This window comes from Littorina saxatilis, linkage group LG9 (assembly GCF_037325665.1).
Source record: "Littorina saxatilis isolate snail1 linkage group LG9, US_GU_Lsax_2.0, whole genome shotgun sequence".
NCBI classification, from domain to species: domain Eukaryota; kingdom Metazoa; phylum Mollusca; class Gastropoda; order Littorinimorpha; family Littorinidae; genus Littorina; species Littorina saxatilis.
The window spans coordinates 48,185,311-48,250,310 of NC_090253.1; the positions used below are offsets into that span (position 1 = coordinate 48,185,311).

A 65,000-nucleotide genomic window follows, 5' to 3' on the forward strand; every position below is an offset into this window, starting at 1 on the left:
GTGTGTGTGTGTGTGTGTATATGTATGTATGTCTGTCTCTGGGTGTGTGTTTGCATTCGTGAAGAAATACGCGTGTCTTTGAGGAGGTGGGGATATTTGTGTCGGCATGAATGCTTGTTATTAAGGGCAGGCGTTGTAATAATTTGAATGATCTCATTATAGACCTATGATCGTTTTCCAGGCATCCATTCTTCCCCCGACGACCCTTGGTTGAGTGAGGAACACAGAGATCAACAGCCCAGTAGCTAACGTTTGATACATGATGTGGTATGACGTCACATCTATAACGTCAACAACGTGCCATCAATGTGGAAACATCCATCGAAATGAAAAAGGGACTCCTTCCTTGATATACGTTTACATGGAGACATGTTTCTGTGCATGACATGTATAGTGACAATGATCGTTATCTCGTTATCAACTTTGAGTAACTTGTCGGCCTGTAACCGTAGTGCCTACAGCAAATGTTCTTGGTAAAGTGAAAAGGTTGATAGACACCTCTGCTGATATCGTGTTAACTATTAAGTATATCTCGAGCCATTAAATGTTATCGTTAAACCGCGATGAACTTTAAGTTATTATCCTGATGGTTTCTCTATTTCATGCTGTGCACAACAAAAAAAGTGTTGCACAAAAAATGTGTTGACAAAAACAAAGTGAATGATGTGTACAAAACACACGTCATAACATCGTGGTAACCATTACTAGTCCTCGGAACTATTACACATTATTTTCACGATTTTGTTTGTAATATTTGAATTTGTTCACACACATAATATTGTTTTGGACGTATGGTTTTTGTATTTATTCAACAACTTCTTCTCCCCCCGCGGGTTAGGGGGAATAATTTACCCGATGCTCCCCAGCATGTCGTAAGAGGCGACTAACGGATTCTGTTTCTCCTTTTACCCTTGTTAAGTGTTTCTTGTATAGAATATAGTCAATGTTTGTAAAGATTTTAGTCAAGCAGTATGTAAGAAATGTTAAGTCCTTTGTACTGGACACTTGCATTCTCCCAGTTAGGTCATATAGGCCTATTGTACAACGTTGCAAGCCCCTGGAGCAATTTTTTGGCTCACGAAGTGTAGCCTATGCGATCGTAACTTTGTCTGTCTGTGCGTTTGTGCGTGTGTGTGTGCGTGTGTGTGTTTGTGCGTGTGTGTGTTTGTGCGTGTGTATGTCTGTGGTAGAAACTTTAACATTTCCGAGTCTATGTGTGAGTGGTTATCCAAGACTATGGATAAAGCTCGCATAAGATTACGTCACGGTCAAAAGTGTTTGAAGTCAATTAATGCATCATGACGGCATGCCTCCCTGTAGTCTTTCTCTCTCGCGTGGTGTGTGTGGTCTCGGTCATTGTTATTTTGAGCGGGCCGAGACTATTTGGCAGTCGTGTCCCTGTAAGTAGGCTACATGCAGACAGACAGATCTAGATCTAGTGTCTCTCTTTCTTGCACAGTGTCACCTAAGCTTACTGTGTGTGAGGGTGTGTATGTGTGACGGAGTGATTGAGTTTGTGTTACTGTTTGTCTATTTCTTACGTGAGCCTTGAAGGCTTCGCCTCTTGTTTTATTAGTGTTTTTGTGAAGAAGAAACAATTGACAAGTGGCTCTATCCCATCTCCCCCCTTCCCCCGTCGCGATATAACCTTCGTGGTTGAAAACGACGTTAAACGCCAAATAAAGAAAGAACAACTTCTTCCCGTTTTTGACTGGTTATGCAATTGTCACATTCATCAGTTATCAATAGGAAAGCCATAACATATTCAATAAGCAAGAATTAAGGCCCAGGTAAGTTAATATTGATTCGATTTCCCTCTGGTTTGTAGAAGTTGCCAAGGTGTTCCTAGTATATTTTTTTTCAATTTACTTGATTGGTACATTACGTTTTTGTCAAGTCGACTTTTGGGGGTATCGTTATATGAGCGGCGGTCAAGTCACTCCTGCAAGGGATGTCCTTGACCCGACCGTGGTTCAGATAGCCAAGTGGAGTGTCTGTAATGGTAAATAAAGTTGTAATGAAATGACACAAGCATCGCTGTGTTAGTTGGGGTACGAAGATTAATGCAAAACGTATGTGGGCTGGGTTTAGTTTCAAACACAGAAACCACCAAGTAACGTGAGATAGGAACACATTCTGAATTGATCTTGAATAGCCAAATAGGTTGAGGGGACACACCAACCGAACAACTAACCAACCAACTACCGCAACACGGTGGCCTAGTGGTAAGGCGTCCGCTCAGTGAGCGGGAGGTCGTGGGTTCGAACCCCGGCCGGGTCATACCTAAGACTTCAAAATTGGCAATCTAGTGGTTGCTCCGCCTGGCGTCTGGCGTTATGGGGTTAGTGCTGGGACTGGTTGGTCCGGTGTCAGTATAATGTGACCGGGTGAGACATGAAGCCTGTGCTGCGACTTCTGTCTTGTGTGTGGCGCACGTTAAATGTCAAAGCAGCACCGCCCTGATATAACCCTTCGTGGTGGACTGGGCGTTAAGCAAACAAACAAACAATTAAACAAACCAACTAGGAGCATGTAAGCTACAGTGGGTAGCATACATGCTACCCCTAGTGCCGTCTGACTTGCGAAACTGGGATTGATCTGAGCTTTCAATAAACGGGTTTGAAATGTGTGTGTGTGTATGTGTGTATGTATACATGTATGTATGTGTGTGTGTGTGTGCGTGTGTGTGTGTGTGTGTGTGTGTGTGTGTGTGTGTGTGTGTGTGTGTGTGTGTGTGTGTGTGTGTGTGTGTGAATTCCGTAAACTATGAATAAGGCGGAATTCCTCTCTCTCTCTCTCTCTCTCTCTCTCTCTCTCTCTCTCTCTCTCTCTCTCTCTCTCTCTCTCTCTCTCTCTCTCTCTCTCTCTCTCTCTCTCTCTCTCTCTCTCTCTCTCTCTCTCTCTCTCACACACGTGCTTTCACATCAATTACAATGACACTCTGTCACAAATCTTAAACCCGTGATTCCGAGTTACCATGTATAACTCACTTTTATACAACTCCTGTAATGCAACCGAGGGGTGGATTAAATCTAGTTGATTATTTTTAGACAAGTGAGAAATTAGAACGAACTACTTTGATTACACCAAAATCACACGTGGATTATTCGAAGTAAGAATAAAGAGGGCTAAAAAATTATCAATACTAAAATTTATTTTTAGAACATGACATCATTTGAAACCCAGACGATTGGACCCTGTTGCGGAAGAATACAACGTTGACTCAAAACTGTAACAACAATGGCTGACGTGTATAAAGTACACGCATACCTCGCCAGGTTTGTTTTTGTGACTAGTCGACAGACGATGCCATTTGCTTTGTGTGTGTTTTTGTTGTTGCTTACTGTACATGACATACATTACGTGTAAAATCCAGTTCTTTAACAGGCAACAAACCTTGCAAATTTCCAGAAGCTGCAATCTGAAGCGACCTATCTCTGATTCTAGCAGACGATCTCTCCAATGTTTAACACAAAATCAGCAAACTCTCCTGTCACATAGAACGTCCATTATATAGTGCAATGTTGAAATGAAGTTACCGGTCTGAAACATTTAGTCGTTTCTTCTGAGACAATCCTTGTTTATCCCGAGTTTTCTCCGTAATACATGTCCGTGGGTTTTTCAATGTTCGGTTATTTCCGTGGGTTCATGCGGAAAGGGAACCGTCGTCTGCAATCAGTCAACGACATGGTCCATTCTGGTCCTTGTTGCTGACAAAAACATGATTTTAACACAGAATGTAATGTCAGAATAGCTATATAAACGCTATTGTGTTTTAATCGTAGCAATAGGGTCCGATATTTAGACGAGGCAAGTATAATGCCGACGAGTCGGAGACTAAGAATAAAGTAAAACAATAGGGACTATTTGAATGACGCGCATTTGACACTCTAAGTGATTAGGCTGAAATGAAATTGCCTACAAAATGTCGTCTGCATGACTGCATGTTCGACCCGTGTTGTTCTTTGTATAAATAGCTTAAACAATGACGACAACTCGTTGATTACTGGAAAGTAAACCACTCGTGGGTATTTGCAGCCGCTTGGTAATTCACGAGTGTGGTTTATTTTTCAGTAATCAACTCGTGGTCATTGTTAAAGCTCTATGAACAAAATAATGACACAATGCACATCTCAGACGGTCTCTTTGATTTTGTTCGTATTTCATACACGGATTAGGCGCTTCGTTATACAAGGCGCAGGGGTCAAACTCGAGGAAAAAAGTCGCGCCTTATGACCCGGAAAATATGGTACATAGTAACTGAAGGGTGAGAGAGTGTTGTCTTTTACATTCATGTCAAAACACCTTCCATGATATATGAACGTTATCATGCAGCTAGACAAACTAGAACGGTACACGACAATAGTCCACCACACCCGACACTGAATTTTACTGGCATGAACATATGTTTAGCCAGCGGCATCATAATTAATGGCAAACTGCTGTCTCTGTTACTTCGGCCAAAATTATTAAAAGCAAGCGTCTACGTGGACACACCAGTGATGACAGAGGGAACTCGCGTGACTTAATCAACGCTCACACAGTCAACCTCAAAACTATATATTATGCAATGGAAAAGTGCTATGGAATCTTGACTCTGCTTTTTACGCATCTCAAGAGACATCAACCCGTAATGTTAGTTCGTGGTTGATTACATCGGGTAAATTAGTGCTCTTTTGCAAAAAAAACCTCTGTATTGTCATGTCGAGAGCAAGCGCCTGTTGATGACAGCTAGTCACGTGACCTGTTTCACGCGCCGACACGCCACTGTGTTGACACCGTAACATTACGAGGTCACACTGCGACACAGTCTTGGTGCTGCTGGTGTATTTCAACAGATATATCAAAACCAGGGAGGTTGTGTACTGTTCAACACATCAGGTAAGTGTGTGTTCTGCAAATCTCCGCTTCCTAGACAGGCCCTCCCTGTTGCTGGGACGTGTGAATGAAGCAAGATGTGGGATAACAACTGAGCAAGTTCCTACTTTCTGTTTCCCGGAAATATGTTTTCGGTTTGCTTGAATCGATCACGGCTGTAAGATACTTGTCTTTTGTCAGTTTTGAAAAGATATGCGGTGATTTCTACACATACACAACGCGTTTACAGTGATATACTTGATTAAAATAGTTGTTGAGCATGCAGCTTGCCATTTGAACTGATAAAGGAAACGCACTTGCATCGGTCTCGGATACGCAATATCAGCTGAAGAGACGATACGAATAATAACCAACCAGCCAACCAACCAACCAGCCAATCAACCAACATACAACACGCAGTAACGATCGTGTACTGTACAACAACATGTTAAGAATGTGCTTGTGTAGAAGAGTATTTATCCGCAGTGCATACAACAGGGTGAACATTGTAGGTCTTTAAATGTGTGTGCCTGTGATGTGTCGCAGTGACCGGGTGTCTGTGTGTCGGTCCCATGTTGTGTGCAGCGCTGTCTTGCTGTCTGTGCTATATGTTTCATCGCAGTGTGTGTCAGTGTGTCAGTCCCATGTTGTGTGCAGCGCTGTCTTGCTGTCTGTGCTATATGTTTCATCGCAGTGTGTGTCAGTGTGTCAGTCCCATGTTGTGTGCAGCGCTGTCTTGCTGTCTGTGCTCGATGTTTTATCGCAGTGTGTGTCTGTGTGTCAGTCCCATGTTGTGTTCAGCGCTGTCTTGCTGTCTGTGCTAGATGTTTTATCGCAGTGTGTGTCAGTGTGTCAGTCCCATGTTGTGTGCAGCGCTGTCTTGCTGCCTGTGCTAGATGTTTTATCGCAGTGTGTGTCAGTGTGTCAGTCCCATATTATGTACAGCGCTGTCTTGCTGTCTGTGCTAGATGTTTTATCGCAGTGTGTGTCTGTGTGTCAGTCCCATGTTGTGTTCAGCGCTGTCTCGCTGTCTGTGCTAGATGTTTTATCGCAGTGTGTGTCTGTGTGTCAGCCCCATGCTTGGCACCAAGGCCCGTAGCTCTTGTACTTTGCACTTTTGACTACGGACTTTGATCGAGACCGTAGAATCATCGCTCGATAATCAACACTATGTAGTGTCACTTCTTAGATAAAACACGCGCATACAAATGCACCCCTATTCCACCACACCCACTCCCATCAGATAAAATAAAACAGTGAAGCGGTGTCATTCCCTGTTTTGCCCTACTATGCCAAAAAGCTTGCGGCATTTAACGTTCGTAACACTGGGACAAGGTACAAACAAACACTGTATGCTATTCTTTACTACTGACTGAAATACCTTTCGGTATCGAAAATGTTTCGAAACATGAATATATATAAAACACACGTATACGCCTTTACCAACAGTGAATAACAACTTCAAGCGTTTGATTCTATTCCAAACTTAACACATGGCTGTAAAATGTAAACAAAATGTAATTATTGTTGCGGAACCATACATGCAGCCAGGCATAAATCACTCATCACTGTACTTTGTTTGTTTGTTTGTTTGCTGAACGCCCAGCCAACCACGAAGGGCCATATCAGGCCGGTGCTGCTTTGACATATAACGTGCGCCACACACAAGACAGAAGTCGCAGCACAGGCTTCATGTCTCACCCAGTCACATTATTCTGACACCGGACCAACCAGTCCTAGCACTAACCCCATAATGCCAGACGCCAGGCGGAGCAGCCACTAGATTGCCAATGTTAAAGTCTTGGGTATGACCCGGCCGGGGTTCTAACCCACGACCTCCCGATTACGGGGCGGACACTCATCACTGTGCAAAACTGCGTTGATATAATATATATATGACAGTGAGATAGGGTTTGATCAAACTTTAACACAAAACCCCATTAATAAGTTAAACACCGTGTTCAAAATGCAGAATCAAAAAACAAGAAAGGTAGGCCTATGTTATAGGAACGTTTAGTTGTGACAAACCAAGACTGTGTGTTGATATCATCTCTTTCATATATTTTGTTCAAGGAAAAAGTGAAATTAGACACCTTCATGATTTTACTGAGTACTTTCACAACAGTGACAATCATGGTTATTTTCTTGGCTATTTCTTAAAGGCTGCCATATTCGTAGCGTTCATTAATTAATTCATATTGTTTACATGTGCCAATAATGTTATAAAACTGTACCTAAGGGGATATAATAACGATTGGCTGTAGCTTTCGAACACAGAAAAAATGATTTCAGTATTGCAAAGTGGTGTTGATAGTGTCGAATGTAAACAGAACAGTCTCAAAGTACAAGTACATCTAATTTTCTAATAGGCCAATGTGCTCACGTGTCCAGCAAAACTTTGGCGAGTTCAGTATCCCCTTTGTACTTTGTTCTCTCTTGAAGCGATGGGCCTCTGACGATAACAATCTTTCTTACAGCGCGACCCAGCGCTGGTGCTGCGTGGTGATGAAGCAAGGAGTCCACTTTCTCTTCTCAGCAGATTTAGTGGCCTTGACAGCTTTAGACGGGTTTACTTCTATCTTTTTTGCCATTGTACGCAACCGCGCTTTGACTGTCTCCGACGCCATCTTTGGTTTACGAAACGTCACGAAGTGACGTCAACGGTCTAAAAAATAGCCCAAGTCCTGGAGAACTGTTGCTAAACAATGCAATAAAGAATTAATTATTTCTCGTAATTGGTAAGGACTTCAAACCTAAAACTTTGCAGGAAGCTTAATTTATACATCCCCGCAACGATGGGAAAAGCCCTGGAAGTAATTAAGCTAATTAAATAGGACTATATGTCAGCCTTTAAACATTCTTTCTATAGGTACCGTATTAGTCTAACTACCTTATTAGTAAGCAAATCTTAAACACGCCTGAGCAAAGGCACAACCATATAATGGAGTTACAAATCACAGACATGCATTCATGACTTTATTTTCGTCATCTTTGATTTATCGTTCAGTGCCTCGCCTTTTTTTCTGAACAAAACGGAATAAAGATATCGTATGTTTTTCGTCACCATTTTTGTTTAAAGACTTCTAATATAATAGGCATGGTCCAAAGTGTTGTCCAATTGGTTTGTTCACCCTACCAATTTCACAAATTCACAAAACTCGGATTCCTCCGATAATATTATTTTCTGTTTTCAAAAAGACCACAGAACATCTTGCCAGAAAAGAACAATTGATTGGTTCATGCTTGTTTACATATAGGACTACAGTGGTGATTCAGCTAGTGCTTGTACTGCAGTGGAGGATATGGATCTGTTTGCATCGTTGCGCGTTCGACGGTGCATTTGTTGAACTTGTATTAATTGTATGTGCATTGGCATTGATAAGTTGATGTGTTGCTCCTTCAGGACTTCTTTGTAGCCATGGCGACGGCAGCTGGTGCAAGTTCAGGGGACAGTGACACGGAATGCTCCGTGTGTCACGAGCTGTTCAAGAACCCCAAACTGCTGCCCTGTGCTCACGTCCTGTGTCGCCACTGTCTTCTCTCCTGGCTCGCCTCCAACCCCGGGGCCCTCTGTCCGCTCTGCAGGGGCGCCATCGCGGATCCCAAAGAGAAAAGCAAGACGAAAGGGTGGGAGGAGGTGGTGGACGCCTTACCGGATGACGTCGCCATGGCAGCTCTGGTGGAGAGTACACGTGTACTGAGCCAGGACCACGTGTGTGTTGTGTGTCAGTCAGCCGCCGTGTCCATCTGTCTTTCATGCAACGACATGATGTGTAAACCTTGCGGGCAGGCACACACCAAATACTCCATGGCCCGTGACCACAAGGTGGAAGACCTGTCCAGCATGACAGCGGAAGAGCTAGCCGCCAGTCAGCCTGACCACTGCAGCGTGCACACCAGCAAGCCCTGCGAGCTCTTCTGTCCCACTCACGGGGCCGCCATTTGCCACCTGTGTGCCAGCGCCAAACACCGCGCATGCCCAGACCTGACAGAACTGACGGAAGCGGCAGACAAGTCACGTGAGGAGCTGAGTCAGATGGTGACGTCACTGCTGGCGGAAGAGCAGCAGCTGGAAGAAGCTGTGTCAGCGTTGGAGCGCCACCTGGAGGCCACGGAGAAAGTGGTACAGGAAGCTGTTACTGAGATCGACAGGACCTGCGACAAGTTAGAGAACTCCGTCCAGGAATGTAGGAAACGTCTGAAGAAGATGACGTTTGATGCTAAGGGCAAGGTGAAGGACACAATCGTAGCCGTTAAGGTCACCTTGTTGGATCATCGAGGCAGGCTGACGTCACACCGACGTGTTGCTGATCGCACCAGTAGGGGGTCCAACAATAAAGGAATTTGTGACGTCACTCGTGCTATGAGAAACAGCGTGAAGGACCTACTTTACACTTTTGGTCAACGCCGAGAGGACGTAGAATTGGTTTCTATGGTTACGCTGGTCATTGATAATGCCGCTGTGTCCCGTATTGAGAAGGAACTGTCTGAACTTGGTCAGCGTAAGATCGGCCCTGCGTCTGTCGGTCCCTTTCAGGTGAGGTCATTCAATTTGTTATTTCTTTTTGAGATTGAACCCCTTAGTCTGTGTACCGTTTACTTTAAATCCGTTCTAACTGCAGACTTCAAACACAGAAACAAACATGATTATGTTTTGTTAGGTTAAGTTTGTAAAAGTGAAATTGTCTTTCATGCAAGCAAATATACTTGGTGAAAAAACCCCACCTAAATCCAACACACAAAATGAAACTAAGCCCCCCCTCCCCAAATAAAACAAGTCGCGTAAGGCGAAAATACAATATTTAGTCAAGTAGCTGTCGAACTCACAGAATGAAACTGAACGCAATGCAACGCAGCAAGACCGTATACTCGTGGTCCACCGCTCACGGCATAGGCAGTGAAATTGACAAGAAGAGCGGGGTAGTGGTTACGCTATGCTGCATAGCACGCTTTTCTGTACCTCTCTTCGTTTTAACTTTCTGAGCGTGTTTTTAATCCAAACATATCATATCTATATATTTTTGGAATCAGGAACCGACAAGAAATAAGATGAAAGTGTTTTTAAATTGATTTCGAAAAAAAAAAGTTGATAATAATTTTTATATATTTAATTTTCAGAGCTTGTTTTTAATCCGAATATAACATATTTATATGTTTTTGGAATCAGCAAATGATGGAGAATAAGATAAACGTAAATTTGGATCGTTTTATAATTTTTTATTTTTTTTTACAATTTTCAGATTTTTAATGACCAAAGTCATTAATTAATTTTTATGGCACCAAGCTGAAATGCAATACCGAACCCCGGGCTTCGTCGAAGAGTACTTGACCAAAATTTCAACCAATTTGGTTGAAAAATGAGGGCGTGACAGTGCCGCCTCAACTTTCACGAAAAGCCGGATATGACGTCATCAAAGACATTTATCAAAAAAATGAAAAAAACGTTCCGAGATTTCATACCCAGGAACTCTCATGTCAAATTTCATAAAGATCGGTCCTGTAGTTTAGTCTGAATCGCTCTACACACACACACACACACACACACGCACGCACACACACACATACGCACATACACCACGACCCTCGTTTCGATTCCCCCTCGATGTTAAAATATTTAGTCAAAACTTGACTAAATAAAATAAAATGCACATTTTGAAATTTAATGACGCAGTGCTAACTATTCCATTCTTACTTTTAAACACAAGACCTGTCATTCGGAATTGTCGCAACTATTCGTTCATAACAAGATCGGCAACAAACAAGAGCCAATGTTTATATGTGACAAATCCAAGTTGCAAATGTATTTTTTTACTGCATATGTTGAACCTTCGAGGCTTTGGATTCGTTTTTCCGAGGACAACGACTGTAAACATCCACTTTGAAAGATGATCACAATTACCGCGATAATTCATGGTTTTAGTTTAAAAAAAAAAGGTGTGCAATCGCAACAGTAAAACGTCTTTAAACACACACAAAAAAGAATAGACACATGCTAAAATGCGGCTTAGGATTATAAAAATTAAGATGAGGGTCGATGGTGATGTTGGAGGATGATAATGTTGTTCCAGAACCTGGGCTGGCGTTTCCACACAAACCACGGAAGGAACATCATGCTGAGTAACGACGGTCTGACAGCAGACAGAGTGGTGGGTGGGGAACATGGTATTGTTGTTGCTGACCAGCCCATGGTGCCCGACGTGCTGTATGAGGTGAGTGTGTGTGTGTGGGTGTGTTTGTGTGCGCGTGTGTGTGTGTGTGTGTGTGTGTTTACAAGCAAGTGAGGTGTACACACGCAGAACCATAAATGGGAACTCGCACCATTTGATAAAACCAATGAGTTTTCTTTTAGCCAAAAAAAGTTATGCTGTAAAGTTGTAATAGAAACGGAATGATGTGCAGATCCGAATAGACGAATTGGACATGAGGCACGGGCCTGTTCCCCTGCCGTGTGGAGTGGTGCTGACTGATCCCGATCACATCCGTCTACCTGTCACATCTCACCACCTTGTATGGAGCGGTGAGGCTGTTGTCAACAGTCGTGTTGTGAGTAGCCGTGAATTCAGATTAAAATACTTTACGCACAACAATTTAATTGCATTTAATGTTTGTACTTATTTTGATTGGAGAAGGCGTGTCGATCCATTGTTTTAAAATACGACAGTTTGAACATGTACACACACACACACACATACACACACACCCACACACACACCCACACACACCAGACACACACACACGCGCGCACACACACACACACACACACACAGACACACACACACACACACACACCGTGCAAACACACACACACACACCGAACCAATCAATTGCAAGCTCTCTTTATTTCTACAACATGATGTCGATAGGCGACCAACAACATGAAAGACGCAACACTCGGCCTGTCGGGGGGAACACGTGTGGGAGTGATGGTGACGACCAAGGCAGAGCTCCACCTGTGGGTCAACGGCAGTGATCGGGGAGTCATCGCCACCACTGTTCCCACGCCCTGCTTTGCTTTCTTTGAGCTGCGTAAAAGACACAAAAAGGTATGGTACATATATATTTGAAACTCTCTAAGATTGTTTTATTTTTAAATCTCCTATGAAAGTCTCTGTTGAATTCTAGTTGATTTTCACAACTTTGATTTTGAATATAAATTATACAATCAACATTGCGAAATAAACAACTGGATTAAGTCAGCAGAGCCTTTCTTCCAGGTTTTAAACAATCTCTGAACAGATCAAAAGAGAGAGCAAGATATTCCTTCGCAGATATAATATTTGGAACATCAAATACTCCTCGAATGGACCGATATTTGAAAGCAAAATGCCTTTGTTCGGGACGTATCACAGAGAATGCTCATCCTGAGGATTACCATTGTTTTTCTACCAAGAGTAGAAAGTGTTTTGACATGTATTTGTCTCATCATGCAGTGGTCGGATGATAGAAGTAGCGAAAGTCGTCAACCCAATTGAATCCAACTGTGGTTCTTACTGACTGAGTAAATGTTGAACAGACAGGAAGAAACACAGTTGGATTTCATGGGTTGACAGCTCTCACCATTTCTACCACCCGACCACTGATGACACACATCAGTGTACACATTGTAACCCCGTTTTCATTTGCCAGGCATCCATTCTTCCCCCGACACACCTTTGCTGAGAGCGGAACACAGAGATCCACAGCCCAGTGCCTGACGTTGGAGACATATGACGTCACACCTATAACTGTCGACCACGTGTCAGTCATGTGGAATTACACACTGAGGTGACAAAAATGGACTCCGCTCTTGGGAAACGTTTTCCTCAAGATGTTTTTCTTTTTTTTTATATGAATTATAACAATTACTGCTATATTATTATATTGCTATTCTGATAGACACGTGAGGGAATTCGGAGGTTGCGATTGGACCAACTCGTCGGCATTATCAATCAATCAATATGAGGCTTATATCGCGCGTATTCCGTGGGTACAGTTCTAAGCGCAGGGATTTATTTTTTTATTTTTTTTATTTTATGCAATTTACATCGCGCACGTATTCAAGGCGCAGGGATTTATTTATGCCGTGTGAGATGGAATTTTTTTACACAATACATCACGCATTCACATCGGCCAGCAGATCGCAGCCATTTCGGCGCATATCCTACTTTTCACGGCCTATTATTCCAAGTCACACGGCTATTTTGGTGGACATTTTTATCTATGCCTATACAATTTTGCCAGGAAAGACCCTTTTGTCAATCGTGGGATCTTTAACGTGCACACCCCAATGTAGTGTACACGAAGGGACCTCGGTTTTTCGTCTCATCCGAAAGACTAGCACTTGAACCCACCACCTAGGTTAGGAAAGGGGGAAGAAAATTGCTAACGCCCTGACCTAGGGTCGAACTCGCAACCTCTCGCTTCCGAGCGCAAGTGCGTTACCACTCGGCCACCCATTATACTCCTCTCGTCAAAATATCTGACCCCATTGCTACGCTTAAAACACAAAAGCTGTTAATAAAGTTTATGTAACTTCTCGGATTGTAACTGTGTTTCCTGGTGCAAATTTCATTTTAGTTTAGTGAGAAGATTGTTGTGGTGTGCTAGTATTGTGCTCATCATTAAGCAATGGCATCAATAGGAGCATCATAACATACAGACTATCAGTTAGAAAGCATAACAAAACAAAATGTTTGAGGTAAATAATTGATTTTTTTTCTTCTGGTTTGTAGCAGTTTCCAAGTTGGAATTTGTACAATGACTTTTCTTTCATTTCTGTGATTAGCACATTGCATTTGTGTCAAGTGGACTTTTGGGGGTACCGTTATTTGTGCGGCGGTCAAGTAACTTCTGTAAACGGTATCCTTGATCCAAAAGTGTTCCAGATAGCCAACTGGAGTGCCTTTAATGGAACGAACGTTTTGATGAATTGACACGGCGATTACTGTGTTGGTTGGGGTACGAACATTGATGCAATATTGTTTTTGGATAAATTTAGTTTCAAACACAGAAACCAACAAGCAAAACGAGAAAGAAAACCTCTTTGAATCGGTTCAAAATAGCCACACATTTTGAAGAAATTCTACCACTGACATTTTTTGAAAAATAAACACACAGTGATTTGACTTGTGAAACTGGAATTGATCTGAGCTTTCTTAAAACTTGTTTGAAGTGTGTGTATGTGGGTGCGTGTTTGTGTGTGTGTGTGTTAGTGTGTGTGTGTGTGTGTGTTTGTGTATGTCTGTGTGTGTGACTGAGTGGCTATGTGTATGTGTGTGAAATCCTTTTGCTATCAACGAGGTTTCCCCCTCTCTCTCTCTCTCTTTCTCTCTCTCTCTCTCTCTCTCTCTCTCTCTCTCTCTCTCTCTCTCTCTCTTTGCCTCGCATACACCTACACACACTTACACGCACTTGTACACACACACACACACACACACATACACACACACACACACACACACACACACACACTAACTATAGCAACCAACATGCACGCACGCACGCAAAGAAAAGAAAAGCAAGAAGATGAAGTCCATTTTGTTTTGTGTTGTCCATACTTAAACAGATTAGGAGAACAATTTATCCCATTAATTTAAATATTATAAAAACCCAAACACTTTTAGACTTAACTGTTGTCAGAAATGTATCCCTGTATTTGTATAATGGCTTTAAATTAAGAGATGTTGTAACCTCTTAGTTAAATACCGAGTGATGTATGTTTTTATCTGTAGTGTTGTGCGATTATTATGTTGTACGTTTTTTGCACCTGATGAGTTAACTTATTTGCAACGTTAACCGTATGTTCACACTCCGTCATAAGGGGTTATGGGTTATCTGCGTCTGCGTCTCTCTCTCTCTCTCTCTCTCTCTCTCTCTCTCTCTCTCTCTCTCTCTCTCTCTCTCTCTCTCTCTCTCTCTCTCTCTCTGTCTGTCTGTCTCTCTCTCTCGGGTCTCGCGAGTGGTCGCTGTGGCAAGACACGAACACATTTGCTGTGACAAAAGTTCAACATTTTCAGCACCAACAGCCACTAAGATGTCAGTGTTAGGCCTACCTAAAACTGTGGAGTCTATTCTGACCACCATTATCGCGGACCACGCTCTTATCTCCTGGAAGGTGACAGGCGAAGGCGACACACCTGTCGTCGTGCTTCGCTTCAACTCCGCAGAGCAACAAGATGGCGAGTCGACATTACCAGTGGGCGCTTGGAGACGCAAACCCCCGTCAGAGATCTATACGCTGCGACAAGAAAAGGGCAGCAGACAGGCGTGCTACTTCACGGACTGACGAAACAAGAACAGAAAACATTGTGACACAGTGCTCCACAGAAACAAACAAAAGACAAGAACAAGAAAATAAGGCAAGTGATAACATTGTTGACAGTAGGCATACTTCGCCATGCGGTCTATTTTTAGCCATCCCTGAGTTCATGCCTCCGTCACAACATGACAGTACACATTCCTGTGTTGACACGCCACGCTCTGCACGTGAGACAGACCCACCGCCTGCCACTGACACAAGGCGCAGTGGAGAGGAACATGTAAACAATAAAAACGACACCATGTGTTTGGGCGCAAGTGGTTGGCAGACCAAAGACTGATCGCATGATAGTGCGGTAAATCAGACAGACGACAACAGTGAGAGTCTGGCACACATGGAACAGATAACGTCTGAAAGAGGTATTGACATCAGACACATCAAGCTGCTGGTTAGTGAACTGAGAGACCGCCGTAAACAAAGACTTCTCCGCGATAGAAGAAGAAATGAATCTTTTGATACTGTTGTACTTGAAAAACATATTGGCACTCAGAGTTTGTACTGCAAAAGTGATGATGTTGTGCTCATGTATGATTTCAACACAGATCGTAAACGCTGGTTCGTCGACCAGTCAGACAGCATGACCAAGCTTCAGAAACATGCCATGTCGTGTCTTCGGACATTGCCCCCGATCAGCAAAGATCGGTACGCTGAGTTGTACAAAGAAGAACTGGAAGAAGATCTGAGAATAGTGTCTCGAGTAGTCCGCTTTTACTTATGATGAACAGTTTCAAACACCGTGATGTTTTTTTCATTCTTGGACTGTCTAATGCTGAAAAGGGCCGTCACGCACGTATTATTGACTTACAATATCTGTCACCACACGGAAGAAAACAACAGACTGAAGGACTGATAAAATCATGATGTTATGATGCATGGTATTGGTGTGCAGTGTGAGTCAAGGTATCCCTGACTCTGACAAATGCAGTGGACTCTCTATCGGACTTCCAGTAGCGAGAACTCTGCGCGATCGTGCATACTTCGGTATATAGAAAGCTTTGTACTTCGACATCCCAACCCCACAACACCCTTTCACTATAAACATGTCTTTCCGTGAATAAAACATTCTGATTCGGACTCTCTCTCTCTCTCTCTCTCTCTCTCTCTCTCTCTCTCTCTCTCTCTCTCTCTCTCTCTCTCTCTCTCTCTCTCTCTCTCTCTCTCTCTCTTTACTTATATCGCTCTTTCTTTCTTTCTCTGGTTGTCTTACTTTTTATCGTTGAATAAATACTTGAACAACAAACAAATACATGTGCGAATATCACATCAATAATAAAGGCACTCTGACACAAATCTTCGACCGGTGATTTCGAGTTACCATAAATCACACACCTGATAAAATTACTGAAACAATGCTCATTTACATGATAACTGAGAAGTGAGACTATTTTGCGTTTCTTGTTTTCATTCGTGTCGCAACTCATTCCGTGAGATACGAAAAGTTATCATGCCAGGCAAACCACAGCAGTACACGAAAATAGTCCGTCACAACCAGTACTGAGTTTTTCTGAAATGGACTTAGAGGGCTGTCACACATGCGACTGAATCGCGCGATTTACCCTGTCACACAACCGACTCAGTCTTACAAAACAGCTACGACAAGTCTGCGACTCAGTCTCATGCGATTCCCTCGTAGCTTTGAGGTTTAGAACATGTTCTATTCCTGCGATCCAGTCGTCGGTCAATCGCAGGAGCAGAACCAACAGAGCCAATCAGAACGCGTTGCTGCGGCCTTGACGCCGTGACATAAAATAATGGCGGACAGTGGCGTACAGCGTCTCTTCGTCGATTCAAAACTTTTTGGAAGAACAGTTTTTTACTCAGATATAAAGGAGACGTTTTAGGCGTGTACAGCGGTCGGAAAACATTAATTGCAGCTGTCTGGGAACTTTATTTCTTGCAAAGGCGTAATGTTGAAAGGAATTTTTCAAAAAGGTAGAGCGACGTTCGAACATTTAGCGTCTGCTCTCGCAAAGCGCGTTTGCCGTGTTCACTATGACACGTCACTTCCGTCCCGCTCGCGTGGAGTTATCGTTCGCCAGTCGTTCGTCTATCGTTCATCGTGTGACGGGTCAATGGCCTACGATGTGATGTGCGATCGGCCAAAGACTGAATCGCAAGACTGAATCGCAACGACTGAGTCGCCTGTATGACCGAGGCTTTAGTTTTACGATGGACGTGGCATGTTTGGTGGCAACATAGTTCATGGCAAACTGCAGTCTCTGTTATATCGGGCAATGATGCCGAAAGGAAGCGTCTACTTGAACACACCGATGATGACAGACAGAATTCACGTAACTTAGTGAACTCTCATACATTTAACCGTATACCTAGGCAATGACAATGTGCCATCGAGTCTTCAAAATACATCAACCCGTTAGGGTAGTTTGTGATTAATTACATCGAGTACATTAGTGCTCTTTCGAAAACCCTTTGTATTGTCATGTCAAGAGCAAGCGTCTTTTATTTTACCCCATTTCGACTACGCAGATGTTGTTTGGGATAATTGCACTAAGATAATGGCAGATGCTTTAGAAAAATTACACGTAGAAGCCCTACGAATTATAATAGGTGGAGTTAAAGGCACTAGCCATGCAAAGCTGTATGAGGAAAGTGGGCTATGTAGCCTCGAAGAACGAAGGAAAAGACATAAATTAATTGTTTTTCATAAGATGATACATAACACATGCCCCCAGTATTTAGTAAATGTATTGCCCCCTCTTGTAGTTGATATTAATCCGTATCATAGACGAAGACCATTAGAAAGACACGTGCCTCCTCATAGAACCGAATTATTCCGCAACTCTTTTATCCCAAAAACGACTGTACTGTGGAACACCTTACCAGATAACATTAAAATGACCACCTCCTTGAGCGAGTTCAAAAATTATTTGTCAAGTGCTAATTTTAAAGTACCAAGCCATTATTATTCTGGAGAAAGATTTGAACAAGTACATCATTGCAGATTGCGTATTGGTATGAGTGATTTGAATTTTGATGTATGTAAGCGGCACCTTAAGGATTGCCCTCAATGCGAGTGTGGTTATCCCAGCGAGACTGCTGAACATTACTTATTGCATTGTCCCATGTATAGAGATATAAGATTATTGTCCATTGATAATTTGACAAATGATTATAAGTATATCGAAATATTATTGAAAGGCATCCCGCAATATCCACGAAATGTCAACCAGACCATATTCATAACTGTACAGGACTATATTAGACAGACGGGCAGGTTCCGTAAATGAGCCTCTATATTTCACTCATAACATTTATTGGACACTGTCATGTGACATGCTGCCTGACAAATCTTTCCCCATAACCTCTCTCATGTTCTCTTGTTGTTTTTTCGACTTATTAATTATGTTTCGATTTATGCGCAATGTAGTGACTTTTCCTCTGTTCACAATACGCATTAACTTTGTGCGAGTGTCTTATGTGCACTTATTATAATTGAAATGAGATGCACTCTCCTCAAATATTGGCGCTCCAAGTCTTCTTCTTCTTCTTCTTTTTCCCTTAAGCTAGCTGCTAGCTACGGCCGGGCCGCGACGAGCGTGTTCGGCGAACGTTCGCCGACGTCATCAAATCAGGGGATTCCCCTATTATTTGGTTGCAGCTGTGAGTTAGTACACAGAACTGGTTCGGTGGAATGTTCGCCGAGCGTCGACGAGCTGGTTCGGCGTGGTTCGGCTGTGGTCGGTGGCGGGCTTAACTCCTATTCCTGTTCTCTCGTGCCCTTTCCCCACCTCCTGTATCACCAACCCCTTCCCATTTTCTACTTGTCTGTGTATCTGTTTTGTTTTTGTTTTGTTTCTTCGTTTCCTGAAATGAGTTAATGTATTTATTCCGCCATCATGCTAACCCTTGTTTTGTAATTACTATGATTGCTTAAAATAAGCATTATATGCTTGAGTATGTAATCACCCATGCATTGTTCTTGTCATGATTAAAATTGAATAAAGTTTTGTTTAAACCAAGAGCAAGCGCCTGTTTGATGGCAACTAGTCACGTGACCTGTTTGACACGCCCACACTTCGCTGTGTTGACGCCGTAACATTACAAGGTCACACTGCGGCACAGTCTTGGTGCTGCGTGTGTGTATCTTACAGCAGGTAAGGGTGTTTTCTGATAAATCCTCTTCTTTGACATTTACATGGTTGCTGGGACGTGTGAATGACGCAAGCTGTGTGATAACAACTGAGCAAGTTCCTACTTTCTGTTTCCGGGAAATGTGTTTTCTGTTTGTTCAAATCGATCATTGCCGTGAAACACTGACGGTGCTAGCTAGACTTGCTGTGTGTGACCTGTTGCTTTGATGTGGTGTGGTGTGTGTCGAGATTGGTCTCATTTCTTTGCAAACGGAAATAGTAACTTACTTCGTGACCAGCATGTTTGAACTCAGTTTGCTGTTGTGTTAACTCAACTGAACTGACTTGACTTACGCCTCTGGATTCCTGTAAACAAAGGGTCACATATGATTCCTCAAACATAGGGCCGCATAGATTCCCTGGGAAACACGAACCCACAAAAACACAAGTGCATTCGGTTTTGGGAGACCCTCTTCAGCTAGCCCCTGCTTATTTTCTTGAAGTAGTGTGTCTATTAGTAACATGCTCACATGTTTCCTTTCAGCAAACCTGCAATTAGTGTTTGAATATATACTAAAGCAGCAACATTAATGTGACATGGCATGCAGCGATAAGAGAGTGCTTGTTTAATCGTGTGTATACATTATATTCAAGATGTAAGCAAGGATTATATTCCAGGTATAACACGATTAATCGACGTGTGTGTGCCTGTCGGCTGTCGCAGTGTGTGGCTGTGTGTGAGCTGATTCTCATGTAGTTTTCTACGTGGTATCTTACCTGTCTGTGGTAGATAGTTGTATCGAGCGATTCACGCGGGGCAAGCAGTTTGTGTGAAGCATGACCCATAATTTCAATGACTGTACTCACTGTCGTGTGTGCTTGCAGTTGCTTTCTTGAAGGGTTTTCTGTCCTGATATAGTCTGGCCGAGGAGGTAGAGAAGAACGTGTTTATTTAAAAACAAATCAAAACTACTTGTATATAATTATAGTGCTAAACAAGAAACAAAATTAATGTCGCGTCGTGTGTTAAAAATCTTTAATCATTGTTGCTCTACCCTCGTAATCTGTTGTTGTATACGACCCAAAACGGGTACATGTTAACCCCGAACGAGCCTCAGTAAGGCACCCCACTGACCTCTTTCCTGTGTTAGGTGCACGCTTTTTAACACCTGCCCAGTTCCGTGTCACTGCATTCCTCGGTCAGGTTCTGTCCTTTGAGCGTGACACTTTTAAGAAGCACGAGAGTTCCGAAAAGAATATATTAACAAGTCGCGTAAGGCGAAAATACAACGTTTAGTCAAGCTGTCGTACTCACAGAATGAAACTGAACGCACTGCATTCTCTCACCAAGACCGTATATTATGCTTGGCGCTGGTGGACAATATTCACTTTTTTGGCCAAAAACGCAAGTTTTGGCCAAAAAAGACAAAGATTTGGCCAAAAACCTCACACATTTCGCCAAATAAAATAGATTTGGCTATAACTTTTTTTGGGGCAAAACTTTCTACGTAAAAGTTTTGGCCAAAACTGTTTTTGTTAGCTAAAACGGGAGATTTGGTCAAACTTCTGCCATAAAAAGATTTGGCCAAAAAAAGATTTGGCCAAACAAAAAAGATTTGGCCAAATCTTCACTTTTTTGGCCAAATCTTTTTTGTTTGGCCAAATCTTTTTTTGGCCAAATCTTTTGTATTTGCTGGCGCTGGTGGACAATATTCACTTTTTTGGCCAAATTTTTTTTGGCCAAAACTGGCGTTTTTGGCCAAAACTATACTTTTTTGGCAAAATCTTTGCTTTTTTGGCCAAAACTGGCGTTTTTGGCCAAAACCGGCGTTTTTGGCCAAAACTATACTTTTTTGGTCAAAACTTTGCTTTTTTGGCCAAAACTGGCGTTTTTGGCCCAAACTATACTTTTTTGGCCAAAACTTTGCTTTTTTGGCCAAAACTTTTCTTTTTAGGCCAAAACTTTTCTTTTTTGGCGAAAACTGGCCGTTTTTGGCCAAACCTGGAGTTTTTGGCCAAAACTAGACTTTTTCGCCAAAACTTTGCTTTTTTGGCCAAAACTGGCGTTTTTGGCCAAAAAAATGAATATTGTCCATCAGCGCCAAGGGGTACTCAAAGATTTGGCCAAAAAATGAAGTTTTGGCCAAAACTTTTTTTTGGCCAAAACTTTCAATACAAAAGTTTTGGCCAAAAAAATATTTGGCCAAATCTAAAACATTTGGCCAAAAAAGTGAAGATTTGGCCAAATGTTTTAGATTTGGCCAAATATTTTTTTGGCCAAAACTTTGCACTCAAAAGTTTTGGCCAAAACATGTTTTTGGCCAAAAACACACTTTTGTGGCCAAAAATGTACGTTTTTGGCCCAAATAGTGTGTTTTTGGCCAAAAAAGTGAATATTGTCCACCAGCGCCAAGCATAGTATATACTCGTAGCATCATCAGTCCCCCGCTCGTGGCAGTGACATTGACTAGCAAGAATAGCGCGGTAGTGGTTGCGCTGAGCAGGATAGCACGCTTTTTTTTGTATCTCAGTTCTTGTTTAACTTTGTGAGCTTGTTTTTAATTCACATAATCATATCTACACTACTCACAAAATGTTAAGGATCACTATGAGAAAACAGGTGCTCAATAAAATCAGTTCGCTACTGTTATTTATTTCTCAGTCAAACCAAATTGTTATGAATTCTTGTTCAGCTGTAAGTGGGCGATGTTGTATTAGTGGACAAATTGCACGGGATTCTCTACTACTGAGCTTGGTAGCAAAAGAAAAAGCGGAAACTTGCGAAAAAAGGACCTTGTTTTGGACCGTTCAGCCCGAACACATTGCACAAGCCACAAGGAAAAACCATTATGCACGTGCAAGCACTGCTGTTTATGTGTGAGATGCTGTCACTTGTTTGGCTTTTTGAGAAGACATACCACCAGTATTAGGCATTATCTGACAATGCCTCCACGACGAAAATTGAACGAGTTTGAGAGGGGACGAGTTGTTGCATGGTTCCAAGATGGTGTCCTCAAGCGAGAAGTGGCCAGGCGACTTCACGTGTCCATCTCGGTCATTGTCAGACTGATTCAACGTTTCACAGCCACTGAGAGGGTCCAGGAAAGACGCAGACCTGGGCGACCAAAGAAGACAACTCCACGTGAAGATCGTCTCATTGAACGACTAGCCTTGCAAACAAGAACAGCCTCTTCCAGCATTATTCGAAGGCAGCTGAGGGTGGCTACTAACACCAACATCAGCCAGCAGACCATACGGAATCGCCTTCATGGGTTTAACCTCCGTTCTCGTCGCTCAACTGTACGGCCACGCTTAACTCCAGCCCATAGGGCAGCACGCCGCGCCTTCTGCAGACGTCACGTGAGGTGGACACGTCAGCAATGGTCCCAGGTCCTGTTCAGTGATGAATCACGCTTCACCCTGAACCACAAAGACGACCGACTGAGGGTCTGGAGGCGCCAAGGGGAACGCTACATTGACGCCACTGTCCAAGAAAAGGTGGCCTTTGGTGGAGGTTCTGTAATGGTCTGGGGGGCCTTCAGCTTTCACCACAGAACACCCTTGTTTCATGTACAGGGTAACCTGACTGGCCTCCGATACCGGGATGAGATCCTTCGACCGCTGGCTGTGCCTACACTGCTGCAGATGGGACCGCAGGCTGTCTACCAGGGTGACAACGCTCGCCCCCACAGGGCAAGGGTGGTCAACGACTTCCTGCAGCAGTCTGGAGTCAACAGAATGGAGTGGCTAGCATGCAGTCCCGATCTCAACCCGATTGAGAACCTCTAGGATGAGTTGGATCGCAAAGTGAGGAGCAACCACCCCCCTCCCAGGGATGTCCAGCACCTCTACCAGATGCTGCAGGCTGAGTGGCAGGCGCTTCCACAGAGGATCTTCACCACCCTGGTCAACTCTATGAGGACTCGCTGAGTCGAGTGCCAGAACAGCCAGGGCGGTTACACGCATTACTAAACTTTTGGGAGCATCTGAATGCCATGTCTTGTGATTTCAAACTTTGTGAAATTAAATTTCGATACGTACACACGCCGTGGATCGTGTAACTCTGCATTTGCGCCACCGCAACATTTTATCGCTTCACGCCGACGAAGAGGCAAGCTGCGAGGTAGGTCTCTCGAATGATAAATTAAATTGTTAGAATGCTGGGCACTCAGCATGTTCTCAAGTGTTGCATTTCACATGTTTATATCCTTAGCTATATTTCTGTTTATATTTTTTGATTCTTTGATGGCCCTGGTGATCGTGACGATCTGTTTTTCTTCTCGTTTCCCCATGTTTTGGGCATATTTTCAGTTTCTGCGTCAAATGCAACAAAACGGAGATTACTGGTTATTCTTGGACATGTTCACTGATAACTTTAATGTTTTATGAATCTCCACGTGTAGTTTCTCTGTATATAGTTCCATATATACTTTGCAAGAAGCAGATAAAAACAGAGTGTCAACAACTCTCTGTAATTCGCCACCGCATCAATTCAATGTTAGATGTAACTCGCCACCGCATTTTTTGTTATTCGCCACCGCACTACGCAAATTGTTATTTTCAAACGCATCAACATCGTGGAGGCATTTAAACCTTTATTTTTGTCACAAAACTGACAGCAATTGATAGGGGCATTTTCACTTTAGTGCTGGCGTGATCTTGCCTATGCAAAGGATTTAAAGGCACCATGAGTTGACAAATCAAACTGTAGTATTTCTTCTTCTTCTTCTTCTTCTTCTTCTTCTTCTGTATGAAAAGTATGCTTATCTGTACTTGAGTGTATAACCCACATGTACTGGAATGTGCTTATATGAAAAGTATGCTTATCTGTACTTGAGTGTATAACCCACATGTACTGGAATGTGCTTATATATATATAATATATGACCCCCCAAAAAAAATCCCTGGGACTGTGAGATTCAAGAGGTTTAGGGTATGATGACATCAATAGGAAATATAACAGTGCTTACCGTAAGAGTGAAAAAAAATACTATATTTACAAGTGGGAAATGCATCGATGACTGCTAGTGATGATCTGAACAGATTACGCAGCAAAATAAAGACACATCAGAACATGAAGACCAACGTTTTCACCAATGAGATTTCACTCCTAGGAAGGCACGCTGATGAAAAGTTTGTCCTCATGTTCTCTTATGCATTCATTTACATTCGGAAGATTGACTACACATACAAGAATGTACAAAAACGTTCTAAAATTCTTGAGCTTCGTTGGTGTTTATGTGTGTGAAATAATTCTAAAATTCAGTCATTCCTATTACCAGCGACAACACAAAAACTCATCAGTTTGACGCTGGAAGAGAAAAGAACGCCTCTGACAGACGTGACGTTTTTCGGGAAAGAAGAATGACGAAGAATGTGACGTGGGAGTGAAACGCCGCCAGGTGCGTCTCAGAAACGTGTTCTACAAAAGCTGAACTATACACTGAACTGAACAACTCCAAATCAATATTTTCAATTGGAAGTGACAGAATCACTGAACTCTTCAACATATTATGCAATTCATTAGACAGTTGCGGTGGCGAATAACATCCAAGACGTGAAATTGCGGTGGCGAATTACACCAAGCATCGGTGGCGTATAACATGAAGTCTAATTGTTTGTGTTTTCTTTTGCCGCGTGCGTCACCCAAAGACAAAATTGTGCAACAGCATTCATCAAGAATACAAAGGACATGTTTAGCTCACAGGATATTATCACGGGAATGCATCAACTAGTGCTGTTTCGTTGAAGTTACGAAGGAAGGGACAAATTGTGCAATTTCAGCTACAATTCCAGCAGAAATCGGACTTCTGAACTGCCGAAACCTGACATTTCGACTAAAAAAAGCATGTACCTTAGACCTTGAGTATATACTTCTTTAAAATGTACTAATGAAGAATCTAGATGATGCCTGAAAGTCCTACAAATTTTCATTTTCTGTGAGAGACCTACCTTGCAGCTTGCCTCTTCGTCGGAGTGAAGCGATAAAAAGTTGCGGTGGCGCAAATGCAGAGTTACACGATCCACGGCGTGCGTACACACTTTGATAAAATGTACAGACCAAACGATTGCTCGAAATTGAAGGAAATGTAGTATCGTTATCACTAAAGCATTGAATTAAACGTTTGCCAAATACCAACGCATTGGCTTTCTTATTTGGAAAGTTATGAATTTGTGTGCAAGTGATCCTTAACTTTTTGTGAGTAGCTTATATGTTTTTGGAACCGTTTTGCCCCAGAAAACCGACCTTCATACAGTATTTAACTTGGAACTCGGGTGCAGAAGTTCGTCTCGCTACTAAATTCGACCAAACAAAATGTCCTCAGCGATATCAAAACATAAACTGAACACACACTATCTGCCTTTACCGCCACAGCAGAATACCAACATAACTGTGTACTTGATTTTAGTCCAAAACCGGGAAACTGACATGAAGTGCTAACAGAATTGAATGATTTTCACGGAACTACACAACCGTGCATTATTCAATCGCCTGCGCGGGTAGACTGGTTGAGTGAATAGGATTCGACCAAACTGTAGCACAAAAACACCATTTTCCCTTGAAAAAACTGAAGAAAGGAGGAATTACACATTAACATGCTTCCATTTGAAACTTCTCGGTCGTCATCGGAGATTGACGCCCGAACAAAGCTAATTGAAGTCCGACGGAGCGAAGCGACCGAGGTCTTCAATTGGACTTTGGGAGGGCGTCAATCCACGATGAAGACCGAGATGTTTCAAATGGAAGCATGTTAATGTTATTGTAATTCAATCTGACGACGATCTCTTTCATGCGACGGTAAACAGACAGAACTGGTTCGGTTCTGTTCACACACTACTTTCAGTCCACCTACCTGCAAGGGTCAAGTCCCAAGAAATATGTTTCTGTATTCCTATCTTATCACTCTGCTCCTGTTTTGTTTTCTTTCACATACATTTTCCCTTCTTTTTTGACGGGTTTCTGGACAGCAAACTCTAAAACAAATTATTTTCATCACAAAAGCGATCTTTGGAATTGACTGAGGTAGTCCGGAAGAATTCATGCATCAACTTACGTCATGTATTCGACGTCATCACTTCGCATACCTTATGGTCTCGGTATTTCGTTGGCCTTCATATTTCCTACTTGTAAAATGACCCTCAAAGCTAACCGAGACTAGTTGAGGTTGTATCAATGCGCCTCGCCAGTGGTTATCGACAATTAGTTACCGGTACTTTTTAATGAGTTGGGGCATTCTGACCAATCACAGTATCTGTTTCATTAAAACGCCAACTTGATTGAATTACAATAAAGGTTACATACCTCGTCTCAGTGAATATAATAATGAATAACAACCAAGAACTGACCGTTTTACCTCTTCTGCTTTTGACATTTAGTCAAGTTTTGACTAAATGTTTTAACACAGACGGGGAATCGAGATGAGGGTTGTGATGTATGTTTGTGTGTGCGTGTGTGTGTGTGTGTGTGTTTGTGTTTGTGTGTAGAGCGATTCAGAGAAAACTACTGGGGCGATCTTCATGACACTTGACATGAAAGTTCCTTAGTATGATATCCCCACATACTTATCTGATTTATTTTGATAACAGTCTTTCATGACGTCATATCCGGCTTTTTGTAAAAGTTGAGGCGGCACTGTCACGCTCTCATTGTTCAACCGAATTGATTGAAAGTTTAGTCAAGTAATCTTCGACGAAGCCCGGAGTTTGGTATTGTATTTCATCTTGGAGGCTTACACATTAATTAATGAGTTTACTCATTAAAGTTGTCATTAAAATCAAATTTTCGCAAACAGCTTGACAATTGATTGCATCGTATTCTTCATCAAATTTTGAATCTAAAAATATGTACATACACTCTTTAAAAAAAGTTAAGGATCGGTTGAAAAAACGGATCTAATTATAAAAAAATTGCCAAAAAATTAAACATCGACATAATAATTAAAAGATTAATGTGTTTGAATTAACAAATGAACAATGAGTCTTGACCTAGAATTTTGTTTGGCGGGCAGAGTTATTTCCCTTTGTGGGACTTCTCAAAAGCTTCTGCATTTTGGAAGAAAAAGGGTGTTTTTTATTGCCCCATGAAATTTGCGGAACGCATGCCAGGGCAAAAGGTTGTGATGCACGTACTACAACAGGGTCCTGGCTATGAACATCGCTCATCAGCTTGTGTTTAAAGGTTGACACGCTGACACAATTATGCACAGTAGCAACATGCCCCGTCGCGATATAACCTTGAATGGTTGAAAACGACGTTAAACACCAAATAAAGAAAGAAAGAAAGCAATATGCCCCAACGAAGAAAACTGAGCGATTTGGATAGAGGAAGGGCAATAGGATGGCTACAAGACGGTGTTGGTGCCAGGCAAGTGGCCCAGAGGCTTGCAGTGGCTCCCACTGTCATCATCAGACTAAAACAGAGATTCCACGCAACTGGAAGAGTGCAGGAGCGACAACGTTCTGGTCGGCCCAGAGTCACCACACAAAGAGATGATCGCTTCATTCAGAGGCAGGTCGTGCAACAAAGAATGGCTACCTCAAACAACATTAGGCAACGCCTACAAGCTACCACCAACACTGTTGTTAGTGGTCAGACGATCCGAAACCGCTTACACAACTTTGGCTTGCGTGCAAGGCGTCCAGTCCGAGGAACAACCCTGACTGCTAATCACCGAGCAGCTCGCCGAGCCTGGTGCACTCAACATGTGAGGTGGCAACGTCAGCAGTGGGCTCAGGTGTTGTTTACAGATGAGTCCCGCATTTGCTTGGAACCTGCTGATGGTCGCATCCGAGTGTGGAGGCGTCGCGGAGAGCGCTTCGCAGAAGGCGCTGTTCTGGAACGACAGCGTTTTGGCGGAGGCTCTGTGATGGTCTGGGGAGGGATCAGCACACGTCTAAGGACACCTCTGAACCATGTAGTGGGCAATTTGACCTGTGTCCGCTACTAGAATGAGATCCTGCAACCCCTGGTCGTTCCAGCCCTCCAAGCGATCGGCCCTCGTGTGATTCTTCAGGATGACAACGCACCTCCCCATCGCTCTGCACCTGTAAACACCTTCATCCAGCAGGCCAGGGTCAACAGGAAGCTGTGGCCAGCCAACAGCCCGGACCTGAACCCCATAGAGCGAGCTTTGTCGTCGGGTACAGCAACATCACCTTCCTCCTGCCAATCTGGGTCAACTGCTGCAATGGCTCCAGCAGGAGTGGAATGGAGTTTCCAGAGCATTCATATGCAACCTGATCCACTCCATGCACCAACGATGTGTTGAATGCCTGGCACACAACAGAGGGCACACGCGTTATTGACACTGATTCACATGTCCGAGGGTTGTCACGTTTGACACACTCTAGCTAAACTGTCGCTCCCGCGTTCGATCTTTGCTTTGTTTGTCATTACTCCTTGGTTGTTCAATTATATAATTTTAAAAAAATGAAAGAATTCGGTCTTGTCTGTTTTGTGTGGCGTGCTTGTAAAAAAAGTTTGTTTGTTTGTTTATTTGTTGCTTAACGTCCAGCCGACTACGCAGAGCCATATCAGGATGGAAAAAAAAAAAAAAAAAAAAAAAAAAAGTGATTAACTTTTTTTGAAGAGTGTATGTCATGTTTACTCTTAAAATGTGATCACAACTAATGAAAATAGATTAATTAGTACTGCAATTAAAAATCAACAAATCGATCGAAAAATGATGTCATCTTAGTCTTTATCATTTCCTGATTCCAACAACATATAGATATGATATGTTGTATTCAAAACAAGCTCAGAAAGTTAACGAGAATACAGAAAAAAGCACTTACCTGCTTAGCGCAATACTCTACCTCGTTAATGTTGCATGTCAATTTCACTGCGTTTTGCACGTGAAAAATGAGCAATTTCCTTCTCGCGGGGATTGACGAAGCTGTATTGTCTTGATGAAAAAATGCAGTGCGTTCAGTTTCATTCCGTGAGTCCGACAGCTTGACTAAATGTTGTATTTTTGCCTTATGCGACTTGTTTCGTAGTTCTCCAGGCACCGTCCACTATTTGTAAAATATGTTGTCAATTTCTAGAGATACCTGACCACAGAGATTTCAAACAGGCCTTATGTATCCCACTGCCCAGGGTTAAGCTAGAATCGGTCCGAAATATAGCAATGTTTTGATCCGTAAATATTGTGCCACGTGGTTGTTTTTTTGAGCCATTTCATCTTTTAAGTCCAATTTGAAAACTCACTTGTTCCAACAACATTACGGATAGTTCCTTAGCATAGAGTCTGGGGATGTGAGATGTGCATGATGTGTTGTTTGAATCTGACAGTGATTGTATGAATTTTGTATACATGTATTGTTGTCACGCGCTTTGAACTTCTGATAAGGCGCTTTATAAATGCCCGTTATTATTATTATTATTATTATTATTATTGATGTCGTTGATGTTTTTCCTCCTGATATAATAGTCAAGCAGCAGCCGTTATTATAGTAGCAGTAGTTGTTGTAGTATTATTAAAAGATTGTTTTGGCTCGTTGTATTGTTTTGTGCGATGGTATTAACTTCTAATGGTTATTCTTTCAGGTCCCACTGGTAACCATGGCAACAGCAGCTGGTGCAAGCTCAGCGGACAGTGACATAGAATGCTCCGTGTGTCACGAGCTGTTCAAGAACCCCAAACTGCTGCCCTGTGCTCACGTCCTGTGTCGCCACTGTCTTCTCTCTTGGCTCGCCTCCAACTCCGAGGCCCTCTGTCCGCTCTGCAGGGGCGCCATCGCGGACCCCAAAGAGAAAAGCAAGGCAAAGGGATGGGAGGAGGTGGTGGATGCCTTACCGGATGACGTCGCCATGGCAGCGGTGGTGGAGAGTACACGCGTACTGAGCCAGGACCACGTGTGTGTTGGATGTGAAGATTCGGGAGCCGAATCCATTTGTCTTCACTGCGGCGACATGCTGTGCGCGTCCTGCACGAGGGCTCACGGCAACCTGTCGGCCACACGCCAACACACAGTGGAGACCCTGGCCACCATGACAGCGGAGCGACTCGCCACCAACCAGTTCGCCGCGTGCTGCGTGCACAGCGACAAGCCGTCGGAACTCTACTGCCCCACGCACGGCGCCGCCATTTGCCATCTCTGCGCCAGCTCCGAGCACCGCGCTTGTCCGGAAGTGACGCTATTTGAGAAACGCCTGAACGATCTGCAACAGGAGTTGTCGGCCATGTCCGAGATGCTGAAAGCTGCTGAAGACAACCTGGACAAAGCCATCAGCCAGTTGGATCAGCAGCTCGAGGAAGCAGAACGACTGACAAAGACATCTTTGGCTGAAATCAGCGAAGCCTGTGACCGATTAGAAGAGTCTATCAAGGCCTGCAAAAGGCGTGCATGGAAGCTGACTCTTGCCGCCAAGCAGAAAGTCGAAAAGTCAGTGCAAACAACAAGAGCTGTCATGCTAGATCGTCGAGGAAGAATGACGTCACACCGACGTGTTGTTGACCGCGTGAAAGTGACGTCACCCCCAGGCAAGCTGGAGAAAGCCACCGTCACTGTAAGACTGCGTGTTCAAGGACTGGATCTCAGAGTGACGGTTCCTTCGTCCATTATTTCCATGAAGACGATCAAGGTCGACAAAACAACATTGGCAAGACTGGCACAAGAAATTGCCTTCCTTGGCGAAGTCAGAGAGACTTTTGTTCTTGTAGGCGCGAGAGAGAGAGAGAGAGAGAGAGAGAGAGAGAGAGAGAGAGAGAGAGAGAGAGAGAGAGAGAGAGAGAGAGAGAGAGACAGAAAGAGAGAGAGAGAGACGCTTTGACAGTTTATTGTCTCAAGCTAATTAAAGCCATATCGACAACACAGTGGTAATACACACAATCCCCCCCGCGGGTTAGGGGGAAGAATTTACCCGATGCTCCCCAGCATGTCGTAAGAGGCGACTAGCGGATTCTGTTTCTCCTTTTACCCTTGTTAAGTGTTTCTTGTATAGAATATGTGACCCTCCACCACGAAATGAGTCGCATGTCACCTCGCGCGGTTCTGCGCTGGGCTTAATATAAGTCCGGGGAGTGTCTGGTAACAGTGTGTGGGTCACCTTAGTTACAGGCTTATAACTCAAACAGTTTTTGCTCTTTTCTAAAACGGTTTTCACCACTGGATAGAGCATAAAAAACTCTTCATGAAAATGTAAAAATATGAAAATCATGCAAAGGTGACATGTGACTCATTTCGTGGTGGAGGGTCACATATAGTCAATGTTTGTAAAGATTTTAGTCAAGCAGTGTGTAAGAAATGTTAAGTCCTTTGTACTGGAAACTTGCATTCTCCCAGTAAGGTCATATATTGTACTACGTTGCAAGCCCCTGGAGCAATTTTTTGATTTGTGCTTTTGTGAACAAGAAACAATTAACAAGTGGCTCTATCCCATCTCCCCCCTTTCCCCGTCGCGATATAACCTTGAACGGTTGAAAACGACGTTAAACACCAAATAAAGAAAGAATACACGCAATTGAACATGAACGTATGTACACGCAATCTTGGAAACGAACGTATTTACACGAAGTATGTACAGACTTTCTCCAGCACGTTATCCTTGCCAGGTACTGTATTTAGGTTTTACTGAAAAGTTCCGCTCGAAGGCAAATAGTTTACTTTACTGATCTGTCCTCTACATTACCGAATTCCCCGCTGCATCTGTCTCGCAAAGTATGTAAATGGTAACTGCTTTGATAAGTCAGAAGCGACAGCCGATCATCGATCTCATTGTAATAAGGTCTGTTTTGCACAGGCCGCCGGGTGTGGATGTTACTGAGAACTGTCTTTTCTTTATCTAGCAGGTACCTATCGTCCTGCTTGAAAAACCAGTGTATGACGGCATGTTTCCCGTGGTCTTTCTCAACTAGAGCACAGTCCAAATCCAAAACAATGGCGTCAAACTCCAGCAGGAGGTGTTTCTTGCCAAGTCGCGAGTCTAACACTACTTTCCGAAAAGCGTTGTTTCTACCGGAGTCCTTCAGTCTTCGTCGTAGTGACCTGTCTTTGATATTACCTAGGGTTTCCTGTATGTTGTCCAGGTCATAACCGGAATGTTCAGCCAACGAAAGAAATTGTTCGTCTTCATCATTTCCCCCACGCTCGTCTGAACACACCGTGTCACACTCAATGCTGTCAGCTGTTTCGCCAGTGTCAGTGCATTCATGCTCAGGAATGTTGGTGTCCTTACTCCTATTGTCGTGGTCATGATTTGCACGTGCAGGTGGACACGGGAGTGTGTCGCTGTGCTGTGTCACACTTTCTTGTTGGTGTAGGCCTATACTTCATCAGTTGATTCGATAGTCTGTTTTAATGATGGTGGCGAAACAAAACGTGATGGTGAAAATGAACTCGCCTCTTTCTCCGCAACGTGAGGTGTTTCGTGTCGCTGCTGGGCTCGTTTTCGGTCCCGTCGAAGCGGGCTTGGCGGTTTCCGTCTGTACGAGTTTGTGTACGTACTGTTGTTGTTGGTCGCCATTTTGGGGTGGGCTGGTTGGAGACAGTCTGACAACAATGGTTGCGTTTTCCTTTTAAGCAAAGCACTTCCAGGACGTCAGTGTGTTCTCTGCCAGCAGGATGCTGAATAGGTTTTTCAAAGCTGTTGGGAAGCCAACAACTGGAGACATATGATGAAGCTTTAGCTGAAAAACTGTCGAAAAAGCGAGAGCTTTCCAAAACCCTTCCTGTCGGCAGCAAGTCTCGCGAGAGAGAGAGAGAGAGAGAGAGAGAGAGACATAGACAGAGAGACAGACAGACAGAACTGAACTTGTGAGTGTATCTAGATCCGTATTAGAGCGGCGGTCACGTGGTCCCTGTAAAACAACAACCGTTTATTCGAAAGGTAATCCAGATTGACAAGTGAACGGCCTTAACGAGCATAGGAAGTTTACAGAAAAAAGAGAATTCATGCTTTTATTCGAGTGCAACTGTTTTGGCGAAGTTTTTACGAGGGGAACGCATTACAATTTGCAAACAGGTGACGTCACTAATTCACCTTTTTCTTTACATCATTTACCAATTTTGGAAAACTTGTGGCACATTGTTTTACTTGCTTTAGTACAATCGTTTTTATTCACATGCGACAAAATGTCTGTGAGGGTAATCAATGGTCTCCTGACAGCAGTGTTGACCTACAACGAAGGGATTTTTAAGCTACGATCTTTTATAACAACTGCCAGGAAAACTCTTTTCAATAGGGCAGTGAATGTTTAATATAATATTTAGAAAGTCAATCATCGCATGAAGCTACTAATCTCATGTGATTGAAAACGACGTTAAACACCAAATAAAGAAAGAAAGAATCTCATGTGACTCGGACAGTTCATGTCTGGAGCGAGGATGTTGAAAGAGGAAGACTGCATGTTGTGGCCGAATGGCAACGATCGTTACCCCAGACAACGTCTCTAGGATATATTCCCGAATTATGAAGGACCCAAATATGACATCCGTTTAACTTACTTACTGCCTTTCACGCCTGGTGGCGTGTAGGGCAGCGACACCATCCGTTTAAGTACATGATATAATGGTGATTGTATCGGGAAGCCTCACTCGCAATCTTTACTACTGCTTTTGCGTCTGGAAACAGTGTGCCCATTTGATGCACCATAACTTGGGTAAAGAGCGAAAGCGGGATAGGGTGGACTGGTGCACCCACATTCTAAGACAATTTGGTGGAGGAAGGTTTCCTCACGTTCAGGACATTTAAACAGAAGACAAAACCCTGGTATACCAATACGACCCCGAGACGAAGCAATAGTCGGCGGTGTGGATCTTCCAAGATATGAAACAGAAGTGATTCAAAACAGGTTATGTTGTGTTGCTTTGCACAATCTGGTCACGTTGCCACCATACCACTTGATGAATGCAAGACGGTTACAGCTTACTGATTACCACTGTTTGCCTAATTTGTTTCCATGGCGGCGTGTTGTAAACGGCGTCCCCGAGCGAGTGACCGTGGTCCACTGCTCCATCATGAATAAGACCAGCGCGCACAGCACAGCTGTAACTTATGACTTTCTAGCCGCCAATGGCGTGGAGCTTAACTGTCACCCACCCACATATTCACATGACTAACCCCCGTGACTGGTCTTCGTTCCTATCCGTCAAGAGGCAGTTGAAAGGAAAGCAGTTTCAGAACGCCAAACATGCCCGAGCATTCCCGATGACGTTATTTTGTTTATGCCCTGGACAACCAAGTTTTGAGTTAAGCTCCGGTAAACAGAAACACAGGTGTTCTTGGTGATAATGATGATGTAATGATGATGAAGATGATGATGATGGCAGGGGTGGTGGTAGAGGTGATGATGATAATGACCAATGTTGCAATTGTTCAGCGGGAGTCCTCTGCTATTTTGTGGGTTGGTTGAGTCTAAGTGTGTTGTTTCAGAACCTTGGGTGGCGTTTTCACACAAACCACGGGAAGAACATAGTACTGAGCAACGACGGTCTGACAGCAGAAAGAGTGAAAGATAATAACAATGCCATTGTTGTTGCTGACCAGCCCATGGTGCCCGACGTGTTGTATGAGGTATGATGTGTGTGTGTGTGTGTGTGTGTGTATGTGTGTGTGTGTGTGTGTGAGAGAGAGAGAGAGAGAGAGCTAGGTTATGTAAACTAAACATAATCTGCTGTAAAGTTGTAACAGAGTTGGAATGGTGTGCAGATCCGAATAGATAAGATAGACACGACGCACGAACCTGCCCATCTGCCGTGTGGAGTGGTGATGACTGATCCCGACATCATCCGTCTGCATAGTACAGCTTGCAGTGGATGGGGCAGTGAGGCCGTTTTCATCAGTCGTACTGTGTACGACCGTGGACACAAAGTAAACACAACTTTCACACAACTTTGCTCGTCATTGGATTCCAAGATGTAAAAAAGTTGATTGGGTTTAATAGCAGTTCTAATTTCACTTGAAAGTAGCATGTCGATCCCACTTGCGGGAAAATCCGACTGTTTGATAATGGGTTTTTTCTTGCAACATTATAAGTCCTGTCTTTAAAATGTCTGTTTAAAATGTAATCAAAAAAGCCTTTACAAACCTGTTCGGTTTCAAGTGTGCATCTTACTTCAAAACCCACAAAAACGCATACACATAATATTGTGTGCGCAATAACGCAACAGACGAATAAACGCCCTCTCATACACACAGAGATATACACACAGACAGACGCACACACAAACACACACACAAACACACACACAAACACACACACATGCAGACACATGCAGACACATACACACACACACACACACGGTCACACACACACACACACACATATACACGCACCGCACTAATAATCCTCACTGAAGAATTGCGTATCCCGTCCCTAATTCCACAACAGGAGGACATTAACCTGAATGACGCAACACTCGACCTGTCGGAGGGAACACGTGTGGGAGTGATGGTGACGACCAAGGCAGAGCTCCACCTGTGGGTCAACGGCAGTGATCGGGGAGTCATCGCCACCACTGTTCCCACGCCCTGCTTTGCTTTCTTTGACCTGCGTAAAAGGCACACAACGGTATGTGCATATATACATGTTGTCAACAATTGAGAATTAATAGTTCACTTGTAGTGACTTTAAAATCAATAGCTCAGATATCTGTTGGTAACGAAATGAAAGAAGTCTGTTTTTTTCTACTTACACAGTTAAGTAATATACCTGTATCTTTGCTGTCCTATTCTCAGTTTGACAATGACCGCATGAAATGTCAGGACCCCTAAAACTTGTCCGAAATTCAGGGTTACACTTACTGACATGCACCTTTTTTGCACCTCGGGTATTTAAATGAGCTCCGCCCCCATGTGTCTAAAAGGTGCTCTCAAGGTGTACGAAAGGTAATTTGAGATGTCTGAAAGGTGTCTTTCATTTGCATACACCTAAGCCACGCAAAAGAGGTACACGGTAGGAACACTGGAGGTACTAAAAAGGTGTTTCCATTTTTAAGGAGTTAATACACATGAAATGGCATTACACTTAAACCATGCACAGTTCAGTTGCTGTTTATGTGCTGAGGTGTTGAAAAGGTGTTGACGAGTTGTTGAATAGGTAAAGTGTTGTTGTCTTAGTTGGGGATTCCTGAAAGAAAATTGACCCCTGTTTGTCGCTACGAACATACTAAAACATGCTTCAGCTTTATACAATACTTTCACAAAGTTAAGGTGTGTGGGGGGGGGGGGGGGCATTTCTCATACGTGAATGCCGGAACCACAAAGGCAACTTTTCTTTCTGATTAATAAGCTTACAGGTGACCCGTGACAGTGTTGTAACATAGTTAACAATAGTATTATTTGTTATTTCTAGTATGCTGAGTGTTACCTAATGATAACAGACATGTTAAAGAAATGTAATGAGGGCCCCAAAGGGGGGGGGGGGGGGTATCATCACGATCACGGGAAGGGAAATTTTAGCTTTCACGATCACAGTTACCTTGATTTTTGTTTTCACGATCACGAACACCTTGACGAATAGAGGATCATAGAGTGATACAGCTGTAAAAAATGTACGTTGAAAATAAAATGCTTTGCAATAATGCCCATCACGATCACAAAAACAAATGACGATCACGATCACGAGACTTGATTTTTTTGTCATCACGGATCACGGGCAAAGTCCCATCACGATCACAGAAATGAAAATTTCGGCAATCACGGTCACAGAAAGGTCAACAATCGCCAATCACGATTTTAAACCCTTTGGGGCCCTCTGTAATATCCAAATGAGCCAAATGAAGATATGAAAATCGGTTCAGTAGTCTTCTCGGAATCGCTTTATACATTCACACATACACACACCACGACCCTCGTCTAAATTCCCTGCCTATGTTAACAATTTTAGTCAAAACTTGGCTAAATGTAAAAATAAAGCGAACATTGCGTAAGAGAGAGAGAGAGAGAGAGAGAGAGAGAGAGAAAGAGAGAGAGAGAGAGAGAGACACACGCACACACGCACGCACGCACGCACGCACGCACGCACGCACGCACGCACACACACACACACACACACACACACACACACACCGCGCACATACACCCACTCATACATATACAGGCAAAGTTGTTATTTTTTTAACATTGCAGCATACATGCAGAATAACACATTAATACAATGATTATATTCAATGGAACATATTGTATTGTTTACGCAAACGCAGACACAGACATAATAAACACTAGAAACGCCGGTATGTCAGCTTCGCGTGATATTTTTTTTATTGATGATTATGTGTGTTCCAGTGGTCGTATATAATCTAGCAATTGCAATAAAAGTAATGTTCTTCATACTATTACATTGGAACTTTACTGGTCTTTTCTCGAGAAAGGTGCTGACATTTTATCGCTGTGATACATTTTGGCTTATTGAGCTATATGCAATCCGGGTTAGTTTCATACACCATTTATACTATGACAACAAATGCCGGTGTATCAGGACTTCAAAATAAAATGTATGTTAACATTTTGCCCAAGATGCTTATGTAATGTTATTGCTTGTTACTGGTGAGACCCCTATTGGAGGACGATATTGTTAAAATTGGTTATAAATATGAACTGGCTGGCTCAGCGGCAGTATTGTATAAAGCTGACAATATTACGGAAAACCCATCGTGAACATTCTTCCAAAACCATAGAATTGCACAAGTACTGGCTCTGAAGATTACAGTGGACGAGCAATATGGCGTTTGATATGTAATGTCTTTAAGGACATTTGCCAAAATAGTGGAATTTTCTTCTACTTTGACCTCTTTATTGTCAGTTCAGATTGCTATCTTGCATACTGCTACACTTGAAGAACATACTACAATCTACTAGCAATCGACTCAATATTGTCAGGGCGACCGCAAGGTTCAGTCACCCCTGATCATTTGTTGTCGACAATCTGGGTCACCAACCTCTTTTATTGTAACAAGTGTACGTTGTTTTACATACTCGGCTGAACGGGTATGCTTTTCTACGGAGAAAGATGTAATAGGCTGTAATTGCAACCTTTTATTTGAGACTTTTGGGAACATCAGACACTCCTCCGTGGGACCGATGTTTCAAAGCAAATTCCGGACGTATTACAGTAAAATTTAGTCCCAAGGAGAACCATTGTTTTACTACCAAGACTATGCAGTGTCTGATCAGTGGTCGGTTGGTAGAATTGGCGAGAGTTGTATTGTCAACCCATAGAATGCAACTGTGTCCCATACTGTCTGCGTCAATGTTGATTTGTAAGTGCTACTTTTGCATTTATTCATTGTATGCCCATACTCGTTTTTCAGGCATCCATTCTTCCCGACACACCTTGGCTTAGAGCGGAACACAGAGATCCAAAGCCCAGCGTCTGACGTTAGAGGCATATAACGTCACACCTGTAACGACAACGTGTCAGTCATGTGGAAATACACACCCAGCTGAACAAAATGGACTCTGCTTTGAGAAACGTTTAACTCGAGATATTTGTTTTTGTTTGACATAAAAAGTAACACTAATTTATATCTCATTATTAACAGCTATTGTGTATTCAGCGTAGCAATAGGTTCCGATATTTAGACCAGACAAACATAATGCTCACGAGTCGAAGACGAGTCGCATTATACTTGTTCGAGTCCCAATATTGGACCCTATTGCTACGCTAAAAAAAAAGGTGTTATTAACAGCTATTGTGTTTTCAGCGTAGCAATAGGGTCCGATATTTAGACGAGACAAGTATAATGCGACGAGTCGAAGACGAGTCGCATTATACTTGTTCGAGTCTAAATATCGGACCCTATTGCTACGCTGAAAACATAATAGCGATTATATGGCTGTTATGACCTTTGTTTGTTTGTTTGTTTATTTGTTGCTTAACGTCCAGCCGACTACGCAGAGCCATATCAGGACGAGGAAGGGGGGGATGAAGGGGGCCACTTGTCAAGCGATTCCTGTTTACAAATGCACTAACCCATTACTTGTGTCCCAGCAGGCTTTAGTAAAACTAAATTAATACCTACTGGAAGATTACCAGTTTCCAGTATGTTAAAATAGGCTTAACCTATCTACTGCTGGACTTACATCAGAACACTAACAGATTAAACTATACATGAATCGCGAGACAAGCGACAAGAGAAGAGATTTTTGGAAAAAATACAGGTGAATGAGCAAGAAGGCAGAAAAAAGAAAAGAATTCATGAAGAAAAAGAGAGCATGACAGGAAAGAGGAACCAAAAATCTACCTAACAGCAAACTAGAAAGCTCCTGCGGTTCCAAAAACAGGAGGGGCCTTTAATTTCATAACCGCAGTGCCCCACTGCGGGATGTTATGACCTTGATTTGTTGTTCCAAACTTACAAAATGACAGTTTTTGCGTCGATGCGTTGATCTCAGGTTTTGATAGCAGACAAACTTCTTACACGCATCATGTTCGCGCAGACATGCACACCGCTACACGCTTTCTGACTTTGGAAGAAAAACTGACTCCAAGTGCATTCGATTTCACAACACAGTTGTTGAAACAGCTTTTTAAGTTGTCAGTGTATGCTGTTGTCGATAGAAACATCGCCGCGTGGTACAGATGTGTAAACCGGAACCATGCGTCGGCCATTTTTCTCAATATGCTTTTGGATATTGAGAAAAATGGCCGAGCAATATGCTTTGATGATCGGGAGAGACCATCCAATCACAGCCCCCGAATTTCCCCACGTGTTCATCAGAATAGCTATATATTGCTATTATGACATAATATAGCTATTCTGATGAACACGTGGGGGAATTCGGGGGCTGTGATTGGATGGGCTCTTCCGATTATCAAAGCATAATGCTACGGAAGTCGGCCATTTTTCTCAATATCCAAAAGCATATTGAGAAAAATGGCCGACGCATGATTCCGGTTTACCCATCTGTACCACGGCGATGTTTCTATCGACAACAGCATACACTGACAACTTAAAAAGCTGTTTCAACAACTGTGTTGTGAAGTCGAATGCACTTGGAGTCAGTTTTTCTTCCAAAGTCAGAAAGCGTGTAGCGGGTGTGCATGTCTGCGCGAACATGATGCGCGTAAGAAGTTTGTCTGCTATCAAAACCTGAGATCAACGCATCGACGCAAAAACTGTCATTTTGTAAGTTTGGAACAACAAATCAAGGTCATAACAGCTATATAATCGCTATTGTGTTTTCAGCGTAGCAATAGGGTCCGATATTTAGACTCGAACAAGTATAATGCGACTCGTCGGCATTATACTTGTCTCGTCTAAATATCGGACCCTATTGCTACGCTGAAAAGACAATAGCTGTTAATATTCTGTATTGAAAACATGCTTTTGTCAGCAACAACTACCAGCATAGTCCATGTTGTATATTGCAGGCGGCGGTTTGGTGCGCATATCCCTTTGTGCATGTATCCACGGAAATCACGGACATGTATACGGAGAAGACTCGATATAAATGGATGTTTGGCATTACGTCAATATGCTAAGATTCATATGACATCGCGTATCATGCTTGCTTACGTATGTTCTATGTATTGTTCGAACGTCTGACTTCAATTGGGGATTCTCGAGATGAAGACTGCGGTTAATCTGTGGATGATCAGAGAATAAGGATTGTCTCAGAAGAAAGTCAACGAACAAATGTTTCAGACCGGTAACTTCATTTCAATATTGCATACAATGGACGTTACGTAGGGACAGGAGAGTTTGCTAAACATTGGAAAGACCGTCTGATAGAATCAGAGATACAGGTCGCTTCAAATTGCAGCTTCTTGAACTGTTGCCTGTTAAAGAACTGGATTTTACACGTAATGTATTTTATGTACGGTAAGCACACACAAAAAAGCAAATGGCATCGTCTGTCGACCAGTCACAGCAACAAACCTGGTCAGGTATGCGTGTACTTCATACACGTTGAAGAAACCGGAACCATGCGTCTTTGTTCGTACGAAAATCCAAAAGGATATTGGCAAACAAATCGCCTACTTCGGTTGTAATATCCTTTGATGATCCGAATAAGGATGTGTGAGTCCATCCAATCACAGCCCCCTAATTCCCCCACGTGTTTATCAGAATAGCTATATACTGTTATTCTGATAGACACACGGGGGAATTCGGATGTTCAGATTGGACCCATTCGTCGGGATTCTACTCGCCTCGTCAACATATCAGATCCTTTTGGTATTCTGAAAACACAATAGCTGATGATTATAAACTTGATATAACCCCCCGGATTTGTACTGCATTATCTAATGAAACTTGATTTAGTTTAGTAAGAACGTTGTTGTCATGTGCTGATATCATATTGACCATAACGCATCTCCAGTTGTTCTTCTGAAAGGTCTTCCATTTTCTGCTGCAAATTGATTTGTGTGATAATGTGGTGTTTTTACAACACACCAGTGATACTATGGTGTTAACCATGACGCGTCCTCGAAACTATTATACACTATGTTCCAGTGTTCATACAAATAATACTGTTTTTGATGTATGTTTGTCTTGTATTCTACATTGTACCCCTTATATGCGGTTATGGGATTGATACTTTCAAGGACAGGACGTCATAACACAGAACATTTAGAAAGGCATAACAAAACAACATGTTCGAGGTGGATACGTGGTTTGATGTCCCTCTGGTTTCTTGAAGTTGCATGCCGAGTTGTTCCTGTTAATTGCTTGTTTTTTCCATATTTGTTTGATTGGTACCGTAAGTTTCCGTCAAGTCCACTTTTGGGGGTACCTTTTTTCGAGTGGCGGTCAAGTGACCCCTGTAAAGGATGTCCTTGCTCCGAAAGTGTTCCAAATAGCCAAGTATAGTTTTCATAACATGACACGGAAATTGCTGTGCTGGTGGGGGTACACAAATTGATGCAATCATGTTGTTAGTGTAACACTCTCGACTTTTCAGTTTTAATTTAGAAAATTCAATTGTGTTTAAGTGTAGTCAAGTGGCGTATCCAGTCTTTTTGTGTAATTATCTCCTGCCCGACTCAGTTGCCTTCCCTGTCTATTATCTTCCCCTGACCCAAGTTGTGTCTCCCGCTAGAAGTATTGTGTGTTTACTATCGTAGGGAAGACTCTTGACCGGATTCCTTTCTAACCTCTTATCTCAGATTTAGGTGGTCGTTATGTAATGTGCCGCCAGACTGTCTGGGTATCGTTGGACTCGGCGGTTTGTCAAGTGGGTGTCATTTCTTTTGACAGGGTACATCATAGAAGATGCCAGGTGGCTTGGAGGTTTTAGTCTCTTACCCCCCCTTCCCTTCTTTGTAACTGGTTGTAATCTAATGAGCCTTATCCGGTGTGCGTAATATTTCCGGTGCGTGACACCGACACGGCTCTCTGCATCGCCACAGGGTATCGGAAGTGGCCAGCCTTTAAAAGACTGAGCATTTAGGCTAGAGGAGAGAACGCGATTAGTTTCATGGAGCGAGCTGTGTGTTGCTCCGATTGTGTCGGTCGACTTGTGGTTTTCGTTGTGTTTCGCGACTATCGTCAGCAGCAGGTTTTGTGTTCCTTTTACGTGTGCTCACTGAGGAGATTCTGTAAGTAACTAAATGCTTTATTCATTCCTTATGCTGTATTCTTTCCTTATGCTCTATTCTTATGTTTCATTTGATGCTATGATGTTTGCATATATGTACATTTTGACGCCATTTTGATCTATCAGAGAGATGTGTTTTCTAGATCAGTTTCTAATTACTTTTATGATTTGGCGCTGAAATTGAGCGTTAATAACTTCTAATATTTGATGACCAGTTGTTCTAAAGCTGTTTTAGAGTCTTGTAAATTAAAGACTCGTAAGAATCAAGTAAGGCAGACTCGTTCTCATACGTTTCGTTTTCGCTGAGAAAAAGCCTGTCTCGCAATATTTTATGTCGAGAAGACCCATGTGTATCGTTGCGATCTTTTTCCCATTTTCATCACATATTATTTCTGGAGATCAGTAAAGTCTGAGTAGTAGTCGGTTAAAAGCCCAAAGTTAAGCTAAGCCCTCCGTGCCATTGGCCCGTAAAGCTACCTATTTACGATTTAGGCGCAGAAACTCCTACAATTGATGAACGGGAATTATGGTTGACACATATATTTTGGGTAATGAACTCGTATCATGAGTTTGATGAATTCAGGCATGAGAATGATAGAGATCTTCTGAGTTAAGATTTCAGACAATAGGAAGATATTGTCTACAGGCTGCACAATTTTGACTATTAATTCTCATGTTGCACTTTAAAGGCGCTTGCCTACAGAAGAACTTTGCGACTGAAACAACCTAACATTTTGTGCAGTCGCATAGATGCAAAACAGACTTTTAATCTAAGGCGTTATGATTTAGTCGCGCTTCCCTGTAAAGTAATAGACTGTTGTCTAACGCTTCATTTTGAAGCATGGGAGCTTGCGCTTACCCCATGCCTGAGTTATCTTTCTTATTCTTGTCGTTATTATTCAACTCGATGAAGATGTGTCTTCATGGCGATGAACATACTTAATAATAACAATTATTTTGCAGTTGCGGTTCATGCAGTTGATTAATTTATGTAGAGCATTTTCCAATGCAAGGCTTAGGCCTAAGGGAAGATGTTGGTTACTTCCCTTGACATTAGCTGGTGTGGAGTTGTTTAACTCACTGTGGATTCTCTTTCAGAGAATGCTGTGTCTGCAGGATTTTGGCTGTATTGTTACTTGTCTATATTTGTCATGATTATTTTGACAAATGATACAGTCATACATTCATAGGTTTATTGTGGAATGTATGTATGGTTAGGATGCATTGGTATGAATGGTGCGTTCTACTTGTTATGCCATGTACTTATATTATGTTTTCTTTTCTTTTCATGTGTCATCAGACACTGCTTTCTGGTGTACGTTAATTAAAAGTCACGTTATCGCAACCTCTGTCTTGGCGTCTCATTTATGCTTCCTGGCCTATCTTCCCCCTTCCATTCCACCCTATCACATCAGAAAGGGGGTTGGGGATTTTATGTGTTACAATGAATAACACACAAAACAGAATAAATGTTTCAAAATATTTTTCTTTTCTTTCCTGTCTTTTCTTTTAAAACAAACAAACTTCCCAGAATGAAATACAAGAACAGTGTTAAACTCAAACCCGGTAAAACTCAAACCTAGTTAAAACCCAATTAAAAGCCAAACCCAGTTAAAACCCAAACCCAGTTAAAACCCAAACCCAGTTAAAACCCACAAACCTAGTTAAAAACCAAACCCAGTTAAAACCCAAACCCAGGTAACACCCAAACCCAGTGTTCGTAAGCTGCTTCACAAAATCTCAGAAAAAAACCCACTAAGTCAGACTAATGTGAAACCCAGACTGGTTGGCTCTGAAATTAAACACAACGTGTTCCTTATTACCACACAACGAAACACAAATAATATGTAACCAATGTTACTAGAGGCTAGTAATTATGACTAATAATTACCACATAGTTACTGTGTTCAAACACACCACTATCATTCTATCATTCCACATTATCAACTAGAAACAGCTGATATTTAGACATCATTTACTATTTACCAACTATAAATAGCAAATCTTCTTCCAAACACAGGACTAACATTTTGCCTACTGTGATCAATTCCATCTTCATTGACAGAAACAGAAAGACTATATGTTATCCTACAAGACAGTGACTAACCATCTTTGTTCTTCTTTGTAACAATACCACACATCACATGTGTTCCACTCCACCATTGTTACAAACTCAAAACTAGCTACAAGAAGTGTCCATACATAATCACATTTATCTGCAGTGATACACTGACCATTATGACCAAACTTCTTCAAATCACAATGTCTAAATCACATCTCAAATAAAACACTAGTCACACACACTTTTTTTGTTATAAAACAGCGGCAGCCAACTTTCCAATAATGCAATGCGCTTTCGGTTATTCCCGCGCATGCGCAAAACTTTCTTTTACTTCAAATTTCAAAATATAATCAAAACTAAATTTCTGTTCAAAACCTAAACCCTATTTAACTTCAAAACATCAGTAACACACTTATCTTTCCGTCTATACACTTCATACACAAAACTACAACCAAAAATACAAATATTCTGCACCGTTTCTGTAACAGGTGCTTCTGTCAAAAACCCCACAACATGGTCACATTACAAATATTTCAGTTTCGGAACAGATTTACAAAAATAACCACTCCAATTTATAATATTCATCTTGCTAAACTAGTAACTGATCATATTTCAAGCAGATGACAATGTAGAAATCAATATTCACCCGATTTAGAACAAAAAAGTGCTCCCGAAAATGTCCCACCAACTTGGCGGCTTTTTAGCGGAAGGCGGAAGTGACGCTAAAATTCTAAAAATCGATCTGGAAGATATTCTAACAATAAATATCTTAAAATGAAATAAAATATATTTACAACTTATTAAAGTTTATTATTAATACCTAGTCAAAAACACTTTTGAAACAGCTTGAACAATTTTATCTAAATCCAAAAATAAAAACTGAGTTAACCAATTTAAAAAGACTAATGGAAGGGAGGTAACAATCAATGTCCACATTACCCAAAAAACAACAGTTGCTTCCCTTTAACTACTAACCTAGATCTGTGTACATGTTCAAAACAAGATAGGTTTTGAATGTGTTACATTAGCTAGGTTTAGTTTCAAACACAGAAACCACAAGGTAAACTGAGAAAGGAAACAACTTTGACACGGTCCGCTGTCGTCTTGTGAGAAAAACAACAACAACAGTGCTGTGAATTGCAAAAGTGGGTTTAATTTGAGCTTTCAATAAACTGGTTAGAAGTGTGTGTGTGTGTGCGTGTGTGTGTGTGTGCGTGTGTGTGTGTGTGTGTGTGTGTGTGTGTGTGTGTGTGTGTGTGTGTGGGTGTTCATTGAACAATAATCATGCTCTCTCTCTCTCTCGGTAATAAAGTTTTCGAGTTCGAGTTCTCTCTCTCTCTCTCTCTCTCTCTCTCTCTCTCTCTCTCTCTCTCTCTCTCTCTCTCTCTCTCTCTCTCTCTCTCTCTCTCTCTCTCTCTCTCTCTCTCTCTCTCTCTCTCTCTCTCTCTCTCTCTCTCTCTCTCTCTCTCTCTCTCTCTCTCTCTCTCTCTCTCTCTCTCTCTCTCTCTCTCTCTCTCTCTCTCTCTCTCTCTCCTCTCTCTCTCTCAATCAAAGTTATTTTATTACAAGTCTCGGTTTCCAACGAAGACTATACACTTAAACATTCTTCCTCCTAAATCAAGACTCATGTACAATAATTATAAAGGCGTTTTGATGCATAAACTCATAATTGGAAGAGCGCCTGCACCTCTTTCTTCTCAATTCACTTCCCACAATTTAAGAGACCCGACAAAAATGTATGCTCCTCGGCCTCGTATAGATCTTTTTAAGTCCAGCCTACTCTTTTCGGGGACTAATCTTTGGAATTCACTTCCAAGCGGTCTCAAACATTATGTCAATGCCAAGACTTTTAAAGACAGATATTTCTCATTCCTTATACATGGCACATTTCGTTCTCACTTAGCCTGAACATGTTTATATTGTTGATGCCTTATTTGTACCTTTTACACGTTTCAGTAGATAATTGTACCTAATTAATTTCATAACATGACTTATGTAACGATGCTACATTGCTATTACTTGCAACGTAGTTGCTTCATTGACTCCTCAGTTTCACGGATTTTTTCTTCCCTCGAAGTTTCACACGTTTTTTGTTGCTTGAAACAGTTTTCATTATACCTTTGACAATAATATGTCATGTTCGTTTGTATGTATATCTTTGTTTGTTTGTTTAGTCTGTTAATCGTTTGCTTGTTTGTCGTTTGTTTTTATTACATTTAGTCAAGTTTTGACTAAATGTTTTAACATAGAGGGGGAATCGAGACGAGGGTCGTGGTGTATGTGTGTGTGTGTGTGTGTGTGTAGAGCGATTCAGACCAAACTACTGGACCGATCTTTATGAAATTTGACATGAGAATTCCTGGGAATGATATTCCCGGACGTTTTTTTTTCTTGTTTTCGATAAATACCTTGGATGACGTCATATCCGGCTGTTTATAAAAGTTGAGGCGGCACTGTCACACCCTCATTTTTCAATCAAATTGATTGACATTTTGGCCAAACAATCTTCGACAAAGGCCGGACTTCGGTATTGCATTTCAGTTTGGTGGCTTAAAAGTTAATTAATGACTTTGGTCATTAAAAATCTGAAAATTGTAAAAAAAAATAACAAATTTTAAAAACGATCCAAATTTACGTCCATCTTATTCTTCATCATTTTCTGATTCCAAAAACATATAAATATGTTATATTTGGATTAAAAACAAGCTCTGAAAATTAAAAATATAAAAATTATGATCAAAATTAAATTTTCGAAATCAATTTAAAAACAGTTTCATCTTATTCCTTGTCGGTTCCTGATTCCAAAAACATATAGATATGATATGTTTGGATTAAAAACACGCTCAGAAAGTTAAAACGAAGAGAGGTACAGAAAAGCGTGCTATCCTTCTCAGCGCAACTACTACCCCGCTCTTCTTGTCAATGTCACTGCCTTTGCCACGAGCGGTGGACTGACGATGCTACGAGTATACGGTCTTGCTGAAACATTGCATTGCGTTCAGTTTCATTTTGTCAGTTCGACAGCTTGACTAAATGTTGTATTTTCGCCTTACGCGACATGTTACTTCTTTAATTGATATTCCAACATTTTTAAAACGTATTATCATTAAATTAAACCCTCCCATGGGCGAGGGCTGGATGTAAAAAAAGCACCTGTTTGCTTATGCCATTACCCTTGTTAATAAAGAATTTGTCATTGGCATTGTCATTGTCATTGTCTCTCATTTATTATATACTTGAACAACACATAATCACGTTTTATCACATCAATAAAACAAGTCGCGTAAGGCAAAAATACAACATTTAGTCAAGTAGCTGTCGAACTCACAGAATGAAACTGAACGCAACGCAACGCAGCAAGACCGTATACTCGTAGCATCGTCAGTCCACCGCGCACGGCAAAGGCAGTGAAATTGACAGGAAGAGCGGGGTAGTACTTGCGCTGAGAAGGATAGCACGCTTTTCTGTACCTCTATTTGTTTTAACTTTCTGAGCGTGTTTTTAATCCAAACATATCATATCTATATGTTTTTGGAATCAGGAACCGACAAGGAATAAGATGAAAGTGTTTTTAAATTGATTTCAAAAATTTAATTTTGATAATAATTTTTATATATTTAATTTTCAGAGCTTGTTTTTAATCCGAATATAAGATATTTATATGTTTTTGGAATCAGCAAATGATGGAGAATAAGATGAACGTAAATTTGGATCGTTTTAGAAAAAAATAATTTTTTTTACAATTTTCCGATTTTTAATGACCAAAGTCATTAATTAATTTTTAAGCCACCAAGCTGAAATGCAATACCGAAGTCCGGGCTTCGTCGAAGACTACTTGACCAAAATTTCAACCAATTTGGTTGAAAAATGAGAGCGTGACAGTGCCGCCTCAACTTTCACGAAAAGCCGGATATGACGTCATCAAAGACATTTATCCAAAAAATGAAAAAAACGTTCGGGGATATCATACCCAGGAACTCTCATGTCAAATTTCATAAAGATCGGTCCAGTAGTTTGGTCTGAATCGCTCTACACGCACGCACGCACACACGCACGCACACACGCACACACATACACCACGACCCTCGTTTCGATTCCCCCTCGATGTTAAAACATTTAGTCAAAACTTGACTAAATGTAAAAACAAGTCGCGTAAGGCGAAAATACAACATTTAGTCAAGTAGCTGTCGAACTCACAGAATGAAACTGAACGCAATGCCATTTTTTAGCAAGACCGTACACTCGTAGCATCGTCAGTCCACCGCTCATGGCAAAGGCAGTGAAATTGACAAGAAGAGCGGGGTAGTAGTTGCGCTAAGAAGGATAGCACGCTTTTCTGTACCTCTCTTTGTTTTAACTTTCTGAGCGTGTTTTTAATCCAAACATATCATATCTATATGTTTTTGGAATCAGGAACCGACAAGGAATAAGATGAAAGTGTTTTTAAATTGATTTCGACAATTTAATTTTGATAATAATTTTTATATTTTTAATTTTCAGAGCTTGTTTTTAATCCAAATATAACATATTTATATGTTTTTGGAATCAGACAATGATGGAAAATAAGATGAACGTAAATTTGGATCGTCTTATAAAAAAATTTTTTTTTTTACAATTTTCAGATTTTTAATGACAAGCTGAACTGCAATACCGAAGTCCGGGCTTCGTCGAAGATTACTTGACCAAAATTTCAACCATTTTGGTTGAAAAATGAGGGCGTGACAGTGCCGCCTCAACTTTCACGAAAAGCCGGATATGGCGTCATCAAAGACATTTATCAAAAAAATGAAAAAAATGTTCAGGGATTTCGAAACCCAGGAACTCTCATGTCAAATTTCATAAAGATCGGTCCAGTAGTTTAGTCTGAATCGCTCTACACACACACACACACACACACACACACACACACACACACACACACACACACCCGCACATACACCACGACCCTCGTCTCGATTCCCCCCTCTATGTTAAAACATTTAGTCAAAACTTGACTAAATGTAAAAAGACACTCTGTAACAATCTTTAACCCGTGATTTAGAGTTACCAAGAATCCCACACCTGATAAAATTACTAAAACAATGCAAAGTAACAGGATAGCTGAGAAGTGAGACTATGCTGTGTTTCTTTTTACATTTAGTCAAGTTTTGACTGAATGTTTTAACGTAGAGGGGTAATCGAGATGAGGGTTGTGGTGTGTGTGTGTGTGTGTGTGTGTGTGTGTGTGTGTGTGTGTGTATGTGTGTGTATGTATGTGTGTGTATGTATGTGTGTGTGTGTGTGTGTGTGTGTGTGTGTGTGTGTGTGTGTGTGTGTGTGTGTGTAGAGTGATTCAGAGAAAACTACTGGACCGGACTTCATGAAACTGTACATGAGAGATCCTGAGTATGGCATCCCCAGACGGTGTTGTTCATGTTTTTGATTAATTTCTTTGATGACGTCATATTTGTGAAAGTTGAGGCGGCACTGTCACGCTCTAATTTTTTTAAACAAATTGGTTGGAATTTTGGTCAAGTAATCTTCGACGAAGCCCGGACTTTAGTATTGCATTTTAGCTTGGAGGCTTACAAATTAATTGATGCTTTTTCTCATTTAAGTTGTCATTAAATTAAATTTTTCGTAAACCGTTTTAAAAGTGATTTCATTGTATTCTTCATCAATATCTGAATCAACAAATATACATATGTCATGTTTACTCTTAAAATGTGATCACAATTAAAGAAAATAGGTTCATTAGTACTACGATTATAATCTATGAAGTCGATCCAAAAATGATTTCATCTTGTTCTTTATCATTTCCTGATTCCAAAAACATATAGATATAGTATGTCGTATTCAAAACAAGCTCAGAAAGTTAAACAGAATACAGAAAAGTGTGCTTTCCTGCTTAGCGCAATACGCTACCGCGCTATTCTGGCTTGTCAATTTCACTTCGTTTTGCACGTGAAAAGTGAGCGACTTCCTTGTCGCGGAGATTGACGAAGCTGTATTGTCTTGGTGATAAAATGCAGTGCGTTCAGTTTCAGTCCGTGAGTGCGATCGCGACAGCTTGACTAAATGTAGTAATTTCGCCTTATCGACTTGTTTTTCCATTCGTGTCACAACACCTTCCATGAGATATGAACGTTATCTTGCCAGGCAAACCACAGCGGCACACGAAAATAGTCCATCACACCCGATACTGAGTTTTATTGGATTGAACATACGTTTAGCAAGGAAGTGACATATGTTTAGCGGCATTCTGGGTGGCCGAGTGGTAACGCACTTGCGCTCGGAAGCGAGAGGTTGCGAGTTCGACCCTGGGTCAGGGCGTTAGCAATTTTCTCCCCCCTTTCCTAACCTAGGTGGTGGGTTCAAGTGCTAGTCTTTCGGATGAGACGAAAAACCGAGGTCCCTTCGTGTACACTACATTGGGGTGTGCACGTTAAAGATCCCACGATTGACAAAAGGGTCTTTCCTGGCAAAATTGTATAGGCATAGATAAAAATGTCCACCAAAATACCCGTGTGACTTGGAATAATAGGCCGTGAAAAGTAGGATATGCGCCGAAATGGCTGCGATCTGCTGGCCGATGTCACGTGAATGCGTGATGTATTGTGTAAAAAAAAATCCATCTCACACGGCATAAAAAAATCCCTGCGCTTAGAACTGTACCCACGGAATACGCGCGATATAAGCCTCATATTGATTGATTGATTGATTCTAATTCATACCAACCTGCTGTCTCCGTTATCTCGACCAGTAATATCGAAAGCAATTTAAGCGTCTACTTGAACGCACCGGTGATGATAGACAAAAAGGACGTAACTTAGTCAACTCCAAGACAGTCAACTGTATTACTATGCAATGACAATGTGCCATAACAGCTTGACTCCCAGTGTGCATGTTTAAAGACATCAACCCGAAGGGGTATATAGTGTGTGATTCATTGCATCGGGTAATTGAGTGCTCTTTCGAAAACCCTTTTTATTGTAATTATGAAAGCAAGTACCTGTTTGATGACAACTAGTCACCTAACCTGTTTGACACGTCCACCCTTCGATGTGTGTGTGTGTGTGTGTGCATAACATTACAAGGTTACCCCGCCTGTGTGTGCATTTCAACAGACGTTTCAAGCCGCAGAAGTTGTGTGTGATTCGTTACAACAGGTAAGTGTATGCTCTGCTAAAATAATATGTACAGACAGACCTAACTTGTTGCGGGGACGTGTGGATTAAGCAAAATGTGGAATACCAACAGAAGAACAAGTATTACTCTCAGTTTTCGGGAAATGTGTTTTCTGTTTGCTTGAATCGATCATGGCTGTGAGACACTGCGGGTGTTAGCTATAGAGTTGCTGCGTGTGACATGATTGTCATTTGTTTTACCTCATGTCTGCCCTGCGTGTGATGGTGTGATCGTGACTGCTGTAGTGTGGGCGTGTGTGTGTTGGTGTGTATGTCAGTGTATGTGTGGGCGTGTGTGTGTGTGTGTCAGTGTGTGTGTGTGTGTGTGTGTGTGTGTGCGTGATTTTACCAACACTACGCGAAATTCCTTGTGCTTTAAATGTTTTTTAATGTCACTTGGCTCAATAAATACTGTATTCTGTATTCTGTATTCTGTTGTTGTTATCACACCGCCGGCTGTGGCATATGGTAAGTGCCATGGCGGGTCTCACGTATTTGTCATGTGAAATACAAATGTATTTTGTTATTAATGGTGCTGATTTTGTTTATTAACTTGATTAAACTAGACTCAGCCACTGGATTCCCTTGAAAACATAAGGCCGCAGATTCTCTTGGAAACATAGGGCAGCATAATCCCTTGGAAAAATAGGGCAGCATAATAGTATATTCCCTTGGAAACATAGGGCAGCATATATTCCCTTGGAAACATAGGGCAGCATATATTCCCTTGGAAAAATAGGGCAGCATATATTCCCTTGGAAACATAGGGCAGCATATATTTCCTTAGAAACATAGGGCAGCATATTCCCTTGGAAACATAGGACAGCATATAATTATTCCCTTGGAAACATAGGGCAGCATATTCCCTTGGGAAAATAGGGCAGCATATATTCCCTTGGAAACATAGGGCAGCATATTCCCTTTGGAAAATAGGGCAGCATATATTCCCTGGGAAACATAGGGCAACATATTCCCTGGGAAACATAGACCACATAGATTCCCTGAGAAACAGAGCCGCAGAAACTCTTCTCAAGTGTACTTTGTTTTGTGACGTCCTCTTCAGTAAGGGCTTGTTGTGTGTTAACATGATTGTTCATGTTTAAGTGTGTTGTATATTAGATAGACACTCACGTATTTCCTGTTAGTATGCCCTGTGGTGTGTTTTTGAATAGACACAAAGCAGGAACTGTTATGTGGTTCGTCGCACAGTGATAATTATGGGAGTGTTTGTGTACAAGAGTATATTCAGGCTGTCATTAAAGGGGCGCGAATGCATCGAATTGTGTTGTGTATTCTGGCTGTCGCAGTGTGTGGCTGCGTGTTAGTCAAATACATTATTCAACTCACGATTTATCTTGCCTGTCTGCACTCGATGCGTTATCGAGTGATTCACGCGAGACACGCAATTTGTTTAATCTTTTTGTGTGTAGCAAGTCGCACTTTAGATTATGCTATCGTCGAATAGAATATGTTGTATAATGTTATTCTTGTATTTGCTTTTCTTATTGGCGGTTTTTCACTGTCACTACTTTTATGTGCGTCCCACAAAGCCAAATACAACGATTAACAGTTCCGCGGCCATTTTAGATTCGCACATGCGCACATCTTTTTCTACGAGCACTGTTGCTCCTTCTTCCTCTTCCGGTTTCCTGTTTTTTAGAAAATGCGCATCCGCAGATCGTTTTTTCGAACGTTTTTTCTTCTTCTTCCTGTTCCGGTTGATTTAAAAAAGGGTAGATTCAGTCGGCAAAAAGTGCCATTTTGTAGTCTTCCAGGCCTGAAGTTGCTTTTGATTGTTCGAAGAAAGAGTGTAACGGTTCTAAGGATTACATCGGGCACACAAACACGCGATTATCCTTTTATTCCCCTTTGATTTGAACGCGTGCGCAGATCGTTTTTTGCGAGTATGTTTTTACTTCTTCCTCTTCCGCTTTCCTTCTTCGTTCCATGTGAACGCCGAAACTGTTAACTGGTGTATAGGTCGAAGGGACGGTCACAACCAGCAATAAACAGACGTGTGTATGCACTAAAGGCGACGTTGCGCCTTGTAACTTTTGTTCACGAATAGTAGAACTTTAAGTTGCTTTATACATGTGATCATATTGCGTGAACCGTAATGTGTTTGCAGATAATATACTTTGTTGAACGCTATCGAGCTGTCTGTAGCAGGAACTACCGGCAGTAAGATACATGCTGTAGTGACAGGCCTAACTCATGGAGGATTTTGTGGCATATAAAAACATTTTCTCCGTTTTTTTGTCAGTCTACTCGTTCTGCATTCGTGGGCTACAACTTCCATATGCAGTGACTTGTTTTTCTTTTTTTGTTGTTATTTATTTACAAGTCGTTATTTACGTGTATTGCCATTTGCCATTTGCTTCGCAGTCAAACACTGTTTGAGGTCTGAGGTCTGATCTCAAGATCGTGGATGTTGATATTAACTTTGCACAAAGTCTGCAGGGATGGTTATTTATGTAAACATTGTTTTGGATTGTTGTAGCTGTTTTGTGCAATAAGATTGACTTCTCATTGTCATTTCGTCAGGTCTTAATCGTAGCCATGGCAACGGCAGCTGATAAAAGCTCCGCGGACAGTGACACAGAATGCTCCGTGTGTCACGAGCTGTTCAAGAACCCCAAACTGCTGCCCTGTGCTCACGTCCTGTGTCGCCACTGCCTTCTCTCCTGGCTCGCCTCCAACCCCGAGGCCCTCTGTCCGCTCTGCAGGGGCGCCATCGCGGACCCCAAAGAGAAAAGCAAGACGAAGGGGTGGGAGGAGGTGGTGGACACCTTACCGGATGACGTCGCCATGGCAGCGCTAGTGGAGAGTACACGCGTACTGAGCCAGGACCACGTGTGTGCTGGATGTGAAGATTCGGGAGCCGTGTCGATCTGTCTTCACTGCGGCGACATGCTGTGCGCGTCCTGCACGAGGGCTCACGGCAACCTGTCGGCCACACGCCAGCACACAGTGGAGACCCTGGCCACCATGACAGCGGAGCGACTTGCCACCAACCAGTTCGCCGCGTGCTGCGTGCACAGCGACAAGCCGTCGGAACTCTACTGCCCCACGCACGGCGCCGCCATTTGCCATCTCTGCGCCAGCTCCGAGCACCGCGCATGTCCGGAAGTGACGCTATTTGAGAAACGCCTGAACGAGCTGCAACAGGAGTTATCGGCCATGTCTGAGATGCTGAAAGCTGCTGAAGACAACATGGATAAAGCCATCAGCCAGTTGGATCAGCAGCTCGAGGAAGCAGAACGACTGACAAAGAAATCTTTGGCTGAGATCAACGAAGCCTGTGAACGGATGGAAGAGTCTATCAAGGCCTGCAAAAGACGTGTATGGGAGTTGACGCTAGCTGCCAAACAGAAGGTTGAAGAGTCCGTGCAAGCAACAAGAGCTGACATGTTGGGTCGTCGAGGAAGAATGACGTCACACCGACGTGTCGTTGACCGCGTGAAGGTGACGTCACCTCCGGGCAAGCTGGAGAAAGCCACCGCCACTGTCAGACTGCGTGTTCAAGGACTGAATCTTAGAGTGACGGTCCCTGTGACTATCCTTTCCATGAACACTATCAAGGTTGACAAAACAACATTGGCAAGACTGGCACGAGAAATTGCCTTCCTTGGCGAAGTCAGGGAGACTTCTGTTCTCGTAGGCGAGGTAAGAGAGAGAGAGAGAGAGAGAGAGAGAGAGAGAGAGAGAGAGAGAGAGAGAGACAGAGACAGAGAGACAGAGACACACAGACAGAGACAGAGACAGACAGAGACACAGCGAGAGACACAGAGAGAGAGAGAGACAGAGAGAGAGAGAGACACACAGAGAGAGACAGAGAGAGAGAGAGACAGAGAGAGAGGCACAGAGACACACAGAGAGAGAGAGACAGAGAGAGAGAGAGACAGAGAGAGAGAGAGACAGAGAGAGAGAGAGAGACACAGAGAGAGAGAGACAGAGAGAGACACACAGAGAGAGAGAGACAGAGAGAGAGAGACACAGAGAGAGACAGAGAGACAGAGAGAGATACACAGAGAGAGAGAGAGACAGAGAGAGAGAGAGAGAGAGAGAGAGGTTCAGAGACACACACAGAGACACACATAGTCAGAGAGGGGGAGATGACAATGATTGAACTTATATAATGATCAAACCTGACGATTGATAACTTGTTCTCAGAATATTTTGAAAAGGATCTACGTTAAAGCCATATGTACTCGATGACTATACACGCTAATTGCTTTACCAACAGCTGGAGACATGCTAAATTAAGTTCCCTGCAAAATATTGTGGTCTAGGACCCCTTCAATGTTGAGATATGTTAATTTTCATTTTGATCTGGATCGTCCTATTTATAGATTTGCCAACAGAGGTAGCGTTGACGCAAGGGAAATAACTCCGCGTCTTTGTTTACATCCAAAGTTTTTGAGACTCTAAAACAAGCTGTAATGCATGTATATGGTCCGCGCATGGCGACATATCGTCATTACATGGTCTTATGGTGCGTTTGACATCGATTATGGGCAAACTGACTACACTTTGTAAACACGGGAGCGCGTACATATGCCTTTAAGGAAGCTGGAAGATATGAATGCGTTTTTGTATTAGTTGTATGTATCTTCCAGGCCAAGACATGGCAGTTCGTCGACATAACCAAACACATAATTCTCAGCAACAAAAACCGGACTGCGGAGAGGGCGCGGGGGCACTCTGCAATTGTCCTGTCCAGAACACCAATGCAAAACGACATGCTTTACGAGGTGAGAGGTATATGACAGAGTGTTTTGGGTTTTGCTTTTGTTTTGTCTTTAAACTGCATTTGTGAACACGCCAGCCAAGGACGACTGCCAGAGGAATAGGCTTACGTAAACATGCCAATATGAAAACAGTCACACCCCATACTTTTACCATTCTGAACAAACATTCTTTCAGCCAGAAGTCCAAACAAATTATCTGCGGTTCAGTCTACGTAAAGTGAAATGATATTCAAATAGATACATTTCAAAGAAAGGCAAGTTATATTCAAGTAATGAATATTAAACACAAGTTATGGGCCAGGGGATTACTTCCCTTGACCTACCTTTTTGGGTCAAAACAGGCCACAAACACTTCTCAACAAACAAACAGGCACACTTGTTGGTTTCAGTTGCAATAATTGTACCGCTCGAAGCCGCAACGTCTGACGAGAAGACAGCCGATGAAAAGTCCGTCTGCTACGAACAGCTTCGATTCGAAAGTTTTCGGGGTCGATTATTCTTTTCTAAGATACCCAAAACAACGTTAAGGAAAGCGATATTGCAGAAAACTGTGACATGCATCTTCCCGTCAGATAACTTGCTCCATAAGGCCTTCTATTAAAAAATATGTCAGAAATAGTGCGAGAGTGATGTTTGCCGGACGTTGAAGCCTCTCAGTGCGGACTCTTAAAGTCCGACTACTGTGACCGAAAACGAGGCAAACATGAAAGTTAGTAATTGACACTGTTAATTACTAATTTTCACGTGAAAATGGTAACCCTAGGTTTTGGCAATAGTAAGCCGTCATAGATATGCTCCAATTACCAAATCAATTGTTAAATGAGGAATAGTAAAACCCAAAGCAGCAATGGAATTAATGATCCCGAACTAACAACGCAAAAGTTCCAGTGCAATGTAAAAACGGTGACTCTATCGTACGATTAGCAAGCACCAAAGCCGAAAAACTAAACACGCATTACAACGCTGATTAGTAATAAAGCGCTGCAGCCGCATGTGATCAAACATAATGATTGTGTAGTTGCCAACATAATGTGTACTTGTACTATGACACGCAACCCTACTCTCTTCCACTCCGCCTACGCTAACAATAGCCGTCACTATCATGGCATCGCTCGTGAGTGGCCGCCGCGAGCCGATACTGCAAAAGAACCACCACACGGCAACGACACGTTTCTTCGCACGTGGCGCACACTAGGCTAGCCGCTACTTGCAGGGTTGACAGATCAACAAGTCCTTATGTAGGGGAAAGGCCCTAATTACCGGACGGGCGCCTAATAACGGACACGCGATATCTCAGAAATAGGAGGTCACAACGCATTTATTGTTGTTGCGCGAAACAATTCAGTGATATCCCCTTACACTTCGCACCAAAATAACATGGCGACTAAACTCACGCATTCTGCACGGTAAGTGGTTTTCTGTTTTTCGCACTCTCACTGTAATTTTAGACATTTGTAAACTAAGTGCAGCAAGAAGTTACGACTTTCTAAGATGAATTGATTGGTTGAAGTAGATAGTACATACACTCTATTAGTAAATACCATGCAATACGACATACTCAATGAACGCATTTTTCAACAGCTGCATTGTAACTCCAACTAGTGGGGTTTTCCAAATACCGTCCACCACGTGCGCCCAAATAACGGACTATGTAATATGTGTAATATGCAATACATTTGTGTGTGTGTGTGTGTGTGTGTGTGTGTGTGTGTGTGTGTGTGTGTGTGTGTGTGTGTGTGTGTGTGTGTGTGTGTGTGTGTGTGTAGTTGAACGTGCGGTTAATTCGCTTGACTAAAAATAACGCATAACCCTCTCTCGAGAAAAAGATACATATCTTCATAAAAACTTGCTTTTTGACTGACAAAGGTTGCAAAAACCAACATAATAATTAAATGTAAAAATACATGAACGTTCACAAAAAAGAAAACGGTTGCAATTGTTAATTAAAATATGGTTTCTGCAACTTTTGTTACTCTATTAAGCAGCGAATTTCGTGTCCGGATTTTGGTGACCCCCTGTCCGGATTTAGGCAGTAGGTTTCCCAAAACCGGACAATTTGCCGAAAAATTCAAACCTTAATAACTTTTAAAATATAACAGATTTGTTCAATTCTTTTAGATCTACAATAATCCGTTTTCAAAATTGCGCTATGTTATATACTTTGTGAGAAAAATGGGTTTAACCTTAAGTGTCCGTTAATTGGGGCCTTTCCATGTTACAGTAAATTCTCAAAACCAGGAAATTTGCGAAATCCCTGAAAATGTCAGGAAATTTGTGAATTTCCTGATTCACTCAGGGATTTCACAAATTTCCTAAAAACTCTAGGAAATTTGCAAATTTCCTGTTTTCAAGGGGCAGGAAATTCGCAAATTTACTGAAACACATTTGAAGGGAAACAAGTGCTTTGTTGGTTGCTTGTGAACCATTTATTGATTCTTGTTTCCTTATATTAATGCAAGTTAAACACTCGTATTTCTTCAGTCTCTCTCTCTCTCTCTCTCTCTCTCTCTCTCTCTCTCTCTCTCTCTCTCTCTCTCTCTCTCTCTCTCTCTCTCTCTCTCTCTCTCTCTCTCGCGTCATGTTTCCTAAAATGTTTAACATAAAATCTGAACGAGTACATTAAAAGGTACATTATGACACTCATCTCTCTCTCTTAAACTGTAATTATTTAATAAAAGTGTTAACATAAAATCTGAACGAGTACATTAAAAGGTACATTGTGACACTCACATCTCTCTCCTATACTGTCATTTGCGGTCAGCCGTTTGTCCATTATGATACAAGATCAAAACAAAACAACAGGCGAAGCCTTCAAGGCTCCCGTAAGAAATCGACAAACAGTAACACAAACTCAATCACTCCGTCACACGCACACACGCACACACCACACCACACCACACCACACACCACCAACACCAACACAACACAACACAACACACCACAACACACCAACAACAACCACAACCCAACACCAACACCAACACCAACACAAACACAACACAAACACCAACACCAACACCAACACAACACAACCACAACACTTATAATTTTCAAAGGAAGGCAAACAGATAAAATGACTGTGTACTTGTTGTTACTGTAGTTGTCCCTGAAGGAGATCTTGTGCAACCTCACACACACACACACACACACACGCACATACTCACACACACTTTTAAACTGCATCAGCATAATTATCATGGCAAAGCTTATCAACATTCATTAACCTACCCTAGAACTTGCGTATTGAGATAATATATTCTTGGAATTGTCATACGACTGATAGTACCCAATATTGACGGACTGTGTGATGATATCTTCTGCTATGGTCTGTTGAGACAGTGATATCAAAATCGAGACTGGAGGTCGAGATTTTGATATCACTGTCGAAACAGACCAATAGCAGAAGATATCATCACACAGTCAGTCAATGTTAGATACATTGCTAATTCTGTGGACATTTTGTATTTACTGTAAAGAAATTACAAAAGTATTTGTCTCAGTTTTGGCTGTTCCATATCCCTCCCTCTGATTATTATTTCTTTTTGTTCACTCTTTTCTTGTACTTTTCAGTATTTCAAAATGTCTTTTCTTTCAAAAAGTCTTTAGTCACTTGCTCAACTAAATTCTGGGATCATTACATTTTCATATATATTTGTTTGTTTTTAAATTTAGGTGTTTTTGTTTTTGAAGTGGGGAAGCAATAAAGAGGTCGTCGATATCAAAACTGATATCGACGGAAATGTCGTCGATATCACTTTTACAATGAGCTCAGTTTTGCCCAATTGACCAATGGAAATCCACGTTACATATGAAATAGCAATATTTAAAGATATGGGCGTCACGATGGTCACACTCAGACAAGTTCACATGAGGTTATTTTCCTGTGCATTATGTTTTTGTATCAGAGAGTTGCAATGTTAATTTGTAAGGACGTCCTTTCCTGAAACAAATGAAGAGTTGGATTACAACGCTGCAGTGTTCTCTGCCCTGGATTGTAGCTTGCCCGTCGTAAATCAGCAGTAGATCTGCGGGTACTGTGTTCATTTGAAAATCTACCATCAGCTTATTTGTCTTTTGCACTGCAGACACTAAGCACTGGGTACCTGCCATGTGGCCACTTTTTCCACTGCTGTCCTCAGTCTTATACTTTTCATCAAGACTTGTCACCATGCCGAGTGGATCTAAATTCGGAAGTCGTCATGTGGCTGAGGCATGTCTGACATAGCGTCGATCTTGTTGTAGCTTATCCTCCTTTCTGAAACAAAAGGCAAAATGCGATTAGTTGTGATGACTACATTAACCGCAGAAAAATACAGAATCACATGTACCATTATGTAGAACAAAATTCCACACCAAGCTTTCTTTGGACGACTGTCATTGTCTCAAAACTCGCATTCTACCTGCTGTCCAAAAGAAGCTAATCTTACGTTGTGCTGCCTTGAAAGAAAATGTCAACAAAGACAAGGAAGCTGTTGCAAGATAAGTTTACCAAACGTTACAGACATTAGCGAATCATGAAAGTGCGTAAACAGCAAGCAGTACAATCAAAGAGAGGAGTCTGGAATGAAACGCGATACAGATCTAGGTAGATCTAGCATTCAAAAACTGTCTTTCAAATTTAAGGAAATTGTTGCAAGGTACCACATTTTACAGACAGAATCATGACACTGAGGCAAACTTGTAAAGAACAGATTCATTCCGTTTCCTTATATCTGCATGTTCAAATAAATGGTGGAAGTTTTATACGGGCAGAGCAAACTTGAGACTCTACTGCAAGTCTTGAAATTCACATAAACCGAACCAAAAACAAAGACATCCAAACATTACAGGCACTTTAGATCAACTCATGTCACCAGAGGTGACTGCCTAGCACTGTGTTTGATATCCGTGTCTGCTGAAATAAAAAGAAATTAAACAAAACGGATTATCAGTAAGCTTAGGTGAAACGTTGTAAGAGTGGGAGACACTAGGTCTGTCTGTACTTACCGGGGACACGACTGCCAGATCGACACTGCGCTTTCGACAGCTCTTCCCCGCGCAGACACGCTGTGCAGATCAAACTGTAGGAAATCCCCTTTGGTATCTTCTTTATCTATTTTTCTGGAGCTAAGAAACCGAACAATGTGAAATCGTCTTCCCCGAATCGGCGAATGCAGAGGTGAGAACTGAAAAGTGAATCTATACCACAATCCTTCACGCGACCTGACCTGATCTTGACCCCTGACCTGGTCTACATACCACACACGACACAAACCAGTCACCTGCTTTTACCCCCACTACCCGTTTTCTTTGCATACACACTTTAACTACACACATGCCGACGAAATGTTGATCATTACTTCAATAGTTTGAAGATGTTGCTTGGATAATAACCAGGTGAAATTAGTATTTCGGTGTTTAGTCAAATGTTAAAGTTTCTATCACATACATACATACATACATACACACACACGCACAGACAGACACAGTTTACCATCGCATAGGCTACACTTACGTGAGCCAACAACCAGGGCATGTACAGTACAGACATATGGCACGTAAGCATTCGCTTGAGTTCATGGCCCTATTATTTCTCGTTTTATTATTGTCTCGTGTTTAATTGAATAAAACCGTGTTTAAATCAAGACACATGGCAATGAAAAGACGCTTACAAATGTCTTCATGGTGCGTCTTATTTATTGGTGCAGGATTGGCTGCTGTGATATATTGCGTTGCACAGTACTTTGGCTTTGTAGCACTTGCATCGATTTGTTTTACATTTTGTCGACCCTGCACTGCTGCATTTCACAAAGCCGTGCCCGCCTGATGCTGACTGTTCTATCACGGCTGACCGCAACGACACAGCCTTGTCAAGAGAGACATCTTCTTCGGTTAGCAATCTCTGCGGACATAAATCAAACTGGTTTCGAGAATACCCGCCATGTAAGATACCAGCCTTAACCGCAATCGTGTAGATGTCTGTTTCCACGTCCCTGTGTACAATCACACCAAGTATATTTCTTGACTCCACGTCGGTAGATCATCAAAACATACAATTATGCAATGTTTCAAAGCTCTAGCTTGAAAATCATCCGTAGTAATAATAATAATGATAATAATTGTCAGTAAGTACTGGTGTCACATGACTGATGTGAACCAGTTGATTGGCTAATGGCGATGCGCTAAAACTGTTAGCGCGCTAACTTTTCCACAGAGCGTATTCTTCCGCCCTTTGCCTAAGCGAGACTGTGCTCTCATCCTCAGAATTAATTAATGCCATGTAGCTTATATTCTCCACAATACCAAATTAATTACCATAAATTCCCTGCTTCTCAATTAAAGCAGAAGTGGTTTTTTTCTGACAGATTGCATGTGCCTATGCCACAGTGCCACTGATCTAAAAATAGAAGCCGCTGCGTTTCATCTCATTTTCGCCGACTTGCATAGATTCTTCTCTTATGCCGTGTTAGTGGCATGTAGCTTATCATCCACATTACCAAATGATGAGTTAGTATACAATTCCCAGCGGCTAACAGAAAACACAAGTGTTATTCCGATAACGTACCAGCTAGACCAGTTTGGAAGACTGACTCGATCGACTCTGTCATACGTAGCAGACTACACTGAAATACGACTGCATCAGTTCAGTAAATGAATGGTTTCCGAATTATTATTTCAAGGCAAGAACAATCGTAATCGAAAACGTGTAGGGTTCAGAACGTTCTTACCATATATAAGACTTATTACCAGCCTGCCTCATGCGTGCAGACTCAGTGCAGACTGCAGTGGTTCGATTGCCCTAGCCAAGCAGACGACATAAACCCCGCTCAGCAAATTAACATGTTGGGCAAATGTGAACGAAAAAACGATGGGGATATAATACGTGTAGGGTTCAGAGCATTCTTACCGTTCATATTTAGTATCAGACTCCCCGATGAGTGAAGATACAACACAAGAAATATGCCACATTTATTTTGAAAATGTGCTAGCCGTCGAGTCCTTCGGGGGGTAGTCAATCAGTTCAAGGGGAGTCACTCCGCACAGTCAATCCGTCGAAGCTCGACTTGAGGTTTCGAATCGCAAATAACGAAGAGCACAGTCCTTTCTCCGAGTTCAAATGAGGTCTCTCTGAAAGATCATCACTGTTCAGCTTAACGCTACACTGGAATTTACCAACAGAAATTAAAATGCGTGTGACGAAAGCACGACACACTTGAGACACCCCACACTAAAGTAGATTTTACTGTACACGACCTGACCACACAGTTATGCCTATTCAAATGCGCGTAGCAAAATGTGCGTTTGGAATCTTCTTTTTTCTATGGCAGTACTGACAATATCGTTATTGAAACAATCCCAGTGCACTAAGGCACTTATAGAGCAAATCTCGAAAATAATTATTGAACTCAGCGCTATGCGCTTCGTTCAATAATGAATTTTCTCGATTTGCTCTATAAATCCCTTAGTGCACTGGGATGTCTGAATAACTTAAATAATACGAAATGGCTATTTTGCCGGTACCGGCAACGTAGCCTGTAGGCTACGTTGCCGGTACCGGCAAAATAACGATATGTTACGGTAGAGGCTATTTTGCCGGTTGGACGCTGCCCATTGCGTATACCGGCAAAATAACGATATGTTACGGTAGAGGTTATTTTGCCGGTAGAGGCTCTCTCTCTCTCTCTCTCTCTCTCTCTCTCTCTCTCTCTCTCTCTCTCTCTCTCTCTCTCTCTCTCTCTCTCTCTCTCTCTGTGATTAAATACTCACCAATAAATGACAGTTTTTGATGGGAATTTCTTTGGGGGAGAGAAGTGTTCACTGATGGACAAATCTGCCCTGTCGTTTTAGGGTGATTTTCGTTCAACCGAGGCCGATGCTCGACAATCCGACAGGCAATCAAACACACGTTTGGGAGTTTGACAGACAGCAACAAAATGGGCTTCAACGTCGGTGATCAATTTGCTTCGTATGAAGAGTTTCAACAGGCACTTGTGGGGTATGAGAAATCCACATTTGTGCAGCTGTGGAAACGCGACAGTCGCACTCTGGCGGCAGCACAAGGACGATGTCCAAATAGAAAATTCAATAGCGCCATCAAGTTTTACGAACTGACGTACTCGTGTGTACATGGAGGGAAGAAGCACCACAGCAAATCGACGGCCGGATTACGTCCAAATCAAAAGACGTTTAAAATCGAGTGTCCGTTCACACTGAAACTTCGCGCAAATCCAGAGGGGACACATCTGCTGGTCACGAAGTTCGACAACATTCATAACCACAACGTCTTAGAATGTTTGTATAATGTCATGCCG

At 42.1% G+C, this 65,000-nt stretch overlaps 4 protein-coding genes across 4 annotated transcripts in view; all 4 read left to right on the forward strand.

The window, feature by feature from the left end:
- The window catches only part of LOC138976319 (uncharacterized), a 9,678-nt gene extending 7,054 nt beyond the window's left edge, over positions 1-2,624 (forward strand). The window contains exon 7 of the mRNA XM_070349174.1: positions 182-2,624. Coding sequence (XP_070205275.1) covers positions 182-214 — 33 coding nt within the window. The 3' untranslated portion in view covers positions 215-2,624. The remainder of the gene's footprint in view (positions 1-181) is intronic.
- A 2,128-nt stretch (positions 2,625-4,752) lies between these two features.
- LOC138976328 (E3 ubiquitin-protein ligase TRIM45-like) lies at positions 4,753-13,976 on the forward strand. Its single transcript, XM_070349194.1, has 6 exons — positions 4,753-4,881; positions 8,261-9,394; positions 10,926-11,066; positions 11,257-11,400; positions 11,721-11,900; positions 12,484-13,976. The coding sequence occupies exons 2-6, from the start codon at positions 8,276-8,278 to the stop codon at positions 12,514-12,516; spliced, it is 1,617 nt and encodes a 538-aa protein (XP_070205295.1). The 5' UTR covers positions 4,753-4,881; positions 8,261-8,275; the 3' UTR covers positions 12,517-13,976.
- Positions 13,977-19,204: 5,228 nt separating this feature from the next.
- Positions 19,205-39,026, forward strand: LOC138976327 (E3 ubiquitin/ISG15 ligase TRIM25-like). The gene is made up of 6 exons (XM_070349193.1): positions 19,205-19,269; positions 29,795-30,886; positions 34,622-34,762; positions 34,898-35,059; positions 35,580-35,759; positions 38,500-39,026. The coding sequence occupies exons 2-6, from the start codon at positions 29,810-29,812 to the stop codon at positions 38,563-38,565; spliced, it is 1,626 nt and encodes a 541-aa protein (XP_070205294.1). The 5' UTR covers positions 19,205-19,269; positions 29,795-29,809; the 3' UTR covers positions 38,566-39,026.
- A 15,303-nt stretch (positions 39,027-54,329) lies between these two features.
- Positions 54,330-65,000, forward strand: part of LOC138976315 (E3 ubiquitin-protein ligase Midline-1-like) — a 25,048-nt gene continuing 14,377 nt past the window's right edge. Inside the window, exons 1-2 of the mRNA XM_070349165.1 lie at positions 54,330-55,624; positions 56,578-56,712. Coding sequence (XP_070205266.1) covers positions 54,518-55,624; positions 56,578-56,712 — 1,242 coding nt within the window. The 5' untranslated portion in view covers positions 54,330-54,517. The remainder of the gene's footprint in view (positions 55,625-56,577; positions 56,713-65,000) is intronic.

Bases quoted from the DNA above. Each gene is read 5' to 3' on its own strand.
- LOC138976327 (XM_070349193.1), top strand. From the start codon at position 29,810: ATGGCAACAGCAGCTGGTGCAAGCTCAGCGGACAGTGACATAGAATGC. The intron at 30,887-34,621 runs GTCAGAGAGACT...GTGTTGTTTCAG, and splicing joins AAATTGCCTTCCTTGGCGAA to AACCTTGGGTGGCGTTTTCA. The intron at 35,760-38,499 runs GTATGTGCATAT...CTCGTTTTTCAG, and splicing joins TGCGTAAAAGGCACACAACG to GCATCCATTCTTCCCGACAC.
- LOC138976328 (XM_070349194.1), top strand. From the start codon at position 8,276: ATGGCGACGGCAGCTGGTGCAAGTTCAGGGGACAGTGACACGGAATGC. The intron at 11,067-11,256 runs GTGAGTGTGTGT...AATGATGTGCAG, and splicing joins TGCCCGACGTGCTGTATGAG to ATCCGAATAGACGAATTGGA. The intron at 11,401-11,720 runs GTGAGTAGCCGT...TGATGTCGATAG, and splicing joins CTGTTGTCAACAGTCGTGTT to GCGACCAACAACATGAAAGA.